Source organism: Phyllobates terribilis, unplaced genomic scaffold (genome assembly GCF_046119375.1).
Source record: "Phyllobates terribilis strain yellow unplaced genomic scaffold, ASM4611937v1 Scaffold_1536__1_contigs__length_263636, whole genome shotgun sequence".
Taxonomy (NCBI): domain Eukaryota; kingdom Metazoa; phylum Chordata; class Amphibia; order Anura; family Dendrobatidae; genus Phyllobates; species Phyllobates terribilis.
The window spans coordinates 1,640-73,728 of record NW_027364296.1 but is presented as its reverse complement, the minus strand read 5'-3'; the positions used below and the strand labels follow the sequence as shown (position 1 = coordinate 73,728).

The following is a 72,089-nucleotide window of genomic DNA, read 5'->3' as shown; positions in this document are numbered from 1 at the left end:
GGAAGGGACTAGATAGTGCCTGCCGTGCCCCAGACCACACGGGAGGACGGTACTAGATTGTGCCTGCCGTGCCCTAGACCACACGTGAGGACGGGACTAGATGGTGCCTGCTGTGCCCCAAACCACACGTGAGGAAGGTTGCTAGATTGTGCCTGCCGAGCAACAGAGCAGAAAGGGTGTTATCTATGATATAACCTCAGATGCGTGTCTGAGTTTGAAATACACTGCTCAAAAATATAAAGGGAACACTGAAATAACACATCCTAGATCTGAATGAATGAAATATTCTCATTGTATACTTTGTTCTGTACAAAGTTGAATGTGCTGACGACAAAATCACACAAAAATCATCAATGGAAATCAAATGTATTAACCAATCGAAGCCTTCGAATGGGAGTCACCCCCAAAATTAAAGTGGAAAAACACACTACACGCTGATCCAACTTTGATGTAATGTCCTTAAAACAAATCAAAATGAGGCTCAGTATTGTGTGTGGCCTCGACGTGCCTGTATGACCTACCTACAACGCCTGGGGCATGCTCCTGATGAGGTTGCTGATGGTCTCCTGTGTGATCTCCTCTTACACCTGGACTAAAGAATCCGCCAACTCCTGGACAGATGTGCTCAATCGGATTCAGGTCTGGGGAATGGGCGGGCCAGTCCATAGCTTCAATGCCTTCATCTTGCAGGAACTGCTGACACACTCCAGCCACATGAGATCTGGCATTGTCCTGCATTAGGAGGAACACAGGACCAACCGCACCAGCATATGGCCTCACAAGGGGTCTGAGGATCTCATCTCGGTACCTAATGGCAGTCAGGCTACCTCTGGCGAGCACATGGAGGGCAGTGCGGCCCTCCAAAGAAATGCCACCCCACACCATTACTGACCCACTGCCAAACCGGTCATGCTGAAGGATGTTGCAGGCAACAGATCACTCTCCACGGCGTCTCCAGTCTCTGTTACGTCTGTCACATGTGCTCAGTGTGAACCTGCTTTCATCTGTGAAGAGCACAGGGCACCAGTGGCGACTTTGCCAATCCTGGTGTTCTGTGGCAAATGCCAAGCGTCCTGCATGGTGTTGGGCTGTGATCACAACCCCCATCTGTGGATGTTGGGCCCTCATACAACCCTCGTGGAGTCGGTTTCTAACCGTTTGTGCAGACACATGCACATTTGTGGCCTGCTGGAGGTCATTTTGCAGGGCTCTGACAGTGCTCCTCCTTGCACAAAGGCGGAGGTAGCGATCCTGCTGCTGGGTTGTTGCCCTCCTACGGCCCCCTTCATGTCTCCTGGTGTACTGGCCTGTATACTGGTAGCGCCTCCAGCCTCTGGACACTACGCTGGCAGATACAGCAAACCTTCTTGCCACAGCTCGCATTGATGTGCCATCCTGGATGAGCTGCACTACTTGAGCAACTTCTGTGGGTTGTAGAGTCCGTCTCGTGCTACCACGAGTGTGAAAGCACAACCAACATTCAAAAGTGACCAAAATATCAGCCAGAAAGCATTGGTATTGAGATGTGGTCTGTGGTCCCCACCTGCAGAACCACTCCTTTATTGAGTGTGTCTTGATAATTGCCAATAATTTTCATCTATTTTCTATTCCATTTGCGCAACAGCATGTGAAATTGATTGCTTCCTAAGTGGACAGTTTGATTTCACAGAAGTTTGATTTATTTGGAGTTCTATTCTGTTGTTAAAGTGTTCCCTTTATTTTTTTGAGCAGTGTAGTTTAGAGCATATCTGCTATGTTATAGAGGCCTCATCCACACTAAAATACTTTCTTCTGTTACTAAGGTCATACACTGGGGGACATCTCAGGGTGCCAAGGGAGGGTGGTTCACTGCGATTGAAGGGGGGTTGGTGATACCAGACAAATTGTTAGTGAAGGTGCGAGAGGTGAGGAACAAATGGAAGAGGAAGAGGTGATGGGGGCGAGCAACATTCAGAGCATGAAGAGGATAATCATCCCCTCTCTGTTCGTGTTTGGTGGGAGGGGACAGAGGAAACTAGCTTCAGGCTATGTGCCCACAAAGCAGAAATGCTCTTGATTTTTTCCTGAGCATTTCTGCATCTCCCTGGCAGAAAAAACGCATGCGGATTGTACATGCGTTTTTCCTGCCAGGGACAAGCATATGTGAAGCGTTCTTCACATGCATTTCCGTATGCAGGTTGTCAAGCACTTTCCAAGCGATTTTAGCATGACTTGGAAAGTGCTTGACAACTTGGTCACACTATATAAATCCACGCAAACGCATGGATTTATATAGTGTGACCGAAAGAATGGTAAAAATTAAATAATAATTATCATACTTACCTTCTGATGGCCCCCGGAGTCTTTATCCGATGCGTCCTGGCTTGCCGGCAGCTCGCGGGAAAACACTGAAGGACTTGCCGACGTCAACGATTGCGTGACCAGTCACATGACTAAATGACGTCAGCGCAGGTCCTTTAGTCTACCGCGATCTGCCAGCAAGACAAGCACACCGCGGGCCATCAGAAGGTAAGTATAATATTTATTTTTTATTTTATTCTTTTTTTTACAGGTTCTATGGTACCTGGGTCCGGAGGAGAGTCTCCTCCTCTCCAGACCCGGGTACCATTTGCACATTGAAATGCATGGAATGCGCATCTACAGATACAGGGATGCGGATTCCATGCGTTCCAATGCAAGTCAATGGCGGCGAAAACGCAGCGCTTCCTCAAAATAATTGGTAGTGCTGCGTTTTTTTCCGCAATGATAATCTGCAGTGGAAATTTCCGCAGCATGTGCACAGCACATGCGGATTGTCGTTGGGGAACATGGCAGGCCTTCTACATAACGTTTTTCAGCGTTTCTGCAGCGGAATTGCCGCTGCAGAAACGATTGAAAAAAGCATTGTGGGCACGTAGCCTCAGAATTACCCAGCAACCAACACAGCATGATCTTGAACCTCTTGGAAGAGCCCAACATATGAGTGCCTTCTTGTTGCAACATGATCCCCGTATAGTTATGATTCTAAATAATGCTGACTACTGGCTTGCAATTCTGTTCGATCCATGTTATAAGAGTAAATTTTGCCACATGCTTCCCGCCCTGGAAAGGGACCCGCGAATGCTGGAGTATCGAAACACGTTTTTACACAACCTTAAGAGAGGTTTTTCCCAAGACACCAATGAGGCACACAGAGTGCATTGCAGCTCTACACTTCCAATCTCTGGCACGTCAATTTATCAACTCAAAAATATTAGTAGCAGCAGTAGTGTAAGTGGCAGAAGCAATTTCTGTGAGTCCTTTCACACATTTTTTAGACGAGCTCATTCACCAGCACAACAGAGTACAAGTCTGACACATGAACGACTGGAGAGGATGGTGCACTCCTGATTGAGTCTCCATCTGCTGGGTTGGCTGTAGTAGAAGAGGTTTTGGTCTCTATTATAATAGTTATACTTTAGTGAAATTTATTTTTTTGGTGCAGATATTGATCTCCACACAGGGGTACACAAACATGTTAAACTTAAAATTGATTTTCAATAAACAACCATCAGCCAGCCCATCAAATGCATCTGCTGCTTCTTCCTCCTCTTTTGTTACCATGCCAAGTATTGTCAAGCAGGTTTCCAGCTGCAGAACCTCCGGTTCTTTACCCGCTTCAGTCAGGCTGAGTGAGATCCCATCACCTGTAATGGAAGAGGACATGCCTGTTTTTGACCGATCTCCGAGAACGAGCACACAACAACCTTATCCATCATAACATTTCCGACTGCATCTCACTCACGGTTCAGCTGTTTGTCCGGTCCACCGTACTCTGCCCTCTCTCAGCACTGCAGCCAGCAAAAGATTGTTTCCTCCTACACATAACAAAACTAAGAGACTGAACTCCACCATCTCCAATCTGTTGGCCACGGAAATGGTGGTGTCAGGCCCTAATTTTTTGAAATGTGAACACTCCTGGTTGGGTCTTCATCTGCTGGATTTGCTGTAGTGGGTGTCGGTCCCCATTATACTAGTTCTATATCTAGTGAAAATAATTCTTTGGTACAGATATTGTCACAGGAGTACACATGATATAATCAAAATTGGTTTTCTTAGTACTGTGGTATATAAAGCAGGCTACATTTCATCTTTTAATTCTTTGGTGATGATATTGTTCTCCAGACAGGGGTACCCATTAGTGTTGAGCAAGCACTAAATGTGCTCAACTTAGTGATTCAGCAGTTTCTCAAAAATTACCCAGATCTGCCAGAGCTGCTCATGAAAATGCCGCGTGTGTGCTCATTTTAGAAAGTCAGCTACAGCTTTCACCACCCTGGCAGTGCTTCAGCAGCGTTTGCAGCTTCCAGCTCACCGACTGGTGTGCGATGTGACCATACGTTGGAAATCAACGTTGCAGATGTTGGGAAGGATTTGTGAGCAGCAGAGGGCAGTTGTTGAGTACCAGCTTCAACATGCTCGTTGGAATTCAGGTCAGCCTCCGCACATAACAGCTGATGATTGGGGATGGATGCTTGACATCTGTGTTGTCTCCAAAACTTTGAGGATTCCACCAAGATGGTGAGCGGCGATGATGCCATAATTAGCATCACCATCCCGCTTCTCTGTCTACTGAAATGCTTGCAGCTCACAAAGACAAGGCCATGCAAGCAGAGCAAGGAACTATACAGGGTGATGCTACACAGCCCAGCCTCATCTTATCTCAAGGCGGATTGGGTGATAATGAGGAGGAGGAGAACATGGACAGGTCGTCCTCTTAGTGAGGACAGGGAAGTCTTGGCTTTCTTGGAAGTCTTAATACCCCTCTTTCATTCTGTGGGAAAGCTGTATGAGTTTCGCTTAATGATGACCTTCAGTGGCTTTGCTTCTGCATGTTATTTCTGAAAACACATTGTAGATCAGGCCATAGCCCAACTCTGTAGTCATGAAATTCAAGGCGCAAAGAAACATCTTTGTGTGTTGAAGCACCACCAAGAAGTGTGAGCTGATGTTGGACGGGCTGTCATTGCTTATGGAAGAAAGATTAAAGAGCTCCTCTTCTGGGAGGCCATAAAGGACTTTTAAAGATTGAAAATGTAAAAGGACATTTTTATTATGGCCTGTGAGAAAAGAGGAGCAATTTTTAATACATAACTTAAACCATTTCACAAAAGAAATTGTTGAGATAACCAAATTAAAAATGGATAATGGAATCTTATCAGGAGAATATGGGCATATTTTGTCTGATGTAAGCTTACAGAGTTTTCTCCACTGTAAAATTGTGGCTTTAAGAAGTGGATGCATTGGAAGAGGAAGGTCTGAAGTAAATAAATTAATTAAAATTAAAGATGAAAGAGGATAACCTCCATTAGATTCCTCTTCCAATGAGACCCAGTTACATGGATTATTTCTATGAAACCATTTTTTAATCTGTAAGATAATACTGGCTTCATAGTAAGCTTGTAGATTGGGAAGATCCATTCCTCCCTTATCCCTGCTTTTGAAAAGAAGATTTCTATTAATTCTTGGATGTTTCTTATTCCAGATATAATCTGAAATCTGTTTTTGGAATTTTTGAATCCATGTCGGTGTTATAGTAAGAGGAATAGTTCTAAAGATATATAAAAGTTTAGGGAGGATCATCATTTTATATATTATCTTACCCATCCAGGAGGTTTCAGTTTTTCCATAATTATCTAGGGATTTCTGAATTTCTTTAAAAATCTCCATAAGGTTTGTATCCATCATCCGCATGAAAGGATTCGTAACTTTAATATCCAAAAAATCTAGCTTGAACTCTTCACATGAAAAGGGAAATTCACTTTTAATAATATTTTGTAGTTTTAGGTCTAGATTAAAGCTAAGAAATTTTTACTTTTTTTGGTTTATTTTCTAATATGAAATGAGAGAGAAATTTTCAATTAATTTTAGTAATTCTCTAATGGAGTTTAGCGGATCTGTAATGGTTAGTAAAATGTCATCTGCATATAAGCTCAACTTATATTGCCTTATTTTCAAAGGGATGCCTTTAATATTATTATTTAGACGAATTAGTTTGGCGAATGGTTCTATAGATAAAATAAATAATAAAGGGGAGAGGGGGTATCCTTGACGTGTACCGTTCATAAGGGATACAATTTTAGAATTGTGATTATTAACAGAAGTTTTGACTGACGGAGAAAAATAAAGAGCTAAAATTGAATTTAATATTCTACCTTCAAAACCGAATTTCATAAGAGCTGCTGTCATATATTCCCAATTTAAACGATCAAATGCTTTTTCGGCGTCTATTGAAAGGAGAATTGAAGGAATTTTATTATTTTCAATTAAAGATATTAAATTAATAATTTTCCTAGTACAGACAAGAGCTTGTCTGTTTTTAACAAAACCGACCTGGTCGGAGTGTATGAAGTCTGGTATGATATTTTTTAATCTTTCAGCTATAATTTTTGCATATAATTTCACATCTACATTGAGGAGAGAAATGAGTCGATAATTCTGAATTACTTCCGGGTCACTATTAGGTTTGGGAATAACTAATATTTGCATGGAGAGATTCTTTTGGGAATGAGCCGTAGGCAGATGCAGATGAAAAAAGGATAGGAGGGGTTGACATAAATGATGTTGGAAGGTCTTATAATATTCGTTGGGGTATCCATCCGGGCCAGGGGCTTTGTTATCTTTTAAATTAGAAAAAGCTGCAATAATTTCTTCTTTAGTAAATAAATCATTTAGGAAATTGAGTTGATTTAAGTTTTATTTGGGAAGAGAGATTTTGGATAGAAATTTTTGAATATCTTCTAGATTGGGGTGTTGGTTAATGGGGTCATCTTTAAGGTTATATAAGTTGTAATAATATTTTTGAAATTGTTTCGCAATATTTTGTGGAGTATGAAAACAAGAGTCTCCAATCTTTATTGATTTTATTCTAGTTTTAAGACGCTGACTTTTTACTCTATTTGCAGTGAGTTTGGACATCTTGTTAAAAGATAAATAAAAATTTTGTCTAGAAAATTTAATTATTTTGTCACAATCTTTTAAAAGTAGAGCTTTAAATTCTGATCTAAGTTTTAGTAAGTTAGTGTGGGTTGTAATGGATGGGTTTTCCTGTTGGATTTTTTCTTCAATCATTATTTGCTTTGTAATTTCTTTAATTTGTTCTTTGTTTTTTTTTTGATGAGCCGCATTTAATTGTATAAGAATTCCACAGATAACAGCCTTATGGGCGTTCCAGAGATTGAATGGAGAAGTATCAGAAGAATTATTTTCTTTAAAATAAAGAGACAGTGCATTATCTATTATTTTCTTATACTTTGGATGTTTAAAGAAAAAGGAATTTCCCTTCCATTCCTTAGTTGGAAATTTGGGTGACGTCAATTTTAATTTAACTAATATAGGGGCGTGATCGGACCAAGTAATTTGTCCGATAGAGGCTTCTGTGAATTTCTGAATAGACGAGAGATTTGTAAGGATTAAATCAATCCTTGAGTATGATTTGTGGTGGTTTGAGTAAAAGGTATATTCCCTTGAGGAAGAGTTCAAGCTTCGAAACACATCATAGAGTTGTTCTTTTGCTAGCCAATTTTCTAATGAAGGCATTTTAATCCTATTTGTAGCTGTAGAGTCAAGATTTTTATTCGGAATGATGTTGAAATCGCCCAAAATTTATTTGGCTAATATTGGGAGTGTAGATATTAACTATTGTATGTAATACTGAGTCTAGTTCACATATTAATATGTGAAAACTGCCATTTAAATCTATTATTTCTTTTACAAAATGAAATGAAATAGTATCTCTTATAGCTGTGAGAACACCAGCTTTCTTTACTGGAGAAGAAGATCTGAAGGTAAACGAGAATTGTTTGTGGTTGAATTTATGTGGGTTTTTATTTTTAAATTTAGTTTCTTGAAAAGTAACTAGGTCTGCTCTTGACTGAACGGCTTTTCTCCAAGCAGAGTGTCTTTTAATGGGACTATTAAGTCCCTTTACATTTAAAGATAAAAATGTTAAAGCCATAGTACAAGAAATGAGATAATAGACTTACCACCATCAGAACCTTAATAAAATATATTATTACAAAAACATTAATGACAACTTTGTCAAATCTTAGCCTAAAATATAACCATGAGAGACAAAAAGTAACAACAAGAAAGATTAAAAAAAACAAATAGACATTTGATAAATTCTCAGAACTGACTGAGGGGTTAGAGCGGGATGAATAAGAAAACAAAATCCCAACTTCTAACCTCAACAAAAAAGGGGAAAGAAAAGTTCATCATTGCTCTGCGATGGAAACCTGGATTGTAGATATGAGCTTTCGGATAAAGCCTTGAGGAAAAATTATAATAGTCAAATTCGCATCCATAGTACACAACTAGTTAAAATATATGCGCTTTGTGTATGATGTATTAGATTCCTCCTTAAAAGAAAACAAGGGCCAAGTCAGAGATGTTGAAAAGTCAAGTTTGATCGTCACCTTCTCTCATGAGGTTTTTGTCTTTTATAAAAGACTGTCCTTCTTCAATGTTTGTGATGGTGTAAGTTTTCCGCTTAAAGAAAACCAGGAGTTTCATGGGGAAGCCCCATTTATAGGAAATGTCATTTTGTCTCAGGATTAGGGTTATGTCTCCTAGGGACTTTCTAAAACTTAAGGTTTCCCTAGAGAAATCAGGGAAAATCTTAATTTTTTCAAATGGGGAAGGGAGGGTCTTGTGGTCTCTCAAATATTTAAGAAGATTTTCTTTAGTCTCGTAAAAATGAAATCTAGTTATTGTGTCTCTTGGTAAATCTTGGGAATGGACTTTGGCTTTTGTACTCTATGTGCTCGGTCTAGAACAAGTTCAAGACTGGATATAGTTGGAAACATTTTTTGAATAATACCCTTAATGTATGGAGCGAGGTCAGATGGTGAAACCTGTTCTGGGATCCCCCTGAATTTCAAATTATTGCATCTATTTCTATCTTCTTGCTCGATTATTTTTGTCTGGAGAAATTTGATTTCAGATTTTAGGGCAGTATTAGATTCTTCTAGGTTGTCTTGTCTGGTTGAAATTGTATTCACTTTTTTTTCTGTTGCTTCAGCATTCATTTTAATTTCGTTATTGAGCTTTGGAGCAAGTCAAACCTCTTGTTGAGATTGTGAAAATAACTTTTAATCCAAAAGCAAATGAGGGGGTTTCGGTGCACCCAGCTCATGGTAATGCCCCCTCTATTTGTCTCTTAGAGACTGCCCTAGCTTGTGAAGGACAGCGATAATTGTGGGGGCATAACAGCGCACCCAGCTCATGGCCATGGGTGCACTGAAAACCCCTCATTTGCTTATGGATTAAAAGTCAATTTTCAAAAGCACTGTACCAGTAACAGGTAGAGATTTAGTATCATTTTTATAGGGGTCAAGTCCTCTATATTATTATATACACTGCTCAAAAAAATAAAAGGAACACTTAAGCAACAGAATATAACTCCAAGTAAATCAAACTTCTGTGAAATCAAACTGTCCACTTAGGAAGCAACACTGATTGACAATCAATTTCACATGCTGTTGTGCAAATGGAATAGACAATAGATGGAAATTATTGGCAATTATCAAGACACCCTCAATAAAGGAGTGGTTCTGCTGGTGGGGACCACAGACCACATCTCAGTACCAATGCTTTCTGGCTGATGTTTTGGTCACTTTTGAATGTTGGTTGTGCTTTCACACTCGTAATAGCATGAGATGGACTCTACAACCCACAGAAGTTGCTCAGGTAGTGCAGCTCATCCAGGATGGCACATCAATACGAGCTGTGGCAAGAAGGGTTGCTGTGTCTGCCAGCGTAGTGTCCCGAGGCTGGAGGCGCTACCAGGAGACAGGCCAGTACACCAGGAGATGTGGAGGGGGCCGTAGGACGGCAACAACCCAGCAGCAGGTCCGCTACCTCCGCCTTTGAAAAAGGAGGAGCAGGAGGAGCACTGCCAGAGCCCTGCAAAATGATCTCCAGCAGGCCACAAATGTGCATGTGTCTGCTCAAACGGTTAGAAACCAACTCCATGAGAGTGGTAAGAGGGCCCAACATCCACAGATGGGGGTTGTGCTCACAGCCCAACATCGTGAAAGACACTTGGCATTTGCCACAGAACACCAGGATTGGCAAAGTCGCCACTGGCGCCCTGTGCTCTTCACAGATGAAAGCAGGTTCACACTGAGCACATGTGACAGACGTGACAGAGTCTGGAGACGCCGTGGAGAGCGATCTGCTGCCTGCAACATCCTTCAGCATGACTGATTTGGCAGTAGGTCAGTAATGGTATGGGGTGGCATTTCTTTGGAGGGCCGCACAGCCCTCCATGTGCTCGCCAGAGGTAGCCTGACTGCCATTAGGTACCGAAATGAGATCCTCAGACCCCTTGAGATCATATGCTGGTGCACTGGGCCCTGGGTTCCTCCTAATGCAGGACAATGCCAGACCTCATGTGGCTGGAGTGTGTCAGCAGTTCCTGCAAGATGAAGGCATTGAAGCTATGGACTAGCCCACCCGTTCCCCAGACCTGAGTCCGATTAAGAACATCTGGGACATCATATCTCGCTCCATCCACCAACATCACGTTGCACCACAGACTGTCCAGGAGTTGGCGGATGCTTTAGTCCAGGTCTGGGAGGAGATCCCACAGGAGACCATCCGCAACCTCATCAGGAGCATGCCCAGGCATTGTAGGGAGGTCATACAGGCACGTGAAGGCCACACACAATACGGAGCCTCATTTTGACTTGCTTTAAGGACATTACATCAAAGTTGGATCAGCCTGTAGTGTGTTTTTCCACTTTAATTTTGGGGTTGACTCCAACTCCAGGCCTCCATTGGTTAATAAATTTGATTTCCATTGATGATTTTTGTGTGATTTTGTTGTCAGCACATTCAACTTTGTACAGAACAAAGTATTCAAAGAGAATATTTCATTAATTCAGATCTAGGATGTGTTATTTGAGTGTTCCCTTTATTTTTTTGAGCAGTGTATTTTAACCCAGCTAAAAAGTGAACTGGCCCCCTCCTGAGGGGCAACTTGAAAAATGTCTGTGAAGTCAGATCAAGTCCATTCTCTTCCTTCAGCTTGGCTCCGCTGGGCGCAGTTCTTCTTTAGCAAATGTTCATACAAAAGCCAAGATAGAATTTTCCTTCTAAGCAGATGCTCAATTTCTGATGTGCCAAGGTGATATAATTCAATTGTCTTCCCCCTAATTTTAATAATTTCTTCCACACACCTTATACAGATCTTATCTGTGTGCATTATTACTACTTATACACCGGCCATCCATGGTGAGGAGGTGGCGAGTGTCTATTCAGTATTTCACACCTGCGCTGCCTCCGCCTTTTACCATGGGGTGCTGCTGCTGCATCCTGCAATACATCCCCTTGAGGAAGGCAATAGCGCTGAAACGCGCGTCGGGGAACCACACAGCGTGTGGGCTTCACTCCACAAAGGTAATTATGAAGGACATTAGTGATTTTTGATGAACAGGGGTAGGGAGAGTTATATATATATATACATATATCCATAGTCTTTTAGACCGAATACTGTTTGTACATGGATTGGTTGTCCATACTACCCCTATCCATCAATTCAGTTTCTTCAGTGATGCAATAATTATGAATAATGATACCTGTGGGATGTGATACTTACACTCTTGTGACACCTGCTTGTTTTTAAGTATGTTTTAAACTCTGTATGTATTTTTTGACACATGCTGCGTCACTTTCAACTCTGTACAATAAGATTTTGTTAATAACATATTTTTTCTAATTCTCTATAAAATGGGCCATATGTTCGTTTTTTTCTGCTTCGGCACTCCCCAAAATATTGTAGTTCATACGAATGGCCGGATATATATATCCTAAAAGAGTAGGTTGCAATATGGATGATAGATGTGCATTATATTTGATCATATTAGGTAACTTAATACTCTGTTCTAATCTTTCCTTTTATATCCTGCAATACATTAGTATTAGGGATTGGTAAGCATGGCTTTTTGTAGTTAGTTTTTTTCCCTTCAGGCATTACATGGTAAAACATCAGCGACTGCTGCAGCTACAGGCAGAGGTCGGCTATGTAACACCACTTTGCATCTGCCTCCTACAAAGCTGGCTCAGCTCCTGAGCCAGCGTGATACTTACTTTAGTGAGCTATGATATAAATGTACGTATCAGGTCGTTAAGCAGTTAATGCCTACCGTCAGAAGTAGTAAGGGTGTACTTAATTTGTCAGAGTCTGTTGCATTTTGTCCTAGATTCTGTAAAATATGACAGTGTGACTTATGTTCATCTGAGGTTGTATTTACCCTATTAAGACTTTCGAAATGGACTGATATGTAGAATAATAGCATTCAAAGGGATGTACTTAAATTTTTTCATGACTGCATACAGAGATAGACTTTTATTTTCTATGAAAAAAATTTATATTAATACAACCCCTGGCAAAAATTATGGAATCACCGGGCTCGGAAGATGTTCATTCAGTTGTTTAATGTTGCTGAACAAAAGCAGATCACAGACATGGCACAAAACTAAAGTCATTTCAAATGACAACTTTAGGGCTTTAAGAAACACTAAAATAAATCAAGATTAAAAATGTGGTACTCAGTAAGGGTAATTTTTTTCAGACCAAGCAGATGGAAAAAATTATGGAATCATGAAAAACAAACACACAAAAGAACACTCCAATACATCACTAGTATTTTGTTGCACCACCTCTGGCTTTAATAACAGCTTACAGCATCTCAGGCATGGATTTAATGAGTGACAAACAGTACTCTTCATCAATCTGGCTCCAACTTTCTCTGATTGCTGCTGCCAGATCAGCTTTGCAGGTTGGAGCCTTGTTATGGACCATTTTCTTCAACTTCCACCAAAGATTTTCAATTGGATTGAGATCCAGACTATTTGCAGGCCATGACATTGACCTTATGTGTCTTCTTCCAAGGAATGTTTTCACAGTTTTTGCTCTATGGCAGGATGCATTATCATCTTGAAAAATGATGTCATCATCCCCAAACATCCTTTCAACTGATGGGATAAGAAAACTGTCCAAAATATCAATGTAAACTTGGGCATTTATTGAAGATGTAATGACAGCCATCTCCCCAGTGCCTTTACCTGACATGCAGCCCCATATCATCAATGACTGAGGAAATTTGCATGTTCTCTTCATGCAGTCATCTTTATAAATCTCATTGGAACGGCACCAAACAAAAGTTCCAGCATCATCACCTTGCGCAATGCAGATTCGCGATTCATCACTGAATATGACTTTCATCCAGTCATCCACAGTCCACGATTGCTTTTCCTTAGCCCATTGTAACCTTCTTTTTTTCGGTTTAGGTGTTAATGATGGCTTATGTTTAGCTTTTCTGTATGTAAATCCCATTTCCTTTAGGCGGTTTCTTACAGTTCGGTCACAGACATTGACTCCAGTTTCCTCCCATTCATTCATCATTTGTTTTTTTGTGCATTTCCTGTTTCGGAGACATATTGCTTTAAGTTTCCGGTCTTGAAGATTGATGTCTTCCTTGGTCTACCAGTATGTTTGCCTTTAACAACCTTCCCATGTTGTTTGTATTTGGTCCAGATTTTAGACACAGCTGACTGTGAACAACCAACAGCTTTTGCAACATTGCGTGATGATTTACCTTCTTTTAAGAGTTTGATAATCCTCTCCTTTGTTTCAATTGACATCCCTCGTGTTGGAGCCATGATTAATGTCAGCCCACTTGGTGCAACAGCTCTCCAAGGTGTGATCATTCCTTTTTAGATGCAGACTAACGAGCAGATCTAATTTGACGCAGGTGTTAATTTTGGAAATGAAAATTTACAGGGCGATTCCATAATTTTTTCCTCAGAATTGAGTGATTCCATAATTTTTTCCCTCTGCTTGATCTGAAAAAAATTACCCTTACTGAGTACCACATTTTTAATCTTGATTTCTTTCAGTGTTTCTTAAAGCCCTAAAGTTGCCATATGAAATGACTTTAGTTTTGTGCCATGTCTGTGATCTGCTTTTTTTCAACAACATTAAACAACTGAAAGAACATCCTCAGAGCCCGGTGATTCCATAATTTTTGCCAGGGGTTGTAGCTTTGTGCAATCCTTACCCAACCCCCACCCATTCCAAGAAAATGATAAACTTTTCAATAACCCATAAAAAATGCCAATATGATTATTCATATTGATGTGAGAACTGCGTTTGTTTATAAAAAAAAAACCATAAAACAGTATCATTACATAGATTTACACTACAAAAGACAAAAGTTACAAATCCTCCCCCCAGAATTGTTACATGTCCGCTTATCTTTTTTTTGTCTATACCATATAGAACAGACAAATGGAAGAGATTTATTATGCTTTGCGCATATAGAGCCATCATATTTTGCAGCGCTTTACAATCATCGCTGTCCCCACTGGGGCTCACAATCTAGATCCCCTGTCACTCTCTTTGGAGTGTGGGCGGAAACTCACAGGGAGAACACACAAACTTCTTGCAGATAAACTAAATTAACATCTTGTTTCAAACAGAAGTAGAGGGGCCCCATTGATTTATACGGGGGTCCGTGTACTGTATAATTTTTAGAACTGAGAAAAAAAATTAGCCCTGAATGCAGAACTCTACCATTCTAAAAATAAACTACAAGTAACCAGATGGCCTCCTTATAAATTAATGATCCCCCCACTTGCATTTGAACCAGGAATGCACAGGATGCTAATGCCATTTATCTGGGGTTTGTTGGTTCTAAAATGAAAAGATAAACGGACATGTGAACAGAGCCTTATTAATGTACTTGGCATTTATTATGCTCTGCAACATTAGCAAAAAACCCTTAAAGATCAGGTTTTATTAGGTTTCCTAATCTCAGGAATTGCAGCACGTTGGGAAATCTTTGTCCCAACCAGACTTGCATTTCTGCTTTTCTACATCCATAGTCTGCTGAGGAGGTAGTGTTAGTTCTACGGTGTCACTTGTCCAACCATCTCTTTAATACACTATTGAATGCATCTTTAGGCACATCGACACTGCCGATTTTCCTCATTTTTTTCTTGCCTTCAGCTTGTCTTTTCAGCAGCTTCATCTTCCTTGTGATATCGCCGCCATACTGCCAAAATACGAGTGATACAAGATATCAATATTCTATGAAAAGATTGGTGTATGAAGATTTTAAAATATTCTAAGGTTTAGTACTTCGGGGGCATCATTAATAAACCGGAGAGCTTCTGCATGGTTGGTGGAGTGCCTCTGCCGTAAGATGTAGTAACGGCAGAGTCAATAACAGTGGAAATAACAGACTAAGTACTGTTAAGCCTCATTCAGACGTCCATGTTACACGTACGTGTGTGTGTTTTTCATGGATAGGCTATATTGGGTACGTGTTCTATGATGCTTTTCACCTGTCCAAGTTTTTTATGGCAGCATGGATGAATATAAGTCTTTGGGTTCATGAAAAACACATACAGCACATGGATTGTGTCTGTGTACTATCCGTATATAAGACTGCATTGTATAGGAGGAACTTTGTCATTTATTTTCTTAATTCATCCGTGAAAATCCCCAATGGTAAAAACAGACACACTGAAGATACTGGTACCTTTTTTTCATATACGTGTTTAAACATGGACGGGTCAATGAGGCCTAAGGGGAATCGGGCAGCGAGTATCAGGCACTGACTGTATGACTCGGAAATGCTGTGACGTTTTGGAAAATAACAATTTAAAAGCTGCCGGTCAAAAAGTTGCATGTAAGACTAGTCGGACAGGAAGGTCCCGGCAGCTTCTCCCTGCACTCGCGTACACGGAGGGACCTGTGAGTCGCTGGTAGCGGGCGGGAGAATTTGCTGGGGACTGGTCTTTTTGACTAGTCTATAGCGCGTCTCGGTCCCCGGCGGCTTTTAGACTGTTTTTCTCTAAAACGCTGCGGTGTTTGAAAGTCAAACATACCTGGCTGAGAATATACAGCCAGTGCCTGATGCATGATGTCCATGTCTGCTGTCACGTTCCCTTTAAAGCAAAATGTATCACTTATAATATTTTAATAATTACAAAACAGATTTTTTACATGATTATGGAGGTAACCATCTTAACTGAACATTTGTTAGCTGCATTAAGGCTATGTGCCCACGATGCAGAAATGCAGCATATTTTTTACGCTTCTCCCTGGCGGGAAAAATGCATGCGGTTTTTACATCATTTTTCCCGGCAGGTAGAAGCGTTTGTCAAGCTTCTTTGCATGCATTTCTGCATGCGGGTTATCAAGCGCTTTTCCAAGCGATTTTAGCATCACTTGGAAAAGTGCTTGACAACTTGTTCACACTATATAAATCCATGCAACCGGCATGGATTTTATACAGTGTGACCAAGTTAGTTAAAAAAAAAAAAAAAAAAGTTTATACTCACCTTCCGATGTCCTCCCAGTGTTTTCGCTGCTCCGTCCGGTCTCTTGCACTGCTCTCGGCGTTGTGAAGGACCTACCATGATGTCACTGAGTCATGGACATGCTTAATGGACATGCTGCGGATTTTTGAGCGCAGCACAAACGCTGTGGAAAAATCAGCAGCATGGGCATTGACATTGTGGCTTGTCATTGGGGACCATGGGGGACGGATTACCTAGCGTTTTTTAAGCGGTTTCGCTGCGGAAATTCCGCGGCAGAAACGCTTGAAAAACGCATAGTGGGCACGCAGCCTTAGAGGTATTCTTTACCGCATGATATGAAGGTAATCCAGCTCAACGAACTGTGAATGCTTTTATTCACACAAATTGCATAACAAAGGACAGGATCAGCAGTACAGCTAGGAGAAATGCGTCAACTGTTTTCGGGTGACAGCCCACCACCAGTCAATAAGGGTGGGCTGTCACCCGAAATGCGTTTGTCACATTTCTCCTAACTACTGCTGATCCTGCCTCTGTTATGCACTTTGTGAATAAAAGCCTATTCACGGTACGTTGATCTGAATTACCTTCATTTTATGACTGTGCTATGCCACAACGTGATGTTTCCGTGCTCTGAACACTTTCAAGATGTTCCCTACGGTGAGCTGGATCCAATATTGCTTCTATATGTTACCCCAGCCACATGAACTATTCCTAAAGCATTCACTAAAATCTTGTTATCTTGCAGGCCTCATGTGCTCATGTTCTGTTATGATCACAAATAATCCTAGAATTACTTACAACTAATATTACCATTGTGGGTCCCTTCTTGCAATTGCTTTTAAGCAAAAAGCTGAAAAGGAGGAGGGTTGTTCGGGACTAACATCTCTAACAGTGCGGTGGCTCACTGGGTAATAAAGGGGTTAGGGCCAGCTTGGTATTATCAGCTGGCCTAAGCCCAAAGTTCATGGGGTCACGCCAATATTAGACATGACCGCCATGAATTTCTAGTAAAGTAATTAAAAAAAACACAACACCCAGAATAAAGTCCTTTAATTGAAATAAACACACAATTTTTTAATGTTCTAAATTAAACCATACTTACCATCACGCCCATTCCAGCTGAAGCCAATGTCTTCTGCAATAAAAGTAAAATAATAAACCAACATCATCCTTACCTTTCCATGGTTCCCAGGATGGCTCCAGCTCTGCTACATTCACATGACAGGCTGGATCGCAGCCGAAAGTTGCCATCCAGCTTGCTATGCCGCAGACACTGAGAAGCGCAGGCATGCTTGCGCTCCTCAGTGTCTGCCTGTGACGGCATCCAGATGAGCCGAGGTCATGTCCAATGAACTCGGCTCACCTCATGCACGTCACTGACAGCGTGGGAAAATTCTCCTGTGCTTGCAGTGAGCATGAGAGAATGTAGCAGAGCTGGAGCCGTCCTGGGAATCATGGAAAGGTAAGGATGATGTTGGTTTATTATTTTACTTTTATTGCAGAAGACAATGGCTTCAGCTGGAATGGGCGTGATGGTAAGTATAGTTTAATTTAGAACAATAAAGAATTGTGTGTTTATTTCAATTAAAGGACTTTATTCTGGGTGTTTGTGTTTTTTTTTAACTTTAACTATGGGGTTAGTAATGGGGGGTGTCTTTTAGACGCCTCTCCATTACTAACCTGGGCTTGATGTCAGCTGGCATTATAAGCTGACATCAACCCCAGCCCTATTACCCCACTGCCATCGCTACAGGGAAGTGGGAAGAGCGAGGCTAAGTGCCAGAATTGGCGCATCCTATGGATGCACCATTTCTGGGGCGGCTGACGGCTGGTGTTTCTAGCCTGGGAGGGGGCCAATATTCATGGCACCCTTCCTGGGCTATTAATATCAGCCCCCAGCTGTCTGCCTAGCCTTTGCTAGCTATTAAAATAGGGGGGACCCCACATAATTTTTTGGGGGGTCCCCCATTTTAATAGCTAGTAAAGGCTAGGTATTCAGCTGGGGGCTGATATTAGTAGCCTGGGAAGCTCAGTGGGTATTACCCCCTTCCCAGGCTTCAAACATCTGCCCCAGCCATCTGCTTAACCTCCGCTAGAGACTAAAATTACGGGGAACCCCACACCAATTTTTTTTTTAAGAAATCCTTTATTTTAGCACTAAATGACAAGTACAGTAATCAACACTATCACTGTACTTCTTATATATGTGACTGACATGTTTCTATCTATCTAATCTATGTGTGATGCTTTATTCTTTCTGTTCTAAATTGTCGGGTACCGAAGCTGAATTGCCGGCCGGCTTTTTTAAAGAGACGGTGCATGAAAACACTATTATTTTTTTAAATAAATCCTTTAACACTAAATGACAAGTACAGTAATCAACACTATCACTGTACTTATTATATATGTGACTGACATGTTTCTATCTATCTAATCTATGTGTGATGCTCTATTCTTTCTGTTCTAAATTGTCGGGTACCGGTGTATGCCGCTGCTGAATTGCTGGCTTTTCATGTAATACATTCTACATTATTCTTAGTTGTTTTCCTTCATGTAGAATTAACCTACAAGGAAAGAAAGGGTTTATTTTCATTCCGATATTTGTGTCACATTGACTTGCATTGGTTTCCGGTATCGGAATCGGCGATATCCGATATTTTTTGGATATTGGTCCGATCCAATCCGATCCGATATTTCCCGATATCGGAAGGTATCGCTCAACACTAGCCATCAATGAAGGTGCTAGGAAAGATGGCTGCCAGTCCTCGGCAGAGATGGACGGATGTGTGCATGATTCACGGAATGAAATGCAGATAGATGAACAGGAGGTCATATACAGATTATATTGGTCTGGCACCTTTCACTGACATAGGTGCTGTATCCGTTGTAAGGCAGCACTAGTCATCATAATGGGGAATACTCGCTTCGCTGCGACAATCAATGCACACGGGCAATGTCTTTCCATTTTTAAACAATGCTCAGCAGTTTATTACTTCTTAAACCACAGTTCACACAGTCCATCTTAGTCCGCCACCGGCATGTTTACACACTTAACATCCGGGAGTCTCTCAAGTAGCAGACAGGCCCAAGTGGCTCCAGTAACAGCCTTCAGCAAGGTAATAAAATAGCAATGTCCATATTAATGTCCATATAACACAGGGTATTACCTTTGCCGGGTTTAGCTGTCTCAGTCCATTACTCCGCCACCACTGTGGCTTTGCGGCTTCCCAGGTAGGGGTCTCCAGCCGTCGTTCCCTCAAAGGCCACTGACATCCACACAGGATCCAGGCTCTGCCTTTCAGGACTCTTACTCGAGCCTCTGCCTTCCAAGGCCACTAGCATCCACACAGGATCCAGGCTCTGCCTTTCAGGCACCAGGCTTCACTCGGCCTCACTAGGCCTCACACGGTCGGTGTCCCACACACACGGAAACAGGCCTTACGCCTCTCTCACAGAACACACCGAACACACCTGTCTCCCATCAAGCAGGGTTTATATATGCATCCCGTACACACACACACACACTGACAGGACCTTGCTGATGTCACAGTCATGTGATCAGACAGACATTCTGTGCGTGCAGGACCTGTGCTATGTCACAGTCATGTGACCAGTCACCTGAGGGGGAAGGTACATAGTCAGGTAAAACACATCCTGGACCATTACCGTAATGCCAGCAAGTCGCTGCATTACATACCCCCCCCCCTCTGTTCAAACTTGTGGGGTTGAACACATAATATACACAATCACTATAACCCCCAGCTCACATAGAGACCATGTACTTTACAATTGTGCTACTCAGCCCCTGGAACATTAGTCAATGACATTAGCCCATTCCTTAGGGACCTACCATTTGTCACTGTCACTGACTTCGTCAGGTCACCTTTCCGGGTTGTAACCTTGTCAGAGCTCCCCCGCTCCCAGCGGTCAGTTGTAACCTTGTCAGGTCTCCCCCGCTCCCAGCGGTCAGTCATAATCTTGTCAGACCTCCCCCGCTCCCAGCGGTCAGTCGTAACCTCGTCAGGTCTCCCCCGCTCCCAGCGGTCAGTCATACAGCGGTGTGACTCACATGCCCTGGTATCTAAGGTCTGGTTCGACTCCGTAATGTCCCGTCCTCTATTGGGTCGTTTGTATGGGCTGCTCAAACCTGAGTTACTGGAGGTCTCACTACCTCTAAACCCACGCCCACTACTCTCAAGACATCTTGAAAGGTCCCTAACTTCAGCTGTAGCTGTTCTGTTATTTAGGGGGCCCTTTCTCTGTCGGGTCTCACAATTTCTAGACGGCTGCCATCTTCTGCTGCTCAGATGATGCTGTCTATCCACTCGCAGTCTAGCGAGATTCAACTGTTCTACCTCTCGCAGGTAGGTCACTCGGTACTCCAACAGCATGCGCATATATCCCAGGCTTTCTTCTGTTCCTACAGCGGAGAATGATACCATGCCGTCTTCGTCGGGTATCCAGTCCTGACGATCATGTGGACTGCTTACTTTCACCACCCCAGACTTCTTGACCATCATCTGCATGGCTCGACCATTTCTCCCAACGAGCTTCCTCACCAGAACATGAGGCACCCGGATGACCTCTTCACGCATACTGTGAGCTTTCCTCATCAACTCCAGTTGTCTAACGGCTTGTTCCGTCTTCAACCGGAGAAACCGCTTTGTGCGAATACATCGCCAGTGCATGTCACTTAGGATAGCCACCCTCTTCACTGTGACTTCGGTCGTGGACAGGACCACCAGCTGTTTAGCTTCTGAGGTCAAGTACACCTTACAGGCTCCCACGGCCTTCTTAAACTCCTCATGCACGGACTCACTGGTGCATTCTTCCCTCAAATCCTCGGGTACATCTACAAGGCACTTGTACCGAGACGTTTCGGTCTCACCAGTGGTTTCCAGACGATCAACCAGCTCAGGTTTCAGGGGCAATTGACCTCAAGCTTCTTCACCCTGTATGCTTCCCCTGAGCTGACTCACAGCTACAAATTCACGAATTTTCGTCTTGACCACTTCCATCTCATATTTATGTGTGGTTAACACTCTCTTAGCTCTCCTCAGGTCCACCTTCTCATGGTATAAGGGAGTGAGTGCAACGTGTTCGCCCTTTTCCTTCTCCAAGAAGGCCTCGTTCACTGAGTGATACTTTGTCAGGCGACTTTTGAGCCCGGAAACTTCTTCCTCTAGCTCCGCCACTCGCCTCTCAGCGGCCCGTCTCTGAAGCTCTTCCTGCTTCAACAGCTCTTCCAGCAGCAGAGCTCTCTCAGACCTCTCCGTCTCCAATGTGCCCACTCGGCTCTCAATAGCCAGTCTCTCACGCCTCTCTTGCGTCCACTGGGTTTGTAGCAACTCCTTGAGCTGCTTGATCTCGGCTCCGACATCCACCGAACCCTCCGAGCCCACATCACTCGAGGAGGTATCTGCTTCATACCTCCCATGACCAGCGGTCAACTCCTGGCCCTGGTCTGTGGCTTTTCCGATGGACTCCTCCATCCTCTCTCGCTCAGCTTCCATCTTGCTGACTGTTTCCTTAAGGTACGTCTCCGCCTTCTGGAGAGTATCACAGGACATCTGTAGCTCCTTCACCTGAGCTTCCAGATCTAGGGTCTTTCCCCGAAGATCATCATTCTCCTCACGGGTGTCTTGCAGAGTGGTCTCAACCACTTGGCGCACTTGCCCTGCACCTGCCTTATCCTCCTCTAGTTTTTTCTTCACCTTGAGGAGATCCTCATAATCTCTCTTACTCTGTTGCAGTTCCCTACTGCGTTCACCACACTCCTTCTTGGAGTCACACAGCTCCTGGTTGAGCTGTTTGCGCAGTCATTCTAGGGTTTGTTCACGCCCAGCAACTTCATGCTGCAGCGCCTCTTTGAGGACAGACAGCTCTAACTGTACCAGGGAGAAGCGATCTTTCACCTCGCATAACTCATCTTCACACACCGCTCTGTCAATCTCTAATTGAAAAACCTCCTCCTTGATTTTGCGGCGGTCCTCCTTAATTCCATAGAACATTTCCTTCCAATGGTTAATTTCCGCGTTGCTTCCCTCCACATCTCGCTGCCAGTTCCTCATAGCCTGGTATATTTTCTGCTGTTCAGATTCCAGGTTCAGCTGGTATGAGGACACGTTCCCCAGGTTTTCCCTTAGTTGCGGCACGTCACTCTGATACTGCTGCCTGATAGGCTCCAGCTCTTGGTCATGACTGGCCGCCTCCTCTTTCAGGGCTGTCAGATCCTTCTGACTCGGTACCGTACCGGAGGTTGCTACTGGCAACATCACCTCCTTTTCTATCTCTAATGGAGGATCCACACTTGAAGCAAAGGCACACAGTACTACATTCTCTTTATTTTCATTTTCAGCGAGGACTACCGGAGCAACCTTTTTGTGGCCCTTGCGCCGTCGACGACGAGAGGGGGACTCTCTCCCCTCGTCTAGCCCCTCCTGACTGAACTCACTTTTTACTTTCATAGTGTCACAGTCAGCTACGGGGTCTGTGTCACTCCCCATGGTGTTGTGGACTAACAGGTCACCTCCCACTTTGACGTCACCCCCTTCTACTGGAGTTCCCCCGTTATCAACGGTCACATTGTCATTTTTAGGAGGTACCAACCCACAACCAGTAACAATTTCCAGTTTTCTGCACTCTACGCTGTTTTGAAAATCTGCCCCTTTTAGACTCCGCCCCCTTTTTAACAAACACACCTACAGGGTAATTTTTAGAAAAAAAATCAGCAATAGTCTTAGGACTTAGTTCACAACAGCTCTTACCACTTCCCCGGGCACTCTGGGACAACACTGGCGCCCCCGGAGAGTTCATAGAATGGTCCACTGCCGCCATTCCATATGGTGCCCACAGCTCCTGTGGTTGCTGCACCATGTCCAGTTTCATGTCCAGTAGACGTTTCTCATATATGCGGTCCGACTCATCAGACCCATTTGCTGCTCCGTTCACAGCCATCGCGGTGCACTGTTCACACCAGAACTTCACCGCTCTCCCCGGAAAATTTTCGTGGCCCCGCCGAACCACAGCAAAACCGGATTTGAGTGCGACGACAACCTTCGCAACCCCGCCGAGTTGCAGCCAGATGCTTTAAACTTCGTGAGCCCCGCCGAGCCACGGCAAACCAGGTTTGAGTGCGACGCCAATCTTCGCAACCCCGCCGAGTTGCAGCCAGATGCTTTAATCCACACTCGTCCTGTGCCGTTGCCCCTAGCAACCGGGCTGCAGCTGCCCGCACTCTCGAACCATATGTAAGGCAGCACTAGTCATCATAATGGGGAATACTCGTTTTGCTGCGACAATCAATGCACACGTGCGATGTCTTTCCGTTTTTAAACAATGCTCAGCAGTTTATTACTTCATAAACCACAGTTCACACAGTCCATCTTAGTCCGCCACCGGCATGTTTCCACACTTAACATCCGGGAGTCTCTCAAGTAGCAGACAGGCCCAAGTGGCCCAAGTAACAGCCTTCAGCAAGGTAATAAAATAGCAATGTCCATATTAATGTCCATATAACACAGGGTATTACCTTTGCCGGGTTTAGCTGTCTCAGTCCATTACTCCGCCACCACTGTGGCTTTGCGGCTTCCCAGGTAGGGGTCTCCAGCCGTCGTTCCCTCAAAGGCCACTGACATCCACACAGGATCCAGGCTCTGCCTTTCAGGACTCTTACTCAAGCCTCTGCCTTCCAAGGCCACTAGCATCCACACAGGATCCAGGCTCTGCCTTTCAGGCACCAGGCTTCACTCGGCCTCACTAGGCCTCACACGGTCGGTGTCCCACACACACGGGAACAGGCCTTACGCCTCTCTCACAGAACACACCGAACACACCTGTCTCCCATCAAGCAGAGTTTATATATGCATCCCGTGCACACACACACACACTGACAGGACCTTGCTGATGTCACAGTCATGTGATCAGACAGACATTCGGTGCGTGCAGGACCTGTGCTATGTCACAGTCATGTGACCAGTCACCTGAGGGGGAAGGTACATGGTCAGGTAAAACACATCCTGGACGATTACCGTAATGCCAGCAAGTCGCTGTATTACACCGTGTACTGCCTTTTCTACAATAGTCAATTAGCACATGGCAGAAAAAATTAGCTATTTTCAGAGTTTTCCTTTACATCCATTGAAAACTAGAAAGATGGATTTATAAAAAATACACGTGCTTTACTTTTTTTTTAATACTGACTAGAATTTAACAAAAACACAAAAGGTGTTAAATCTAAAAGTTTGTTTAAATAGAGAAAGTGTTTGACAAGTTAATATATTCTTCAACCCTGCCACACAAGGCTTCAATACTTTATAACCTTAGAGACATTGCTTGATCTTCCGGCTGAGCTGTAAATTGAGAAAATCATAATCTTTGAATGGGCGTTAATATATATATATATTTTTTTTAAATCAAAGCAGCAAAAGCACTATATATATAAGACATACAATACATACACATTTTGCCAAGACGTTCTTTCTGTAGGCTTTAATTCTGAAAAAGAAGAGGTATAATATAACAGGACACACAGAAATAAGCATGCTGTTAGGGTATGTGCACACGATGCAGAAATGCTCAGGATTTTTTCCTGAGCGTTTCTGCATCTCTCTGGCAGGAAAAAACGCATGCGGATTGTACATGTGGTTTCCTGCCAGGGGCATGCGGAAATGAAGCGGTCTTCACTTTCATTTCCGCATGCGGGTTGACAAGCGCTTCCCAAGCGATTTTAGCATCACTTGGAAAGTGCTTGTCAACTTCACACTACATAAATCCATGTGACGCGCCCCCTGGGCCTGTGTTGTGCAGGGAACCCGGAACCGGGCCTGTTGTAGAATGCTGGGGGTTGTAGTCTCCGTGTGGCGGTGACCTGGTCCGTGCCCAGGGTGGTCAAACCAGTGGCAGTCTTAATGTATAGCAAATGTCCGACTACGCCACCCGTGGATTGCGGTCAGTGGGGACCGCCGCTGCGCTGCCAACCGCTGAGGCTGATGTTGTTTGCGCAGCCGAGTATGGGATAACTCCCCACGGGAGAAGTATTGCCTCAGGGCAGCTAATGTGAGAGATGATGGGAGTGATGGTGTGAGGGTCCCAGTGCTAATGGTGCTGGTGCGGCAAGGAGACGTGAGGTGCAGTTCAGGGTCTTTACTGATGGTACAAGGCAGACCCTCCCGGGAGTACTGGCTAGTATAAGGGGCCTGGTCAGTCTGCGAGCAAGCAGGAGTTCCCCTGGCCAGGTGGAGTTGTAGGCCTCCCCGTTTATCTGCACTCTTCCTGGCTACCTTGCTGTCAGCGGTTACAAGTAGCCCACGTCCCTGAGCATACCGTGTGGTGCTCACCCGTATGGCTGGTGACTTGGGGCCTTCTGTTAGCCTCCGCTCCTGGATGGCGGCGCTGGTCCCTTCTTTGTGACTGAGCCTCCGGGCTTCTATGGCCAGAGGACCTGGAATCCCCTGCCGGTTGGTTTCTGCTGCTGGGTATATATCAGTCCCCACAGCCTCGGACTCCTGTGTCCGGTTTTAGTAACTTCAGCCAGGGCGAGCTATATCTCTGCTCACAGCCCCTGGCCTTCAGCTGCTGCTCCTACAGAGCTCCTGTTCTCACTTTCCCTCTCCAGACTCTGACTGCTCTGCTTGTTCTGCAGGCTCTGTCTCTGTCTAACCTAATCCCGCCCCAGACCCAGTTTATAAGGGCAGATTCCTCCCCTCCCAGGTCTGGGTGGGCAGTGTTGCATGCTTAGGGCTCCTGACCAGAGAAACCTCCCACTTGCTCTCAGACATAATATCTCTATTACTGTGGCAACCAGACCCCTGGGGTGTCACATTCCCCCCTAGTAAATTTTAGTACTCCGGGACTAAACACATTTTTAAAACATAATAACAGGGTATAACAATAATTCGATAACATATTTACAAGAAGCTGTAGTTCTTTAAAGGTCACGGGTGTCCATATCACCCAAGGTGAAGTTTTAAGGGAAGTAGGGGACCTGTCCAAAGCAAACCCCTTGCGTTGTCCTTGGGCGTGGCTGCAAGGCTGGAGCTAGCTACTTTGGGCCGCAAGTAGGCCACGCCAGACAGGTTTTCTCTTCCGCGGCCGTCTTCACAAGAGGCACCAAGGTGCAACTATCTACAAAACTGTTCCGGTTATCCAGCGTTCATAACCTGTTAGTCCATAAAAATCTGCAGGGTAACTGAGAAACATAATTAATAACAGGCAACAAACATAAACCATAAACAGTTAACAGATAAATTCACAGTGCATTAGTTTAGATTCTCCAGCGAGCGGGCATCTGACCTCTAGTGGACCTACGGAGCTCACTAACTGGTTCTGCACTACAGGGTGTAGGAGGTGTTATGGGTAAGCTGGGCAGCTGTCTGCGCACTCTTTGGCTCACTAGGGGCACGGCAGGCTTACTACTAGCAGAGGGTTGATCCTCCTGTACTGCTGGTGTGGACTCTTCTGCCTCTTGGGCCGGCTGCTCTTCCAGCTCTACCGGTTCCTCTGTAGGCACTTGCGGGGCTGGCTGGAGAAAGGTGAGGACGGGTACCACGACAGCGCCGTTTACTTGTGTCCAAGACCGGGGGAAGTCTCCGAGTACGGTACTGATCATTTCTTCCCTTTCCTCTGCGGGTTGAGGGTTTTCTTGATCTTCTTCAGGGCTTTGCAGCTGCTCGGGACACTTCTTCAGGTGGTCTCTGGAGACAATGGCTGTGGTTTCTCCTCCATCCTTACTGATTATGCAGATTTTTGGGTTCTCATGGCTTGATGGCAGTACGGTGTACGGGTCCTTCTCCCACTGGTCGTCCAACTTGTGGAGCCGCCTCTTCCTCTTCAAGACCTGCTCTCCAGGTACCAGGAGAACAGCGGGAGCATACTGGTTATAAGCCTTCTCTTGCCTTTCTCTAGCTTGAGACAGACTTTGCTCGACGCTCTCCTGTACTTTCCGATACTGCTGCTGCCGTTCTGTATCCCAGTCTGCCTCTGGCGAGGTGTCCTCAGGCGTCAGGACTCCCATATCCAGGTCAATAGGCAGCTTACCAGGTCTTGCTCTCATTAGGTAAGCCGGGGTACAGTTGGTTGAACCTACAGGGATGTGGTTATACAGGTCCACCAGATCGGGCAGTTTCTCAGGCCACAGATTGCATTCTTCCAGGGGCAATGTTTTTAGCAGATCTATCATCACCTGGTTCATCTTCTCGCAGAGTCCATTGGTTTGAGGGTGATAGGGCGTTGTTCTTATCTTCTTGCAGCCATAGAGGTTGCAGAACTCCTGGAAGACCTCGGCTTCGAAGGCTGGTCCTTGGTCTGTCAACACTTGGTCCGGGTACCCGTGTGGACGGCAGAAGTGCTGCTGGAAGGCTCTAGGTGCTGTTTGAGCCGTTAAGTCCTTGACCGGGACCACAACCAGGAACCGGGAGTAATGATCTACGATTGTGAGGGCGTAGACATACCCAGATCTGCTTGGAGCCAGTTTCACATGGTCCAGGGCTACCAGTTCCAGTGGCTGTCTGGTGATGATGGGCTGCAGGGGAGTCTTCTGGCTGGCTCGGTCTTTTCTTCTCAGGTGGCACGGGCCACAGTCTCTGCACCACCTCTCGATGACTCCTCTCATGCCTACCCAGTAGAACCGTTCACGCAACAAGAACTCCAGCTTCTTCCATCCGAAATGCCCTGCTCCGTTGTGGTATGCCTCCAGAACCATAGCCGCGTCTCGTCTTGGGACCACTACCTGCCAGGTCAACTCATGTGTTCGAGAGTTAACCATTCTCCGGCACAGCTTCTCCCTGTAGAGGAACAGCTTACTTTTCTCCTTCCACAGTTGCTTGGTCTCCTCCGGAGCATCTGGGTCAAGACGGGCATCGGCCTGGGTCAGCATTTCCTTCACCAAATGGACTGCGGGATCACTGTCTTGCGTCTCCGCCCAGTTGTAGTGGGGCAAGGGATTGAATGTCATGGAGCGCCTGTCCTTCACACGGTGGGAATACAGGGTAATCCCATGACGGTGGAACGCAGGGAGCTCAACTTCTTCCAGATCTTCTGGATCTTCCCCTACGTCCGGTAAGTTCGGCATTCTAGACAGGGCATCCGCGTTGGCATTTGAGCGTCCTGCCCGGTATCTGATGGTGAATTCAAAGTTGGACAGGCGGGCCATCCATCTCTGTTCCAGGGCACCGAGCCTTGCAGTGTCCAGGTGTGTCAACGGGTTGTTATCCGTGAACACGGTGAATTTGGAGGAGGCAAGGTAATGCTTGAAACGTTCGGTCACTGCCCACACTACTGCCAGGAACTCCAGCTTGAATGAGCTATAATTCTCAGGGTTCCTCTCCGTGGGCAGTAGCTTTCGGCTGGCGTAAGCGATTATCCGTTTTTTCCCTTGCTGGATCTGGGACAGTACGGCTCCTAGCCCGATGTTGCTTGCGTCCGTGTGGAGGATAAAGGGCTGGCTGTAGTCTGGATATGCCAGGATTTCATCCCCCGTGAGGGCCATCTTCAGCTGGCAGAAGGACTCCTCTTCCAGCTTTTCCCACCTAAAGGGCGGCTTCTGGTTTTTGGCTTTCCGAGATTGACCTATCAGGAGGTCCTGCATAGGGGCTGCCATTTTGGTGAAACCGGGAATGAATCTTCGGTAGTAGCCTACCAACCCGAGGAACTGCCGCACTTCCTTTATGCTGGAGGGTCTTGGCCAGTCCTTAATCACGGTGATCTTATCAGGGTCAGGAGCCACTCCGTCAGCACTCACCACGTGTCCCAGGTATTGCACCTTTGGTTTCAGGAGGTGACACTTGGAGGGTTTCACCTTTAGGCCGTAGTTTGCCAGAGCTTCGAACACTTCTGCCAGGTGTTTCAGGTGGTCCTCGTAGGTCTTGGAATAGACGATGACATCGTCCAGGTATAACAGGACCGTCTCGAAGTTCCGGTGTCCCAAACAGCATTCCATCAACCGTTGGAAGGTTCCTGGTGCGTTGCAGAGCCCGAACGGCATACAGTTAAATTCGCTGAGACCCATCGGGGTGGTGAATGCGGTCTTCTCCCGGTCCGCCTCTGCTACAGGAACCTGCCAGTACCCGCTAGTGAGATCCAAAGTAGAGAAGAAGTTAGCAGATTTTAATGCAGCTAAGGACTCTTCTATCCTTGGTAACGGGTACGCATCTTTGTGTGTGATACGGTTGACCTTCCTGTAGTCTACACACATTCTCATGGTGTTGTCTTTCTTTTTCACTAAGACTAGTGGAGCTGCCCAGGGGCTACAGCTGTCCCTGATTACCCCAGCCTCCTTCATGTCTCTAAGCATCCCCTTGGCGTGTTGGTAGTGTGCCGGGGGTACGGGTCGGTATCTCTCCTTTATGGGAGGATGGTCTCCCGTGGGGATGTGATGTTCTACCCCTTTACTAGCCTGAAGTCTAGCGGGTGTTTACTAAACACTCTCTCGTACTCTCGAACCACCCGATAGACTCCCTGTTTCTGGTGTGAGGGAGTGGAGTCAGTACCCAAATGCAGTTGCTGACACCAGTCCTCCATTGGTTTCTTAGAGCCGTTACCTTCCTCTGGTTGAGATGGAGGCAAGGGTTCCACGGCCTGTACAGAGTTCTGGTTGATGGTGAACAATTTGGCTAGCGTGGCATACCGGGGCAGGTGTACTTCTCTCTCCCCGATATTTATGATGCGAACGGGCACCCTCCCATGGCGTACATCGACCACCCCCCGTGCTGTCAAAATGGTGGGCCTACTGTCTGAGTAGACGGGTTCTACCATTGCTTGGTAGTCTCTACCTCTTAGACCAATAGCTGCCCGGCACCAAATCATCATCTCACTTTTTGGGGGCATGGCAATAGGGAACTGGTCACACATTCTCACGCTACCTATCTCGCCACCAGATAGTTCCACCTGTTGCCGTTTCATCAGTGCCCGGATCTCTTTTTGGAGCACACGCTGCTGGCTGGAACTGGCGTTCTTGGCAACCTGTTGCAAAATAAGAATCACCTCTGCAAGACAATTTTCAATCACATTAGTTCCCAAGGTTATTCTAGGGTGACTCTCATGACGGTCTATGTCCACTATAATCAGTCCTTGTGCCGCCAGTTCGACTTTACCGATCTTAATGGTCACCTCTTTGAATCCCACCTGCGGCACGGGCTGACCATTGCTGGCGATGATACTCAGGTCGTCATCTGGGTAGCGGGTTATGTCCGAGTCATTCCAGTACTGTTTAAAGAGCACGTACGGGATGGTGGTCACCTGTGACCCAGTGTCTAGTAGGGCACTCATAGGAATGCCATCCAGTACCACAGGCAAGATTGGACGTCCCCCTACTATTTATCACGCCAGTTTGATGGGCCTGATGGTCTTATGCCTGGGGGTTGGCCCTCTACCCCAGGTTGTGCCCGTTTAAATGACAGTACCTTGCCACATGTCCGGGTTGATTGCAGCGGCGGCAGATGGGTCGTCCGTCCTCGTTGTATCTGTCGCTGGGTCTTCCTCTGGCCGGTGGGGTCCTCCTCAGTCGGCGCCACGGGACGTCCTCCGGTCCGGATGCCAGCTGGATCTTTCCTGGAGAAGAGACCTGTAAAGACTGCACAGTTCTGGTTAGCGCGGCAACGCTCTTAGTCAGCTCTTGGACCTGATGGTGCAGGTCTGTAGCCGGGTCACTGTTTAAAGCCTGCGCATCAGCTCCCACAGGCCCTGCAGACAAGGGCGCCGTCTCCTGGTGGTAAGTGATAGCAGGGGGCCTGTGGGTCACAGCGCCACCTGGTGCCGGTTCTCGGAGCACCTGGATGGCTCTGTCCTTGAACTGTGCAAAGTCCAGGTCAGGGTCCTGTAAGGCCATTGCCCGCAACTGGGTTCGGTGGGCATTGCACAATAGACCCTCAATAAATTGTTCAGTCAACAGCTTATCTTCATTTCCCACGCTGTCAGGGTCTGCCTGCTTAATGGCTCTCAGGGCCTCTTGTAGGTTTAGAGCATAGTCTCTTATACTCTCATGTGCCCGCTGATTACACCGGTAAAATCTGAGCTTTATTTCGCCTGAGGTGCGGGTATCAAATGTGTCTTTCAGCGGGCTAGTATTTCTCTGACAGTCCTCTTCCTCCTAGGTGGCCAGGACTTTACCTCCCTTTGGGCTGCCCCGATTAATTGGGCCACCAGGATGCTCACTTTTTGCTCTTCTGTGAGGGGGTACACCTGGAAGAGGCTATCCAGTCTTTCTCTAAAGTCATTTAGAGTATGTGACTCCCCTGAGTACTGGGGTAGCCAGGTTGCCCCCGGGATATAGGGCATGGTGAATGGCATGACTGCTGCAGCGGTTGCGCTGGCGGTGGCTGTGGCAGTGGAGCTCCCCTCGGTATCCGGCATCCTCCTCCCCCCTAGTGGACCGTGGCCTACCTTGCGATGCTCTTCTTCCGTAGGCCGCGGCTCCGCAGTCGATCGTCGGGGTTGAGGACCTGGCGTCGCGCTCCGATGACGTCAGCGTTGCTCTTCCTCCCTTCCAGGACCTTGCGCAGCGTCAGAGCGTGGGGCGGAGCGTGGGGCGGAGCTTCGGATCTCGCGCGCTTTTGGCGTCCACGCCCCTCTTCTTCCCGTGCGGCGTCCCGAAGATGGCATCCGAAGGCGGGAAGCAGCTGCGGATGGCGGGAAGAAGGCAGAAGACGGCGGGAAACGGTCCAAGATGGCGTCTGATGGCGGGAATCGGCTCCGGATGGCGGGAAACGACTCCGGACGGCGGGAAACTTCACCACAGGTAAGTATAAAAGTCTCTTTTTCAGGCACGCAGTACCCGGTGGTTGCGGGCACGAAATCCTGCCGACTACGCCAAAGTTGACGCGCCCCCTGGGCCTGTGTTGTGCAGGGGAACCCGGAACCGGGCCTGTTGTAGAATGCTGGGGGTTGTAGTCTCCGTGTGGCGGTGACCCGGTCCGTGCCCAGGGTGGTCAAACCAGTGGCAGTCTTAATGTATAGCAAATGTCCGACTACGCCACCCGTGGATTGCGGTCAGTGGGGACCGCCGCTGCGCTGCCGACCGCTGAGGCTGATGTTGATTGCGCAGCCGAGTATGGGATAACTCCCCACGGGAGAAGTAATGCCTCAGGGCAGCTAATGCGAGAGATGATGGGAGTGATGGTGTGAGGGTCCCAGTGCTAATGGTGCTGGTGCGGCAAGGAATCACAGAGACGTGAGGTGCAGTTCAGGGTCTTTACTGATGGTACAAGGCAGACCCTCCCGGGAGTACTGGCTAGTATAAGGGGCCTGGTCAGTCTGCAAGCAAGCAGGAGTTCCCCTGGCCAGGTGGAGTTGTAGGCCTCCCCGTTTATCTGCACTCTTCCTGGCTACCTTGCTGTCAGTGGTTACAAGTAACCCACATCCCTGAGTATACCGTGTGGTGCTCACCCATATGGCTGGTGACTTGGGGCCTTCTGTTAGCCTCCGCTCCTGGATGGCGGCGCTGGTCCCTTCTTTGTGACTGAGCCTCCGGGCTTCTATGGCCAGAGGACCTGGAATCCCCTGCCGGTTGGTTTCTGCTGCTGGGTATATATCAGTCCCACAGCCTCGGACTCCTGTGTCCGGTTTTAGTAACTTCAGCCAGGTCGAGCTATATCTCTGCTCACAGCCCCTGGCCTTCAGCTGCTGCTCCTACAGAGCTCCTGTTCTCACTTTCCCTCTCCAGGCTCTGACTGCTCTGCTTGTTCTGCAGGCTCTGTCTCTGTCTAACCTAATCCCGCCCCAGACCCAGCTTATAAGGGCAGATTCCTCCCCTCCCAGGTCTGGGTGGGCAGTGTTGCATGCTTAGGGCTCCTGACCAGAGAAACCTCCCACTTGCTCTCAGACATAATATCTCTATTACTGTGGCAACCAGACCCCTGGGGTGTCACACATGCAACCGGCATGGATTTATATAGTGTGTGAATGTCAAAAAATAAAAAATAAATATATACTTTACCCTCTGATGGCCCCCGGTGTCCTGCTTCGCTCGGTCCCGGCTGCCGGCAGTGAAGACTTTAGAACCTTCCGACGTCAGCGTCACGTGACCGGTCACATGACTCTGACGTCAGCGTCACGTGACCGGTCACATGACTCTGACGTCAGCGAAGGTCCTTCTTCATTCAACCGCGAAGTGCGGGGAATCAAGCAGGAGGGCTGCACGGGCCGTCAGGAGGTGAGAATATATATATTTTTTATTTTATTCTTTTTTTTTTAATGGTACCTGGGTCTGGATGAGAGTCCTCTCATCCACACCCGGGTACCATCCGCACATTAGACCGCATGAAAAGCACATCAACATATACAGTGATGCGGATTCCATGCGGTCTAATGCAAGTCAATGGCGGCAAAAGAGCAGCGTTTCCGCAAAATTAATTGACATGCATGCGGATTTCAATTGGGGAACATTGCTGCCCTTCTACCATGCGTTTTTCATGCGCTTCCGCAGCGTTTACGCAACTGCAAAAACGCCGCGGAAACGCATGAAAAACGCATCGTGTGAACTCAGCCTTACAGTGTAACCCAATGAATTAGGTTATGACCTGGAAATATGGGCCCCAAGTTGCCGTCTGCTGTAAAGACTTAATATTCTATTCTGTATTGAATGATCTTAAGGGTAATAAGCACAAGAAGAACAGTTACTTGCTCCAACACCTTTTAATGCTCTCACTATTGTAAGACTACAATATGTTTACATGTGGTGTAATTATTGAGGATTCACCATCAATATCTGCAATAAAGTTCAGTACAGAATTTGTGTTTATAAAGGAAAAATATCTGTGCAGATTTGAGAATTTCTTTTAAGACATGGATGCTCTTAAAAAATATATATTTAAAAAAATAAATCCAACGCAGTTCGCTCTGAGGTCTGTGCTGCCTGCTCCGTTTGGAGGACCCAACTGCTCAAGCCTGTGATTGGCAGCAGCGCTCAGGTGACTAGAATCGGATGTTTCCTTATTGTTCCCATCACAGCCTCGGTGCAGGAAATTTTGGGAAGTGAGTGACGTCCTACACTAAAACTATGACAGGGACATTGATCTCTTCTTCAGTCACAAAGAGGGGGCATGATTATAGCACATGAGGCCGGACTAGTCCTGGCCAATAGATAAAGCCGCCCCCCTCCGAACTAGTCCCGGACAATAGATGCCCACCCCCCTCTGGACTAGTATTGGCGGCCAATACATTGCGCACCCCCACTTCCCCCTCTGGACTAGTCCCAGACAATAGATGCCGCAGCTCCCCCCTCCAGACTAGTCCCAGCCAATAGATCCCCCCCCTCTGGACTAGTCCCAGCCAATAGATCCCCCCCTCTGAACTAGTCCCAGCCAATAGACCCCCCCCGGACTAGTCCCAGCCAATTTGCCTATTGCTAGCAGCGATGTAAGAAATGTTTTTACTGCACATAGCAATCAACTTTTGATTCCTGCATCATAATGAAGGATAATAGCAGTTTGGGAGACTTGGAGGACATGACAGGTTTCCTTTAATAGGAATATCCCATAAAGTGTCATACATGACAAATCTATAGACTGCGTCTCTTGTTGGGATACCCTTTTCACTTTCCAGTAGCATAGGATTTTATAGCATAAATATAAAAAAACACTGAAAATTATAGTGTGAAAAACCACATGAGGGTAGTTTAACACGGATCGTTTTTTTTTTAAAGAATGCCATGCTTTTCTACTTTATTTTAATGGAAGGAGACGAACATCCAGGTTTCCTGGCCTAGATCCTCCTTTATTCACTACATTGGACACACCAGACAAAGGTAGTAATTAATACTTACGTTTCTCGAGCAATTATCCTGCTACCGATGGAACTGCTATCTCAAACAGCTCTCTTGGTATGGAGTCACGTAACCGTTCACACATTGCTTTACCCACTTCATACGCCTTTTCCCTAAGTTAAAGCGTGAGCTCATTAAAAATCACATGTAACTCAATTTCTTGTTAATTGGGGTTTATTCACCTTTGTAAAGCCCATCTCTAACGAAGAACATATCCTCTACAATAACGAGTATAAAGAAGCCCTTTAACGAGTCCTCATCTACCAAGTACCAATAATTTCTATATAGTGGCTTCCAGTCTATATAGGCACCCATCAACCTGCCATAGATGTTATTACCCAGTTTCCCTCAAACATGGGGAAGAAGCACATAAATAGGCAGATTTAACATTCAGGACAGGAGAAAGTGGCATGTCACCCAATAATAGACCAGCCCTCCGAATCAAAGGAGAACCTTTCTAGGGACCCCAACCAGTCACCCCTCCCTTAAATTCCAGCTCTAGGGGCTACATACAATTTACTATTACATATGTAATCTTCCATTTTCCCCTTAAAATAATTCATTAGGTTTCATGGCCACAACACTTACTTATGTGCAATAGTCACTAGTTCTTCCACCGGCCAACCATTCAATAAAATATTCATTTTCACCAGATCAGCAGGTTAGTATCCCGCGTCTTCATAGTCAAAGCTATATATCATAATAACATATGTATTCGTCCATTAGAAATGTTCTTACACTAATCAAAAATTGCAGATGTTCTAATACATCAAGTCCATGGAAAGTAGGTAGACCCAAACAGATATATTAACATATAAATCGGATGGTTCTGCCATTACATCCATGGTGTAGATCATGAAAATTAAGCAATATTTGACATTTACGTGAAAAAAAAAAAAAACAATCCAGGAAGGAGTTCTGACATTTACATAATATGGCGCCACCTGTTGTTTAATTTGTACAGCAACGTCAGGTCCGTCTACTGAGCTAAGTGCTAGAGGACACACATGCTCAGTCTCCGCACAGCCAGATCTCTGTGTCTGTGCACAGAAAGCTATTCCCATTGGTCCTTCACAGTGAACAGAGGATAACTGTGCAGAGGACAGGATGGGGGGACATAGGTCCATTAGCATTCAGCTTATTAGATGGACATGCAAATTGAAACACACTTTGAACACCAGGTGGTGCAATACTTAACTTCAATTTTTTTTTTTTTTGTAGTTGTACTTTCAAGTAACGTTTACGAATAACCAGTCTTGTGTTTGTGCGTAAGGTATAACACTTTCAGGCCATTATAGGACTTGTTTTTCTGGATAGTCACCAGTTTTCCCCTCTGCAGGCTTTATCTCTTAATTTTCAACAGATGCTGAGCTGGAGGGAGGAGACTCCTGGCAGCTACAGAGGGATTCTTGCTCTTTATTCCTTAGTTAGCACTAGAGATGAGCGGTGTTCGAATCGAACTGTTCGGCGAACACGAACGATTTGAAAAAAATTCGGCTGTTCGAGGCTATGTTCGATAACTGTTCGTGCACCAAAATCATAACTGGATTTTTTCTCAGTAATGCTGAAAATTAATGTTAATGCGCAGTTTGAGTGTACAGCGGGGCAGGGGATGGATCTCTGCAGAAATAATGAAGATCTCCATTTTTTTTCTCTTTCCCGCATTTACAGTGGGGAGGTGCAATCTGTCAGCCTATCAGCAGCGCACACACGGAGCGAAGTGCTTTTTTTCACACAAGCAATGGCATGTGCCATTGGCAGTGTATGTCACATGTCCAGCCATTTTCCCCGTCGCCACCATTTTCTCACTGCTGCAGCTGTGTGTTAGACGGCACCGCTGTTGCTGTGTGCGCTATACTTTGTTAATTTCAAGCCAATTTTCGCACAAATCTACAGATAGCTTGGGAGTAGGGAATAGTTGTGATTGCAGTCCTTTTAAGGACTAGGTTACATCATTTCCTATGACTTTTATCAGGCAGGTCTGTGCTCTTAAATAGATAGGTTGGGAGTAAAGACTAATTGTAATTGCAGTCCATTTCAGGTCTAAGTTACATCAGTTCCTATCAGTTTTTGCCAGGCAGGTCTGTGCCAGTGCTGTGCAAGCTTTTTTCACAGCATTTGGCTAAATCTACCAAAGCAAATCCTTTTTGGCCTCTTGCAGTGTGTGTTAGTCAGTGGAGTAGTCTATCTGTGTTGCAAGCTACACCACCTGTGTATAGAATACCAATTTTATTACTGCACCTAGTGAACTAAAACCTTTTGGGCATAGCATCATTCTATTAGTCCATCTATACTAACCTCCACCAGGTTGCAAATTCAATATAATTTTTATCTGCATCTAGCTCTGAAAAAATATTTCGGCTTGTAGCAGTGTGTGGGACTTGTTCTATTAGTCCATCTATACTATCCTCCATCAGGTTGCAAATTCAATATAATTTTTTTCTGCATCTAGCTCTGAAAAAATATTTCGGCTTGTAGCAGTGTGTGGGACTTGTTCTATTAGTCCATCTATACTAACCTCCACCAGGTTGCAAATTCAATATAATTTTTATCTGCATCTAGCTCTGAAAAAATATTTCGGCTTGTAGCAGTGTGTGGGACTTGTTCTATTAGTCCAGCTATACTGACCTCCACCAGGTTGCAAATTCAATATAATTTTTTTCTGCATCTAGCTCTGAAAAAATATTTCGGCTTGTAGCAGTGTGTGGGACTTGTTCTATTTGTCCATCTATACTAACTTCCACCAGGTTGCAAATTCAATATCATTTTTATCTGCATCTAGCTCTGAAAAAATATTTCGGCTTGTAGCAGTGTGTGGGACTTGTTCTATTAGTCCATCTATACTAACCTCCACCAGGTTGCAAATTCAATATAATTTTTTTCTGCATCTAGCTCTGAAAAAATATTTCGGCTTGTAGCAGTGTGTGGGACTTGTTCTATTAGTCCATCTATACTAACCTCCACCAGGTTGCAAATTCAATATAATTTTTGTCTGCATCTAGCTCTGAAAAAATATTTCGGCTTGTAGCAGTGTGTGGGACTTGTTCTATTAGTCCATCTATACTAACCTCCACCAGGTTGCAAATTCAATATAATTTTTTTCTGCATCTAGCTCTGAAAAAATAGTTCGACTTGTAGCAGTGTGTGGGACTTGTTCTATTAGTCCATCTATACTAACCGCCACCAGGTTGCAAATTCAATATAATTTTTATCTGCATCTAGCTCTGAAAAAATATTTCGGCTTGTAGCAGTGTGTGGGACTTGTTCTATTAGTCCATCTATACTAACCTCCACCAGGTTGCAAATTCAAAATAATTTTTATCTACATCTAACCCAGCCAATACTTTTGGGCTAATATCTCAGTTTGGCCACTCAGCTCTGCTCGGTTCCCATCCATTGTTTTTTGTGCTAACAACTCCAGAGTTGTGAATTAGTTAACCACCAAAATGAGTGGAAAAAGGCCTGCTGCTGGTGGAAAGGGGAATAGGCATGTTGGGAAGGGAAAAAAAGGTTGTGTCCGTGGGGTAGGTGTTAAAGCAACAGTAACATCTGCAGAAGAAAGACCATGTTCCAGCCAAACTAAGATGTCTACTTCTTTTAGCGGACAATGTGATAAGATCCCTTTCTTACGGCCACGCCAATCGCTACAAATTCCAGATGAGGCACAAAAACAGCAGGTGCTTCAACGGATATCAAGTGCTCCTTTAAGTGGGCTCTCCTCCACCTCAACTTCAACATCACAAATACTCCAGTCCTCAGAGGTGTCACCCCAATCGCACTTGCTTCCTCACAGCTCCCAAGTCTCCAGCTGCCCATCTGAGTATGGGGTAGAACAGATGGTTGAGTCTGCAGAGCTGTTTACTCATACTATAGCCTGGGAATCAGAGGTTGGCTCCAGAGCTTCTGTGAATCCAGACGAGGAAATGATCTGCACTGATGCCCAGAATCTTTATGAGTCGGATCCAGGACCAGATGCAGAAGGTTCTGACCATAATGTCGACCCAAGTTCCCAAACTGTAACTCCTGTTGGTGGAGACAATGAGGAAGACGATGATGAGACTCAAATACCTGATTGTAGCGACAACTTTAGTTTTTTGTCAGGGCAGGAAGAGGTTGGCTCTGAGGACGACGGGTGTGATAACACACAGGGTGATGATGACGAGGTTGGAGATCCCACTTACTGTCAACCCACAGTCAGCCAGTCGATGAGGTCAGCAGAGGAGGTGGAGGAGGATGCTAGTGACGACAAGGTCAGGTTGCGCCTTCCTGGACAGAGATGTAGTACTGGAAGCACGTCAACAACTGCATCCTCAAACAAAACTCTGCCTCTGACCACAAGTCGGGGTGGCTCTTCAGGTCGCATGGGTGCTAAGCCTTACATAGCCTGGGCATTTTTTCAGATCGATAAAGATGACCCAACTCGTGTTATCTGTAACATTTGTCAGCAAAAGCTAAGTAGAGGCCAAAAAATACATAGTTTGAGTACTTCATGCATGAAACGGCACATGGATATGAAGCATAAGTTGCAGTGGGAAGCTCACTGTGCTAAAATGCGGCCTAGCCGGCCGGGCCAACCACCGTCTGCCACATCTTGTGCATCCGCGGCCTCTTCATCCTCTGTGACTGGGGGGACAGCAGTCACACCTGTTTTGGGACGCAGACCTGCCAGACTTAATAGCTGTCTACAAATATGTCAAGGGCTGTCACATTGTAGAAGGATCATCTTTATTCTCATTTGCACAAGGAAAGACTAGAAGCAATGGGATGAAACTAAATGGGAGGAGACACAGATTAGATATTAGAAAAAACTTTTTGACAGTTAGGGTGATTAATGAGTGGAACAGGCTGCCACGAGAGGTGGTGAGTTCCCCTTCAATGGACGCCTTCAAACAGAGGCTGGACAGACATCTGTCTGAGATGATTTAGTGAATCCTGCTTTGAGCAGGGGGTTGGACCAGATGACCCAGGAGGTCCCTTCCAACTCTACCATTCTATGATTCTATGATTCTATGATTCTACCTCTTTACCCGCAACAGCCAGCGTGATTGGCAGGTCATCATTTTCTATGGAGGTGGAAACACCAGCTGGTGTTCAGCGCCGTCCGACATCGATAGCACCACCTTTGGATCAAGGCAACCTAATATGTCCGCCTGCATCTTCCTCACAGACCGGTAGTTTGCTGGGGACACCCTTTTCAACCCCGTCTAAGCACAACAGCCAGCCCTCGGTCCCTCAGATGTGGACAAGTAAAAGACCATTTCCTCCTAGCCATGAGAAAGCTAAGAGGTTGAATTTCACCATCTGCAAGCTCTTGGCTACAGAAATGCTGCCTTTCTGCCTTGTGGACACAGAGGATTTTCGAGACCTTATGTCCGTCGCAGTGCCCCAGTACCAGATGCCCAGTCGGCACTACTTCTCAAAGAAAGGTGTTCCTGAGCTCCACCAGCATGTCGCACACAACATCACCGCTTCTTTGAGAAACTCTGTGTGTGACAGGGTGCATTTCACCACAGACACTAGGACGAGTAGGCATGGACAGGGGCGTTACATGTTGCTGACTGGGCACTGGGTAACTATAGTGACAGCAGGACAAGGGGCTGCTGTCCAAGTCTTGCCGTCCCCACGAGTTGTGCGTCAATCCTCTTTATCTCAAAGTTCCTCCACTGCTTCTGCCTCCTCAACCTCCTCTCGGTCCTCCACCTGCAACCAAAGCCTGTCTGGTCATGTCACAAGCTTTCTAACTGCGCAGAAGTGATACTGCACACCTCCTTACTATGCTGGCAGCAGGGCTCAACGTCATCAGGTGGTTTTTACTTTGAAATGTCTGGGAAATGTGAGTCACACAGCTGAGGAGTTGTGGTCAGCTCTGGAGAACCAGTTTCATAAATGGTTGTCTCCACTGGACCTGAAACCAGGGAAGGCCGTGTGCGACAATGCTGCAACCTGGGTGCGGCCCTTCACCGGGGCAATGTCACACACGTGCCTTGTATGGCTCACGTGTTGAACCTGGTTGTCCAGCAATTTTTAGGCCACTATCCCGGACTAGATGGCCTTCTGCAGAGGGCACGGTCGCTGTGTGCTCACTTCCGCCGTTCGCATCCCGCAGCTCAGCGACTTACATCTCTACAGAAGTCGTTGGGCCTGCCACTTCAACGGCTAAAATGCGATGTGCCTACCTGGTGAAATTCAACTCTGCACATGTTGCAGCGACTGTGACAGCACCGACAAGCCCTGGTGCAATACGTTCTGACGTATAGCCTGGGACAACGAGATCCAGAAGTGGGGCAAATCACGCTGGAGGAGTGGTCTCAGATCAGGGACCTATGCACCCTTCTGCACAGTTTTGAAATGGCGACGAAGATGTTTAGTGCTGACGATGCCATTATCAGCATGACTATTCCGGTGATTTACATGCTGGAGCACATGTTAAACAGAATTCAGAGTCAGGTGGTGGCACAAGAAGAGGTGGAGGAAGTAGAGGAGGAGGAGTTGTATGTGGAAGGGCTAACATCTGCAAGGTCCAGACGATCGGCAGCACCAAGGCGGCAGGCATGTGAGGGTGGGGGAGAAGGTTTTACCAGGGCGCATGGTAGCAGCCAAACTAGTGAGGAAGGTGCAGGAGCCCAGGAAGAAGTGGAGGATGAACTGATGGAAGACTCATCAGATGAGGGAGACCTTGATCACATTTCTGTTGTGCGAGGTTGGGGGGAGAGGACAGAGGAAGGAAGCATGATTGTTACCTCGCCACCAACACAACAGGGACTTGGTGCTCCTGGATGCGCAAGACACATGAGTGCCTTCTTGCTGCACTACCTGCAACATGACCCTCGAATTGTGAGAATTAGAAATAATCCTGACTACTGGGTTGCCACACTGTTAGATCCCCGGTACAAAAGTAAATTTGCAGAAATTATTCCTGCCATAGAAAGGGATGCACGCATGCAGGAGTATCAGCAGAGACTGTTGCAGAATCTTACATGTGCTTTTCCACAAAACACCAGTGGTGCACATAGTGAATCTCACAGTTCCAACTTGCCAACCATGAGACCGTCGAGTGTTCAGCACTCAAACCGTAACAGAAACACAGTATCTGCTGGTAACATCAATTTTGCGGAATCAATTCACCACTTTTTTAGCCCATCCTTTGCAAGGCCACAGGAGACAAGAAGTCTGACACATAGTCAACGCCTAGAGACGATGGTACAGGAGTATCTCCAAGTAAACATTGAAGCCATGACTGTGTCACTGGACCCTTGCTCTTTTTGGGCTTTCAATCTGGATAAATGGCCGGAGCTCGCCACTTACGCCTTGGAGATCTTGTCATGCCCCGCAGCCAGAGTTCTGTCTGAACGTATGTTCAGCGCTGCTGGTGGTGTGCTGACAGATAAGCGCACGCGGCTCTCCACTGATAATGTAGACAGACTCACGTTCATAAAGATGAACAAATCATGGATCCAAAACGACTTTTCTACCACTGTGTCATCCTGGGGAGAGTAAAAGCTTGATGATTTGTTAAAATCACCTCACCAACCGTTTTAAGCTTTCAAATTACTAATCATGTTTATCTGTATCTTGGCTGGAGTATAATTTGGGCCTTGTAGCAGTGTGCAGTACTGATTCTATTAGGCAATCTATACTAAACTCCACCAGATTTAAAATTACTAACCATGTTTATCTGTATCTTGGCTGGAAAATAATTTGGGCCTTGTAGCAGTTTGCAGTACTGATTCTATTAGGCCATCTATACTAAGCTCCACCAGCTTTCAAATTAATAATAATTTTTAGCTGCATCTAGCCTGGAAAATAATTTTGGGGCTCCTAGATGTGCAAGACACATGAGTGCCTTCTTGCTGCACTACCTGCAACATGACCCTCAGATTGTCAAAATTCGAAATAATCCTGACTACTGGGTTGCCACACTCTTAGATCCCCCACACTCTTCGATCAACCTTTTCATTTTAATAAAGAACAAAAAAATGGTCATTTTTGAAATTATAAGCATTAGCAGGTTATTAGAAACTGAAATCAAACAGTTTTCAACTCAAAACTTTATTCTAGGTGATGTTACATTTGCACATAGGACCCCTTGTTCGAAAGGAGCTTCTGAACTCTCTCTTCCATTGAATTTGTCAGGTTTTGGATGGTTTCGGCTTCAATTGTTTTGCATGAGGACAGAATACCCTCCCAGAGCTGTTGCTTAGATGTGAACTGCCTCCTGCCATCATAGACACTCCTTTTCACGATGCTCCAAAAGTTCTCAATGGGGTTGAGGTCAGGGGAGCATTGGGGTCACACCATAAGTTTGTCCCCTTTTATGCCCATATCAGTCAGAGATGCAGATGTGTTATGAGCAGCATGAGACGGTGCATTATCATGCATGAAAATGATCTTGCTGCGGAACACACGGTTCTTCTTCTTGAACCTTGGCAGGAAGTGCTGTTTGAGAAACTCCACATACATTATGGAGTTCATCTTTACCCCTTCAGGGATCCTTAAGGGGCCGACAATCTCTCTCCCCATGATTCCAGCCCAAAAGATTACTCCACCTCCTCCTTGTTGGCACCGTAGCCGTGTTTGCATGGGGTGTCCATCAATCAGCCATCCTCCACTCCATCCATCTGGACCATCGAGCGTTGCACGGCACTCATCGGTGAACAAAACAGTTTTGAAGTCAGTCTTCATGTATTGTTTGGCCCACTGGAGCCGTTTCTGCTTGTGTACAGTGGATAGAGGAGGTCGACAGGGTGGCTTACGCACAGCTGCAAACCTCTGAAGGACCCTGCATCTTGTTGTTCGGGGGACGTTGGAGGCACCAGCAGCTTCAAAAACTTGTCTGCTGCTATGACAAGGCTTTTTTGCCGCCGCTCTTTTAACCTGACGTAATTGCCTGTAGGAAAGAGTCCTCAATTTTCCCTTATCAGCACGCACACGTGTGTACTGTAAATCAGCTACATACTTCTTGATTGTGCGATGATCATGATGAAGTGTCTTGGCAATGTTGTTTGTACTTGACCTAAACACTCCACAATTTGTTGCTTCTCAGCAGCCGACACATCCTTTTTCTTTCCCATTTTGGCAGAAAATGTAGGCTGCTTAATAATGTGGGACAGCCTTCTTAAGTAGTCTTGCCTTTCATTGGACACACCTGCCAAACTAATTAGCACAGGTGTCTGCAATTGCTTACAGTGATATAAAGAGCCCTGACACACATCACCATCAATAAGTTTAACTGACAAACAAAAAAATTCTTCCCTTATCACTCCTAAACACTTTTTGCATAATAATTTGGAACACAGTGTTCATGTGCTTTTCCACAAAACACCAGTGGTTCATGTAGTGAATCTTACAGTTCTAACTTGCCAACCATGGTCTGTATGGAGTTGTTCAATAAAGGGCCCAAAATTAAGATAACATAGACGGTAGAGGTCTCTATGAATACGAATTCCTAAGTATTTGATACCCTGTGAGGGCCAGGCAAAGGGAAAGTTGGACTGGATGGAATCCTGTATGGATTTGGGGAGCGATCGAGGGCCTCAGACTTCGCTGCATTGATTTTAAAATTTGACCATGTAACAAAGTGATCTATTTCAGCCATAACAGCAGGGATGGATATATGTGATTGAGTGATATATACTAGAACATCATCAGCAAATGCAGAGCACTTGTACTCGGTGCCTCCCACCTCAATCCACCTAATATTGGGGTTATGGCGAATTGATGAGAGCAGGTGCTCCGTCACTAGGATGTATAAGAGAGGGGACAGAGGACATCCCTGCCTTGTCCCATTGGTGATTATGAAAGGTGATGAAAATGTTCTGACGCGCCCCCTGGGCCTTGGGACACCCGGAGCCGGACCCTTTTTGGTGGATGCTGGGGGTTGTAGTCTCCGTGGCTGCGACCCGGTTCCGTTGCTCAGGGCGGTCAAACCAGTGGCGGAACTATTTATGTGGTCTTGATGTTTAAATGTCCGACTACGCCACCCGTGGATTGCGGTCAGAGTGAATCGCCGCTGCAGGGCAGACCGCTGAGGCTGGTGTTGTGGGTGCAGCAGAGCATAGTATAACTCCCCACGGGAGGAGTATAGCCTCAGGGCAGTGTATGCGGAGGATGGGGGTGATGGTGCAGGGCAGCAGCAGTAACGACACAGAGTCAGTGATGCAGTCCAGGGCCTTTACTCACAGTTTTTATTATCCAGACCACATCTGCAGGTAACGGCTGCCCACGTCGTACTGTGCTCACCAAGTGAGGGGCTCGGCCAACTCCCAGATAACTTTGGAGCGCTTCACAGGACCCCCTTTGTGTGTGCTTTCTCTGGCCTTTCTTACCCCACCAGTGACCACGCTTCTGTCCGGCTGCCTTGGGCTTCCTCTTGGTAAAATTGGCGCCAGTTTCCCTGACCCTATGTGGTGCCTTCCTAGCGGGTGTAGCGAGGGGTTGCGCCACATAAAATGTCACAGCCTCCAGTTTCTAGCTGAGGGTCGTTTCCCGCCTCCACTACTTTCTGGGACCGGTCACCCCCTTTGGCCTGACCCCTCCACGCAGGTGGATTCGGGCGTGCGGTGGCGACTCGCCAGTCCGCACCCCTGGGATCCCCTCGTTCCTCGTTCCTGGAGCTTTCTCCGCTCCTCTTCCTTCCTTCTCCCTCTTCCAGGCCTGGGCCTCTGTTACTAGGCCAGCCTCCGGAGCAGAGCTCATGCAGAGCCCCTGCTCCCTGTCACTTCTGCTCAGACTTCTCTGCACTGAACTAAGATGGTGCCCACCTTTTATACTCCCTTCTCAATGCACCCAGGAACTGCTTACTCCCTGCTCCTGCACTACAGGGTTCCCCTTCCTCGGTGTTCCCTCCCCCCACTCCAGCCAGGGACAGGGACTGTCGTGCCCATCTCAGGGGCATATTGGTCGCCCTGCCCCACGGCAATGTGGTGTAATGCATGCAGGTGTCGGGGTCCTGATCCACACTCCATCCTTACCTGAGAGTGAGATATCACACCTCTGGGTGAGGTGCAATACCTCTGTAGCAACCGAGCCCTCGGGGTGCTACAGTTCCATTTATCTTCAGCCTAGGTGATGTATTGCGATACAGGGCTGTGATTTTGGCTATAAAAAGGTCCCCTAGACCCCTACCCCAAGCTTTTTAAGAGAATAATATATGGCGTGCCAGAAGACTCTATGGAATGCTTTCTCAGCATCCAACGAGAGTATCTAATTACAAATTTTTAACTGCATCTAGCCCAGGAAATACTTTGTGCCTAGTAGCAGTGTCTGCTAGTCAGCGGATTATCCCAGCTGTTAAGCAAGCTACACTACCTGTAGTTTGGACACTTAATTTTTTCAAAGGAAATGCTTCGGGCCCCCAGGATACTCAGTGAAGAGCATCGGGAGGCACCCCAAGGCACAGGGGCTGAGACTGACGGTAGGATGCCTTGCGGTGGACCGCCAAGCTCGATCCTTATAAAAGCTTTTTAACTGCAGAAGCTTTAGTGGACGCTATTGGAGCTGGAATTCCAGCAGCTGCTGGCATCAGACTTGCCCTCCAATAGATCCTTGTAAAAGGATTTAAAGTGTACTCATTCAAATTAGAGAGACAATTTAAATGAAAAAGCTTAGACCTGCCTCCACCGCAGGGGGGCTCGCTCAACCCACCAGCGGACAGGCACCAGTATTGGGAGAGGGGGGCTGGCCGTCAGGGTCCAACGCAGCTCTGGCACAAACACGGCGACACGGAGGTCGCACAGGCAGGAACGGACTGGCCATGTCGGCTTCGCACTTTTTTGGTTTTAGAAGGGCATGACATGCCTATATCTGTGTCTCCCCTCCTTTTACTCCTCCACCTCTTTTCTTTTCGCATGACTATATGTACTTGTCACTTTTCCATGTGTTAGTTGTGTCTTCTGAACAGTTTGTCAGCTTTTGGACACCTTTGAAGTGTTTTCTATGTGTTTTCTATGTGTTGCTATGTGTTTTTGTTTGCCTGCCATTGGTTTTAACGGTGTTCGAAGGTGTTCGTCGAACAGTTCGATGAACAGTTCGTCGAACATACGGGTGTTCGACGAACCGAACCGAACTCGAACACTACGGGGGTGGCTCAACACTAGTTAGCACATAGATGACAAAGCAAAGGCATGGAGGACATTATTATTATTTCTTTTTAAAGCACCATTAATTTGTGGGTGCTGGACTTGTGAACAGGGTTATATACATATAACAAGTAGACTGGTACAGAGAAGAGGACCCCGCCCTCAAGGGCTTATAAAATACAGGGCAATGGGGAAGTTGACAGAAGAACATTATACAGCAGTACGGAGCTGTGTAGCTGTGCATCCAGCTCTTATGTAAGGTAAAACACTTAAGAGGAAGCTCAGTCCTCATTTTCCTCAGTCTGTGTCTCACTCCTCCTTCCACTCTCCATAGAGTATAACGGGCAGCGTCACGACACCACAGTGAGCCTGCTGTCCGTCTTCTCTCAGCAAGTTAGATTTGAGTTATTTTTTTTTTTATGACAAGTTCAGGAGGTAGGGGGAGTGGATAAGTAAGCAGATTTCTCTGATCAGATATATTACAAGGTGTTTTGCTTTGTTTTTTAACAATCTCCTGTTCTATTGAGTTATGTAAAGCTGGTAGAAAATACAATTTCCTTTTATATCTTGTAAATTGTAAAGTTTAATATTTTATGATGAACACAGTGCATGTGATCTCCGTATCAACAAAAGCTTCCAGGCTCTCTGCAAAAACGTGAAGACCTATGGGCTTCTTGGCTCGATACTCCTGGCCTAGCACCACTGAGATTCACAAGGTTTAGGTTGCTAAACGCTGTCAAGATTGAGACCTTGGAACGGATTTGGTTTCTTGCTCTCCTTTCCCGATTATGTACACCCTGCTATGGTGTACGGTTTTATGTACTCTCATTTATTGCTGCTGGAGAAGGTAAACCTCATAAGCCCCTTATTCCTCGAAGAGTCCGAGACCACTAGAGGAGGCCCTAGGAGATTACCTTATGGGGCATTCTGATCTTTTTGTGATAATGTGCCTCAAACTTGACCAAATAGACTGTCAGTCTCTTGGAGTTGGAGTTGAGTAAGAAGAAAATGTAGAACAATCGTACCATCTTTCGACTATATAGATATATCTTGTTTTGGGAACAGCAAAGGCCGGGCGGAAGGGGTGAAGGCTTTGCATGGTTTTGTAGGTCTCGCCTTGCATATCCTGAAGATAAGGATTTTAAGTTGTCATAAAAATCAACCACAACTTCCTTCAATGGGAACAAATATTTCATCATGATCTGGTGTTCGTCTATGTAAAGAAAGCTCTTCTGCTCTGCTCACCGGGTCTGCGGAAACAAGCAATTGGCTTTATTGGAACGTAGTTCACATTGGCATCACGACTGCCATTCCTCATGGAGCCATAAACCAAGAGATCAGTCTTCTAAATGAAACAAAATGAATCCTTGTGGGTCCCAATGACTTATAATTAGTATATCCGGTCTTCGTTATTTCTACATACATTACCACTACCAAGGGGGTACATAGGAATCATGGGGCCCCATAGCAGAAGCTCTAATTGGGCCCCCCCCCCCAAAAAAAAAATTTAAATAATTGTCGGGGTCACCAAAGATCAGATCTCACAACTTTCCATCCTTTACATAGTGATTTTCCTCCAGCTGAAGTCCTAGATCTCTCTTTCATTGCCCCATAAAGTGTGGTGCCAATAAAAGGGCCCCCCAAACACAGTATGAAACCCCCATGGTGAATTCCTCCACATGCACAGTATAATGACCCTACTGTACCCCACCTCAACTCCCAGGGTAAATTATGCTGAACCCAACACAGTATTATCCCCCAACTGTGAGCCGCTAGAGAGGATGGTACATAATAAGGGAGGGTGTTATACATAATAAAAGAGGAAACTATATAACTAAGGATGGCGCTATACATAATAAGTGAATACACTATATACTAAGGGACTGTGCTATACATAATAAGACTACATTCCTGTATCAGTGTGCAGTGTCGGTGTGCTGCCCTGTTTTACCGACGCATTGAGCATGTCCTATTCTAATCCTCAAAATCGGATCAGAACAGGACATTCTCTGACCCTCACAGATCTCATTCTCAGATCCATGATTTTCATGGATGTGTGAATGGATCTATAAAACTGTACGAGTCCGTGGACCAGCCGATAAAAAATCTGGCAGCACACAGGCATTTCACACAAATGTGAGAATGCAGCCTAAGGGATTTTACAGAGAACATTATCACTCCAAGTCACACAGTGCAGATACAGAATAATATTTACATCCAGGCACTTACCGCTGACGTCTCATCTGATCAGAGTCGGTTTCTGCTGCTTCTTCTCCATCTGGTCAGACCTTCATGTCGACATCCCCCAGCCACGACTCATCTTGTCACGATGATCTCCAGCCTAGAAAATAACAAGGTCACATATTGTATGCATACATGTGTCTCCCCTGCTCTGCGCCCCTGAATACAGATATGTACCCCCCCCATTAATATACTATTAGCCACTTAGTAATCAAAATATTAAGTGATAAGCAGCACTGTGCCCCCCATTAACTATAATCTTCACCAGCCAATAATATAAATTTTTCAGTCTCTGTGACTCTCCCCAATTAACTGTAAGGCTATGTGCACACAGAAAACATACAAGGCTTCACAGTACAAGCAAAGTGAAACCCCCATAATTGCTCTCTCCCAGCACCCCCATCATTGCTCTCTCCCACCACCTCCATCATTGCTCTCTCGCAGCACCCCCATCATTACTCTCTCCCAGCACCCCTGTCATTGCTCTGTCCCAGCACCCGCGTCATTGCTCTGTCCCAGCACCCTCATCGTTGCTCTCTCCCAGCACCCCCATCATTGCTCTGTCCCAGAACCCCCATCATTGCTCTCTCCCAGCACCCCTGACATTGCTCTCTCCCAGCACCCCATCATTGCTCTGTCCCAGCACCCCCATCGTTGCTCTGTCCCAGCACCCTCATCGTTGCTCTCTCCCAGCACCCCCATCATTGCTCTCTCCCAGCACCCCCATCATTTCCTCTCAGCACCCCCATCATTACTCTGTCCCAGCACCCACATCATTGCTCTCTCCCAGCCCCCCATCATTGCTCTCTCCCAGGCCCCCATCATTGCTCTCTCCCCACCCCATCATTGCTCTCTCCCAGCACGCCCATCATTGCTTTCTCCCAGCACCCCCATCATTGCTCTCTCCCACCACCCCCATCATTGCTCTCTCCCAGCACCCCCATCATTGCTCTCTCCCACCACCCCATCATTGCTCTCTCCCAGCACCCCCGTCATTGCTCTCTCCCAGAACCCCCGTCATTGCTCTCCCCTTCCACACCATCCCCATCATTGCTCTCCCCAGCCCTATCAGCCCCATTATTGCTCTTCCCAGCCCCATCATTCCTCTCCCCAGCCCCATCATTCCTCTCCCCAGCCCCATCATTGCTCTCCCCAGCCCCATCAGCCTCATTATTGGTCTTCCCAGCCCCATCATTCCTCTTCCTAGCCCCATCAGCCCCATTATTGCTCTTCCCAGACCCATCAGCCCCATAATTCTTCTCCCCAGTCCCATCATTGCTCTCCCAAGCCCCATCAGCCCCATCATTGCTCTCCCCAGCCCCATCAGCCCCATTATTGCTCTTCCCAGCCCCATCAGCCCCATTATTGCTCTCCCCAGCCCCATCAGCCCCTTTATTGCTCTCCCCAACCCCATCCGCCCCATCATTCCTCTTCCCGGCCATATCAGCCCCATCATTCCTCTCCCCGGCCACATCAGCCCTATTATTGCTCTCCCCAGCCCCATTATTCCTCTCCCCAGCCCCATCAGCCCCATTATTGCTCTCCCCAGCTCCATCATCCCATCATTCCTCTCCCCAGCCCCATCAACGCCATTATTCCTCTCCCCAGCCCCATCAGCCCCATCATTGCTCTCCCCAGCCCTATCATTGCTCTCTCCAGCCCCATCAGCCCCAATATTGCTGTCCCCAGCCCCACCATCCCATTATTCCTCTTCCCAGCCCCATCAGCGCCATTATTGCTCTTCCCGGCCCCATCATTCCTCTTCTCAAACCTATCAGCCCCATCATTCCTCTCCCTGGCCCCATCAGCCCCCTTATTGCTCTCCCCAGCCCCATCATTCCTCTCCCCAGCCCCATCATTCCTCTCCCCAGCCCCATTATTGCTCTCCCCAGGCCCATTATTGCTCTCCCCAGCCCCATCATTGTTCTCCCCAGCCCCATCATTGCTCTCCCCAGCCCCATCATTGCTCTCCCCAGCCTCATCATCCCATCATTCCTCTCCCCAGCCCCAACAACTCCATTATTCCTCTCCCCAGCCCCATCAGCCCCATTATTGCTCACCCCAGCCCCACCATCCCATAATTGCTCTCCCCAGCCCTACCATCCCCATCATTGCTCTCCCCAACCCCATCATTCCTCTCCCCAGCCCCATCATTGCTCTCCCTAGCCCCACCATACCATTATTCCTCTCCCCAGCCCCATCAACCCCATTATTCCTCTCCCCAGTCCCATTATTGCTCTTCCCAGCCCCATCAGTCCCATTATTCCTCTCCCCAGCCCCATCATTCCTCTCCCCAGCCCCATCAGCCCCATTATTGCTCTCCCCAGCCCCATCAGCCCTCTCCCCAGCCCCAATATTTCTCTCCCCAGCCCCATCATTCCTCTCCCCAGTCCCATCAGCCCCATTATTGCTCTTCCCAGCCCCATCATTCCTCTCCCCAGCCCCATCAGCCCCATTATTGCTCTCCCCAGCCCCACCATCCCATCATTGCTCTCCCCCACCTCCCCTCCCCAGCATTTCAGTAAAAAAAAACGAAAAAAAAAACAACTTACTTCAGCTCGCTCCCCTCCAGCATCCTCCTGGTTGCCGGCAGCTTTCTTCCTGACCTAGGTGCGCTGCATGATGACGTCATCAAGCTGCATGCACCTGGGTCAGGGAGGAAGCAGAGGATGAACCCTCCAGCTCCGCTGCTATTCTCCTCCTGACAGCAGCGGAGCTGCAAGGATCGCTCACTGACTGCCACGTGCAGGGAGCAGCAGGACCTTGCGGGCCCCTTGGTGCAGCTGCATGGTGGGGACCCGGTGCAGCTGCACTGGCGGTGGTATGTCCACCCCTGGACTGCTATGGGGCCCCCCCGGCTCACGGGCCCCATAGCAGTCGCGTGGTCTGCCGCCATTGGCGGTACGCCACTGACCGCTACATTAAAAGGGAGTGGAAACCTGATATAATGGAGGGTGTCAGAAACCAAATTGCCTGCTACGTGTCTCTGCTCCACTTGGCTCCTACATTAGTTTTGCTACATCTACTCCAAAATAGGGTGACATTTCCTATAATCTGCCGTCCTTGTATAATACGGGGTTATCTAGGACTTTGATAGATCAGGGGGCTTCTTACACTCGGCACCCCACTGATCCATTGTTTGCAGCTCACATGGCACCCAAAAGTGAACAGTGTATGGAGTCAGGACACCACGTAGTGGACATTCTCAGGTACTACAGCTCAGCTCCCATTGAAGTAAATAAGAGCAGAGCTGCAGAACCTGATAACGGTCTCTACACAATGTACAGAGCTTAGGTGTTCCACCTCCGTATACTGTGCACACCCAGCTGCCGGGGGAGCTGCTGCGGACCTCCACCCATCCAAAGGTTAAGTCATCAATATCTAAGTCTTGGACAACCCCTTTAACATATGGAGAGTTTAAGATAACACATATAATGTGTTTGCAAAATTAATGTTTATGATATAATTTCCCAATAATATCACCTCAAATCTTTGTGATCCAATGGTCACTGACCTGACACAGTGACATGATCTTTCCAAGATAGTCATCTGGTGAAATAATTGTACCCAAAATCATAGCTTCAAGATATTCCTTTACTACAGATTTGTCAGGAAATTCAGATGGATTTACAATAGTAATCTCCGATTCTCCATATTCCTAAAGGAATAATGTGGAAAATTAGATGGGATCATACAATTGGAGCCGATCTGCAGAACCCGGCAGTGACTAGTGACCAGCGTGCTGGAGCGGTGTGGATCCATCTGGCCACCGCTGCACACAGCAGATTGTTGGTGATGCCAGTTGTTGGGACTTCCACCGATCTGACATTGATAACCAGTGCTGGGATTAGGTCATTAATGTTACAGTAGCAGAAAACCACTTTAACTGCAAATACTGAACAAAAAATGTCAACATCTCAACATCAAAGTCCAATTTTACTGATTTTGTTTCCCCCAGAAGTAATGAAACACCCTGATAGTTAGTTTTGGCGTATGGCACAACAAATCAGAGTGGCCCACAATACAGCGCAGAGTGGTTACGTTTTGCAGCCTATGATCCACCAGATCCATGTATAAGGCATTACTGCATCATGGAAGCCATAGACAGAAAGTACCTTAATCAGCTTTGGAGAGGACAGCACAGCCTTGTATGGGACTGTAGGGGACGTCATTATGACAGATGCATTGTATTCCTGTTCCAGTCTCTGGTTAAACACCTCCATGTGTAAAAGCCCCAGGAAGCCCAACCTGTGCAGGACATGAACGTTAGTTATAATTTATATAGAGAGGCAAATATACCAAAAGTGTTAATAAAATGGGAAACTACTTAGTGCTCGATAGGGATCCACCACTCTAATAGAAATTGGTCTGGAAAATACCAGTAACGCGGTGTCCATCATAACAGAGAAACACCAGGCTATTTGCACTGCCTACTATACACAAGGCAGGTCGTAGAATGGACTACAAACCAGTTCAAGACCAGATCATTTCTGATCATCACCAGGCATAATTTTTCTTTTTCGTACATGGGATTTTAAGATCTCTAAAAATGTCTCTGGTTCAGTCATCCAAATAACTTTTGTCTTCATTTTGTCATTACTGAATTCCCCTGTAACTGGGGCTTATATGCCAGGCCCAGTTACAGGGGAATTCAGTAATAAAACATGACAAAATTCAACTTCCTGCAAACTGCTGAGTCAATCTGGGGCTAACCAAGCAACGCATGCTGCCAGCAACCGGTACTCACATGATCACCGTCATAGCTTCCTAAACTATAGCACTTGTTTAGGAAACAATCAGGAAGGCAGAGGTGATAATAAACCATTTCTGACTTCTCTATGGGAAGTCCAGCAGGCTCATGTGTACATGTACATGTGTATTGATGAGGATATGAGGATTCAGATCTACACAATACTGTACTGATGACAATCCTACCTATGGAATTGCAGGATAATATGTCACAAACATATCTGGATAAGCTGGAGGTTTGGGCCGAGAAGTGACAAATGTGATTTAACAATGAAAAATACATTTTCACTAGTCAGACTCCATATGGAACATGGTGCACAGATTTGGCCACCAGTGTGCAAGAAAGACAAAGCCGAAGTCTAGCAAGTACAAGGTGGGAAATTAAAGTAAAGATGGAATAGGTGGACTGCAATACAAGGAAAGAGTAATACAATTAATTATTAGTTAAAATTATTAATTATTATTAAATTATTAGTTAAAAAGAAATGCTAAGGAGTGACCTAGTGTAATATATTCAGTACCGTATCTATAACAAAAGGGCCAAGACCAGGATTCTTTACTGTAAGAGCGTGAGACTGTGCAACTCTCTGCGTGATACAATGCTGAATTCACTAGGGGACTAGATACCATTCGTGAGTATAATATACAAGTGGTTAACACATTACCAAGATGAATTGTTGAGCCAGTGGTTTGTTCTGCCAAAAATTGGCCTTTACCTTGTAACGTTTTTTTGCTTTCCTCCTGATCATTGTTACAGAAGAATTTTCTGAGCTGAAGATGGTTTTTTTCAGCCTTACACACTAAATCAATAATTACCTTTCACAAATGACCCCTTTTCAGAAATTAAAGTTATTGAAATGTCTATCTAATGCTCAATTAATCGGCCAGTAGGTGATAACTGTGCTCTTATGATCACTGTAGGACACATTAATGCCCGCATGGTATATTTTCATCATAAGTATAGGAAATGACTGAAATAAAATATATAGTGATATAAAATAAGTCAGATAATGGCAGTAGTAGACGCACCTCCAGCCAGCACCCAGAGCTGCACTGCTGTCCCAACTAACAGACCCACTTGAATCGTCCAAGGTCAGCTTTTCCAGCGCACTCTTCAAATTGCTGTATTCGGATTGGTCAACTGGAAACACTCCTGGAACAGAAAGCTAAAAGAAACCAGTAGGGTATGTTCCCACAATATTCTGAAGTGGATTCTGCTCCAAAAACCACATTTAGGGGATGTTCACACTGAGTTTTTTGACTGCTTCAGAAAAAGAAGGGGCCGATTCATCCAGCAGTTTACGTTTGTTTTCTAGTGTAAAATTGCTTAAAATTTTGTGTGTTTTTTCGCCCGTCTAGGACCACTTTGCCAAGTTTTTGAAAAGTGGTCAGAACTCAACTGGGAGTGGGTATGGCCACTCAATAAATGCACATAAAAAAATCCACATCAAAATACTGTGTGTGAACTTACCCCAAGGGTGTGTGCACATGGCGTCTTTTTCAGCCTAGAATCTGCCAGATAAAGCACCCCATAATATGAACATAATGCACAGCAATGTCAAAGCAACATTGCTGTGCACATCTTCTGTCTTATGTCTTTTAACCACTTTAGGATTCGGAAACTGAAGTGGTTAAAATAAGGAACAGGTTCATTCTTTGAGCGTCTTTCGCTAGGAAGCCGCCTGCTCTCTATAGTTACCAGTATAAAGTGAAAAAGCTGCAAAGCCGCTGGAAAAGACACCTCAGGAAAACGACCGTCGCGGTCTTCCTGAAGCGTTTTTGTCTGGGAAATCTATGTGGCGGTGCCGAAATCTAAGAGACGCCGTGTGCACATAGCTTAAAATGGTTTTCCAAAAAGTCAGGAAACAGCAGGAAAGGTGTTCAATTCAAAATCCCTATTCTCTCCTCTTTGTTCCCCCCATGGCTCCATCACTATTGCTCCGGTAGTCCGCACTGGTCTCCGCTTACTTCCTGCAGACTTTCCGTACATCATTCATGTGACTAAGGTACTGGCTTCAGCAGTGAAGCCGACATCTCCAGCACATGACCTTTAAGGCTCCCGATTATCTTAAAGAGTAACCCTCGTTTTAATTGTTATTTCATGAATCAATAGTACACATGAAATTAAACAACATTGTAATTTTCTTCATTCTCTGCCAAAATGTATCATTCATTATGAAACTCTGAGGTAAAATCTGTATTCAGTGAAGACACTTTCCCATTACTGAGATAGGAGATGGCAGCTGCTACTGATACAATTCTATGTGGGCAGGAAGAGGGAGGAGCTTGAGACAGCTTTTCCCCCTTATCAGAAGCAGCTGCCATCTCCTATCTCAGTAATGGGAAAGTCTGTCTTCACTGAATACAAATTTAAATCCTCAGAATTGAGACTTGATGATGACTGATCAATTTTAGCAAATATAGAAGCAAATTTATTTGATAAGATATATTACAAAGTTTCTTATTTTCATGTAAACTATTGATTTATGAAATAAAAATTAAAACGATGGATACACTTTAACCACTTTACCCCCGAGGGTGGTTTGCACGTTAATGACCAGGCCAATTTTTACAATTCTGACCACTGTCACTTTATGAGGTAATTTCTCTGGAACGCTTCAACGGATCCCGCTGATTCTGAGATTGTTTTCTCGTGACATATTGTACTTCATGATAGTGGTAAAATTTCTTCGATATCACTTGCGTTTATTTGTGAAAAAATCGGAAATTTGGTGAAAATTTTGAAAATTTTGCAATTTTCCAAATTTTAATTTTTATGCACTTAAATCAGAGAGATATGTTACACAAAATAGTTAATAAATAACATTTCTCACATGTCTACTTTACATCAGCACAATTTTGAAACAAAATTTTTTTTTTAGTAGGGAGATATAAGGGTTAAAAGTTGACCAGTGATTTCTCATTTTAACAACAAAATTTACAAAACCATTTTTTTTAGAGACCACATCACATTTGACGTGACCTTGAGGGGCCTTTATGACAGAAAAGACCCAAAAGTGACACCATTTTAAAAACTGCACCCCTCAGGGTCATCAAAACCACATTCAAGAAGTTTATTAACCCTTCAGGTGCTTCACAGGAATTTTTGGAAATTGGAAGAAAAAAATCAATATTTAACTTTTTTTCACAAAAATGTTACTTTGGCTATGCGCCCACGATGCAGAAATGCTCAGGATTTTTCCTGAGCGTTTCTGCATCTCCCTGGCAGAAAAAAACGCATGCGGATTGCACTTGCGTTTTCCTGCCAGGGACATGCGGAAGTAAAGCGTTCTTCACTTGCATTTCCGTATGCGGGTTGACAAGCGCTTTCCAAGCGATTTTAGCATCACTTGGAAAGTGCTTGTCATCTTGGTCACAGTATATAAACCCACGCAAACGGCATGGATTTATATACTGTGACCGAAAGAATGGTAAAAAATAAAAAATAAATCTATACTTACCCTCTGATGGCCCCCGGTGTCTTGCTGCGCTCATCCTGGCTGCCGGCAGCGGTACACTGAAGGACCTGTCGACATCAGCGTCGCGTGACCCGTCACATGACTATGACGTCAGCGCAGGTCCTTCAGTGTACCGCGATCTGTCGGCATGAGAGGAGGAGTGCAGCTGGGGCCGTCAGAAAGTAAATATAATCTTTATTTTTTATTTTATTCTTTTTTTTACAGTTTCTATGATACCCGGGTCCGGAGGAGAGTCACCTCTCCTCTAGACCTGGGTACCATCCGCACATTAGAACGCATGCATTCCGCATGTCCTTATCTAGTGAAGCGGAATGCATGCGTTCTAATGCAAGTCAATGGCGGCGAAAACGCAGCACTTCCACAAAATAATTGGTAGTGCTGCGTTTTTTTCCGCAATGATAATCCGCAGCGGAAATGTCCGCAGCATGTGCACAGCACATGCGGATTATCATTGGGGAACATGGCAGGCCTTCTACCATGCGTTTTTTATGTGTTTCTGCAGCATTTTTGCCGCTGCGGAAACGCTTAAAAAACGCATTGTGGGCACACAGCCTTAGACCCAAATTTTTTTATTTTTGCAGGGGTAACAGGAAAAAATGGACCCCAAAATTTGTTGTGCAATTTCCCATGAGCACGCAGATACCCCATATCTGAGGAAAAAACACTGTTTGGGCGCACGGCAGGGTTCGGAAGGGAAGGAGCGCCATTTGACTTTTTGAATGTAAAATTTGCTTGAATAATTAGCGGACACCATGTTACGTTTGCAGAGCCCCTGATGTGCCTAAACAGTGGAAACCCCCCACAAGTGATCCCATTTTGGAAACTAGACCCCTTAGGGAACTTATCTAGATGTGTGATGAGCACCCTGAACCCTCAGGTGCTTTACAGAAGTTTATAACATTGAGCAGTAAAAATAAAATTTTCACATTTTTCCAACAAAAATGTTTTTCATCCCCCAATTTTGCATTTTCATAAGGGTAACAGGAGAAATTGCACCATGCAATTTGTTGTGCAATTTCTCCTGAGTAAGCTGATACCCAATATGTGGGGGAAAACCACTGTTTGGGTGCACGGCAGGGCTCAGAGGGGAAGGAGCGCCATTTGACTTTTTGATTTGTAAAATTTGCGTTTGTGGAGTCCCTGATGTGCCTAAATAGTGGAAACCACCCCCTCCCTTTCCCCAGTGACTCCCTTTTGGAAACTATACCCCTCCAGGATTTTATCAAGGGGTATAGTGAACATTTTGAACCCAGAAGTACGACACAGAATTTGATAACATTAGGTCATCATATTGAATAAGTTGTCATAAGTCTTGAGTGCAAGTGCTTGCTACTTGAGTTTTCATCAGGTACTCGGGTATGCACCAAGTATCGCGGGTGCTCAAGTGACATGCTCGAGTCCCTGCCCCGCATGTTTCACGGTTATTAGACACCCAAAAAAAAAACATGCGGGGATAGCTCGTGCATCATGCTCGGGCAATCCCCGCGAGGTTTTTTTAGCTGTATAACAGCTGCAAAACATTTGGGGCGGAGACTCAAGCATGACACTCGCGCACCCGCCATACTCGGTGCATAAGCAAGCACCCGATGCAAACTCAAGTAGCGAGCACTTGCACTCACTAGTCGCCATATCGTCATCATTTTTTTTTCTTTATTTCTGAAAAAATCCCAACCCCAACCCAAACCCTAGCACAACCCTAACCCTAGCACAACCCTAACCCTAGCACAACCCTAACCCTAAAGTTTATTTTTTACGCCGTTCCTCGTGCAGTATAAGTGATTAGACGTCTTTATTCTTTGGGTCGGTGCGATTACAGCGATGCAAGATTCATATCGGGTTCTTATGATTGACAGCTGTCACACAATAAAAGACGCATTTTTTTGCAAAGACTAGTTTTTGCATCGCCATATTTTGAGAGCTATAATTTTTCCATATTTCGGCTGACAGAGTCATGTGATGGCTTGTTTTTTGTGGGACAAGTTGACGTTTTTATTGGTACCATTTTCGGGCATGTGACATTTTTTGATCGCTTTCTATTCCGATTTTTAGAAGGCAGAATAAATAAAAACCAACAATTCAGGAATTATTTTTTGTTTTTTGTTTTTAATGTCGTTCTGCATCTGGTAAAATTGATAAGGCAGCTTTATTCTTCGGGTCAGTACATTTACAGCGGTACTGCATTTATATATTTTTTTTAGATTTTGGCGCTTTTACACAATAAAAGCTATTTTATAGAAAAAAATAATTGTTTTTGCATAGCTTTATTCTGAGAGCTATAACTTTTTTATTTTTCGGTTGTTGGAGCTGTATGGCAGCTTGTTTTTTGCGGGACAAGATGACGTTTTCAGTGGTACAATTTTTATTTACATTCGTCTTTTTGATTCCATTTTTTGTTTGGCGGTATGATGATAAAACATCGCTTTATGTTTCGTTTTTTTGGGTTTTTTTACCATGTTCACTAAAGGGGTTAACTAGCAGGACAGCTCAGGTCGTTCCGGACGCGGCAATACCAAATATGTGTACTTTTATTGGTTTATTTTTTTTTCCCATAAGATTATTTATTTATGGGTACAATATATTTTTATTTTTATTTTATTATTTTTTTCATTTTTTAAAAAAATATTTTTACAATTTTTTTTTTTTACTTTCTGACATTTTTATTGTTTCACATTGTCCCACTATGGGACTTTCACTTTTTGTAGCCTGATCGCCTGCATGGCATAGAGAGCAGCAGCTCCCTATACCATGCAGCCTGTCAGCGCTGCACAGGGAGAAGTTACTTTGGTCGTGCACTGCGCATGACCAAAGCAACTTCCTGCCTCCTGGTGACCCGGATGTTGTCATGATGACGTCGGGTCACCATGGCAACATCCGGCACTGGACTCAGACGCCCCTGGACGCCAGCAGAGAAGGCAAGTATAGCGCTTACCTCCTCTTGTCACCGGAATGCTTCGATCGATTTTGATCACAGCATTTCGGGGGTTAATGTGCCGGGAGCGGTGCGGGACTACTCCCTGCACATAGCACAGGGTGTCAGCTGAAGGCGAAAGGGCGTCGTCGGGGTTTACAACGGCATATCCCCCCAGGCTATTTCTTTCTTTTGCAAACATTATGTAAGTAACCCTTGGAAAAAAAAAAAAAAAGTCTCTACTCTAATGCATCCGCCTTACAGGTTTAACTTCACTACTTGAGTGAATAGGCTGCATAGAGTATATATATTATTGTATTTGTCTGCACTGCCTTGAATTCTACTTATATGTACACTTTTTTGCACTTTTTCTGCTTACTAAATGTGTATATGTGCACATTGGCACTTTAATTATTGAAGGCTTCCTTAAATGTGTATACACACTTTGTTCAGCAACTATAGCACTTTACTAAAAAGGCATGTGCAATATTAGTTACAGATGTAATATACTATTATTTTAAATAGGGTGTTGATTGAATTTTTTGTAATAGCCAAGAGGGATGTATGTTTGTTGTGGGCTGTTTTGAAGGTTCCTGTTTTTTAACTTCTACTAGTATTTTTAAAAAATATTGAAATAAATTATTTATTTTACGAGTCTTTTCTCTTTTTGCTTCCTTATAACCGTGGGTTTATAGCCTGAGGTTTTTGTGTTGATAAATTTTGATTGGAGGTAATAATCTTTTTGACCTTTTTGGGATAACATAGCACAGGGTGTCAGCTGTAACAATCAGCTGACCCCCGGCGGCAATCTCGCCCGCACCGCTTGTGTGCGGGCGAAATCGCCAGGGAGTATTAATACGTATCAGGCCCATAAGGCCCAGGGCACAGATACGTACTAATATGCCCTGGGTCAGAAAGGGGTTAAGTGTCCATATGAATGATATACTGGATGTGGTCACTGCAGGAAGTGAGCAGGGACCGTGAGAGCCGCAATTTTCAAAGGGCAGAGATTGAGAAGGTCTTTTATTTTTTTATTCCATATGTAATCATTCCTAGATTCCCATCTCTCTGCTATATTTATTACAAATCGCAGAAAACCCATTTGATGTTAATTGTTTGGGCTTTTTTCATGCGCCGAGCATCACTCACGAGGAAAACAAGCTTCAAAGAACAAATGAGAGGAGACAGTCCATGCATTATGTATCACGGTGGCGTGTCATTACCAACCCCCTTGCTGCAGCACTCCCTAAATTCCCGACAATGTAGCAAAAACCTTGCCCACACGTCACGGCTCTGAGCTGACTAGTCCTGGTGTATCGTGAGGTTCCTTCCTTACATCTCTCCTCAATTATCTCGGCTTCTGTAAAATAGGCTGAGTCTAATGGGATGAAAAATGCGGCTGCAGAATAAATGTTCTCTGGCATTTATCTACTCTGTGATCACCGTTCCTAATCCAATCGTGGAGGCGTTCCTGGCCGTTACAAGGAATTAGAAGCATTACTAAAGTGTGATAGGCGAGGGTACAGCGCCTGTGCCTGTCATGGATTCTCAATAGAGGTGGCTGGGAATGGTCGCTCTCCACTGAAATGATCGGGAGGTGCACATACTTCCCACGAGAAAGCACTTGAATTGTCAAGGTCAATCTATTCTATAGCTGTAACTTTAGCCTTAAAGGAATTGATACTGTGGGTTACATCTGGTGCCTGGGGGGCAGTGTTTGGTATACTCTGTGTCCCTCTGAAGAAGCTATAAAAGTGAAACGCGTGTTTAGGAGAGTGGCAGGCACATAATGGGTAAGGCTCTCCTCAATACTGGCACTCAGGCACAAAATATGTAGAATTCACACTACACTAGGGATGAGCAAACCCCGTGGATTTTCGTTTTCAACCAAACTTTAGTCCAAAGTTCGGTTCGGGTACCAGAACTTGAACCCGAACCCCATAGAAGTCAATGGAGACACAAACTTTGCTGCTGTAAAATGGTCGTAGTAAGAGCTAGGGGTCTCTCTTTCTTAAAATGAACTTGTGAGTGTTCGGAGTTCAGCATTGGACACTAGGTGTCCGGTATGAATCCCAAACTTTACAGTTCGGGTTCGCTCATCTCTACACAACACTCATTATACTGTTGTACTAATAGATTACACGTATAGTCCATGTGATTGACTATACATTCATTGTTGAGGACGCTCTTGCAGATGTGTCTAATCTCTGATGTCACTCCATCTGGAGGCTGAATCTTGAACTAAGTGCTCTTGTAATACAGGGTTTAATACTACGCTAATAAAATATATACTGTATACTGTACAATAGCTTTATGACCCCGTTACACAGTTTTTGAGCACTTGAGCTGAAGTTCTTCAAGCTCAATTGGTGTTTTGCATAGTCTGAGGGGGCTATAGGTGTAATTCTGCTTAGATTTTGACTTCGATGTGTGTTGCCGTTACATTGGCATAATACTTTGTTCCATGTACAATATTATGTAGAACAGAGTTTTGATTCTAAATGGACTGTAGATAAAACAGTAGGTCCTGGAACAGTACCAATACACATGCTCTGTAACTAGCCATCCACTCTTTTGGAGTGGACGATTCCTCATTATCAGCATTCTGTCAGCACTATAGGTCCTGGGACATCCTTTCTCTCATTACTCAGCATGCATTGCTTCTGCCATTGCTTAATGAGATGCCTACAATTAACTGAAAGGCTGCATCTCTGTTATGCCTGCATATACAGTTTGACAGGGAGGAGCAGAGAGACAAAGGCCAAGCCCCACTTCCGGTAATCCATATAGGGGGGTTTCTGCTGCTAGAGACAAATTACACTTGGACAGAAGGGAGACCCTAGCGGCCGACACTTATGTTATCTAACCCCTGAAAAGTAACTCCAACTTAATTGAACTTCATAAAGGGATTTTGCACATTATCTATCGAATAAGATCAAGTACAGCGACCATTTAATTTGTATTAGGGTTCAACTCACCTGCAAACACCATGGGTTTCGCAGGCTTAAAGCCAGGCAGAGGCTCCACTGGCTGCTTCAGTAAATGCACAGTGTCTCTTATTTGTGCTTCCTGTACGTCATTCATCCCAGCGATTAGATAACCTACTTGCTCAGCATATCTAGGAAACAATGAGAGTAATATAACATCACAATTAGTGCAGATTCAAATTCTACATTGAATATCAGGTACAAATCTACCATAAAAGAAGGTAGCAACGGCTCTGGGACCCAGCACTGCATGTGTTCACTACAGCTATATACAGCTGGCACTAGAGGGCGCTCACTGGAGACAGACTTCTACTGCTGCGGTTGGGTCCAATATTAGCTGTACATAATCACATGTCAACAGCTCCCCCTGGTGGTGGCTGCATGCAGCAAAATAGTATTTCATCAAGTTACATTCATTTAAGTCAGAAATGCTGTGAGATTAGTCAACACTGAATTTTGGATCTAAAACTAATTTGGATCCAGCAACATATTTGTTGATAACTTCCCAGAGCCTAAATACCACATCAGAGAGCTCTACTAATCGCACTGTAACAAGCTGAGAACCATCGTGCGGCCACAACAGATTTGTATTGAATGGCAATAAAAACACAAAATTGTATTTTAATTTTCAGAACTTTCCATAACACAATATTGACATTTTATTTGCTTTAATAACAGAATCCCCTTTTCGCTCTGCACTCTCCTGGGCACCAAACATACATGTATTTTCATAGAAAGCAGCACCAACAGGAGCGTCACTACTGGACGCAGGATTAGAGTGCCATCTAGTGGCACTAAAAGAATATTCCTAGTGTGCTAAAATGTCTATTATATCCTGCACAGGGTCATACACAATTTGAAATGCTTTGGAAAAAATTACTTTAAAAAAATGATGAAAAAACCCTTTTAAAAAGGCACAGAATGCCATAAGAAAAAAGAACAAAGAGAAGAAGTGGTGCTGAGATGGGCCGGCTGCAGTTTATGCAGATCCTTGGGTGACAAAGTGCATGTGGGATAATCGTCACTTTTACAATTTTTTTAATCTCTTTTTTTTCCAGTAGATTTGCTGTATCTGGGCTTTTTTTTGCAGTTAGAGCTGTAGTTTTTATAAGTATTTTCTGATCTCTTTTTATTACTTTTCTTGGTGAGGCAAAGTGAACAAAAAAAAATCCAGAGATTCTGCCGTTTCATCTTTTTCATTCCATCACCCACACGATTGGATTTATACAAGATATTTTTTTTACTTTTAACACAAACAGATGTGGAGAAGCCAAAAATGATGTAACGGGAGAATTTAACTTTGCAGGCTCAGGTCGCCGAAAACATACAATCGCTTTACCGCTACAGTGTAGAGTAAAATTACCAATCTGATATTAAATCCGGATATGGAATGGGCTTCATAATTGTACAATCATGGAAGACATGGAGGCCTTCAGTAGGATCCTTGGCTGTCAAGACAATGCCATTGCCACATAACACTCATATGATTGATGATATGACATGGCTTTATAACTGATGGGGAGCCGTACCCCACTTATTCTCAGAAAGAGGGGGATGCTTTCTTTGCCTGCACAGCGGCACTCTAAGGCTATGTGCCCACGATGCAGAAATGCTCCGGATTTTTCCTGAGCGTTTCTGCATCTCCCTGGCAGAAAAAACACACGCGGATTTTACATACGTTTTTTTCGGCCAGGGACAAGAGTTTTTCACGCGTTTTGCACATGTGATTTCGCATGCGGGTTATCAAGCGCTTTCCAAGCGATTTTAACATCACTTGGAAAAGTGCTTGACAACTTGGTCACACTATATAAATCCATGCAACCGGCTTTTATTATAGTGTGACCAAGTTAGTTTAAAAAAAAAGAATAAAAATGGTAAAAAATAAAAAAACACATTATACTTACCTTCCGATGGCCCCCGGTCTCCTTATCCGATGTGACCCGTTACATCACTAAATGACGTCATGGAAGGTCCTTTTAGACCATCGCGAGCCGCTGGGGAGCCAAGACGCATCAATAAGGAGACCGGGGGCCATCAGAAGGTGAGTATAAGGTTTATTTTTTATTTTAAATTCTTTTTTCTTTTTTTACAGGTACTAATGGTACCCGGGTCTGGAGGAGAGTCTCCTCTTCACCAGACCCGGGTACCATCCACACATTGAATCGCTTAATATCCGCATGTGCACATGTAGTCATGCGGATATTAAGCGATTCAATGCACGTCAATGGCGGCAAAAACGCCGCGCTTACGCAAAATAATTGGTAGTGCTGCGGATTTTTCCGAAATGATAATCCGCAGCAGAAATTTCCGCAGCATGTGCACAGCACATGCGGATCATCATTGGGGAACATTGCAGACCTTCTACCAAGCGTTTTTTAAGCGTTTCTGCGGCGGAATTGCGGCTGCGGAAAAGCTTAAAAACGCACAGTGGGCACACAGCCTTACGCGGTGAAATGAGCTGCATCTGGATCTCGTCCACCTAAAGGGACTGTCAGCACAGAATGACTGTTCAAACTAAGTCCCAACTCTAGTTGCTTCATGGCGGCGCCAATCATTTATATACACCTTCCCACCTGCTTGTTTTCCCTCTATCCACACCCTCCTCTTCTTTGATTGACAGCTCTGGCTTCATAGAACCAGAGAAGGAAGGAGACAGAGGTAAAACAAGCAGGTGGGAAGGTGTATATAAATGATTGGCCAACGCCGTGATCCACGGAGCGCTTGTGCTTGGTTTCAACAGCCAGTCTGTGCTGACAGTCCCTTTAAAATCAGTGTTTCCCAAACTCCAGTCCTCACGGCCCCCCACAGGTCATGTTTTCAGGATTTCCATAGTATTGCACAGGTGAGAGAATTCCTGATTTCTTGATGATACTTTCATCACATGTGTAATACTGAGGAAATCCTGAAAACATGACCTGTTGGGGGGAAAACCTGACCTGTTGGGGGCCATGAGGACTGGAGTTTGGGAAACACTGCTTTAAATGGAGCGTTGCTGCAGTTTTATTATTCAGCGATTAGCAGGATCCCCCAACAATTTCTTAAGCAATGAGAAAATGCAGTCCCTAATGATGTCCTCTGACAATAAGCAGATCACGGACAGCAGATGCATTGGGTTCTGCATTTCTTGGAGAATGGGATGGGGCAGCTTCTGTCTTCTCAGTGATACAATCAGGAAGGAGATGCAGCGTGAGACAATCCCTGTCTAGATCTTTGATCTTATCATCAATACAGAGGGCTGATTGGTGAAGACAGAGGGAAAGGCTAATAAAATTATAAAAAAAAAACTTAGTTTTTCGCCTTGGGTCAATATGCCAACCTCATTGACTTCATAGCACTTGCCAGAGTGGGCAGACACGATTGAATTGCCTTTACACACGTCGCCTCCACACAGGGCGATGCTGGCTACGACGCCTCTGTACTGATCAAACGTTGAGTCAAACAGCAGGGCTTTAAGAGGGCTGCCCTTTTCAATCTTGGCACTAAAACACAAAAATAAGACATCCTGTTAAGGGGTATAAAGGTAAGTAAACCACGTTCAGTCCAGGGTGATGAATTCAAAAAGACAAAGTTTATTCCGCCATGACATAACGTTTCGACCTGTTATAGGTCTTTATCAAGTATATACAAAGACATACAGGGATACTGATCCCCTTTAAGGAAAATCAGTGGCCAGAACCCTTTAAATTCCCCTTAAATGGTCCAAAACTGAAACTGTGGGAACAATAGAATCCACTTAGGGTTCAGCAAACTTACAGTCAAGAGTTTGATAAAATTATCTACACCCTTGTGTCTCCGGAAAGCATAGCATACATTCACGTGCTGAAAATGCCGACCAATGCTGGAGTGAGTAGAGGTCTGCAGCTTGTGACACTCCTGCTGTAGTGAAACTACAGGTCCCAGCAGGCTGACGGTCTCTCATCAAGTTATGCTGGGAGCCGCAGTTTCACAAATAGTGCTAGAGGATCCATGTCAGAAATATGAGGCTGTCACTAGGGTTTCTCCCACAAATATATAATCGGACGTGGAGAGGATCTGCACGTGGATGAGCCCTATTCTCTATCTGTGAACATACTACTCTCCTTCACTCAGATTCTAAGTGGCTCTGCAGCGCATCTGTGCAGAGCAAGCTGTCAATCAAAATCCGGGCCGGGTTTACAGCCGTCGCCCCATATATAGTGATATAGTGAGGTTAATTTTCTCCCGGTACCTGCACTATCAATAAGGCGGCCGGGCAACATTGTAACAATATTTATCTGCAGATTAACCCTATACCTGCAGGTACATAACATTTTCCAAGGTGACAGGTTCACTTTAATAAAGAGAAGATGGATAGAGCATCATTGAAACCTGGCTCACCCCCTCCGACACGGCCTCTCCTGCTGCAGTTTCATACGGCGGATTCCACCTCTCCCACACCCCCCGCCCCACCGGCAAACACGGTGGAGGAATAGGTTTCCTCCTCTCAGATAGCTGCTCCTTCACGCATATCCCACTGCCACCCTCAATTACTCTCCCCTCTTTTGAAGTGCACTGCGTGCGCATCTACTCCCCCTCCATCCTCCAACTGTCTGTCCTCTACCGCCCCCCAGGATCAACCACCACTTTCTTTGACCTCTTCACCACTTGGCTATTTCATTTCCTCTCCGTTGACATCCCCACTATCCTCATGGGCGACTTCAACATCCCCATTGACACTTCCCTCTCAGCTGCCTCTAAGCTTCTATCCCTCACTTCCTCCTTCGGTCTTACTCAGTGGTCTTCCACACCCACCGACAAAGACGGCCACACAGTGGACCTCATCTTCACCCGCCTCTGTTCCCTATCTAACCTCTCTAACTCACCTCTCCCTCTCTCTGACCACAACCTACTTACATTCTCTACCCTCTCCTCTCCAGGGCAACAATCCCCACTCCACAAACTTGCATACCCTTGCAGAAATCTCAAACACCTTGACCTACACTCACTCTCTGAATCCTTTCTCCCTCTTACAGACATTAGTTCCTTACATGATGCAGATGTTGCTGCCACTTTATACAACACCACAACAGCTGCAGCTCTCGATTCAGTCGCCCCCCTCACACATACCAAAGCTCGCACAATCAACAGGCAACCCTGGCACACCGGCCTAACTAAAGAACTGCGACGGGCCTCCAGGGTTGCTGAGCGTAGATGGAAAAGGTCCCACTCCAATGAGCACTTCATCGCATTCAAACAGTCCCTCACTACCTTCAAGTCCACACTCACGGCAGCAATACAAACATACTTCTCATCTCTCATATCCTCCCTGTCTCACAACCCCAAACAACTATTCAACACCTTCAATTCTCTCCTCCGTCCCCCAGTGCCTTCTCCCTCTCCTCTTATTTCAGCAGAAGACTTTGCCTCGTTCTTCAAGCAGAAGATTGACACCATCAGACAAAGCTTTTGCCTAAAGCCCCCACTGCCCCTCCCCACACCTACTCAACCCTCCTCCTCCAAAACTACCTTCTCCACCATTACGGAAGATCAACTTTCCTCTTTACTCTCCAAATCACACCTCACCACCTGTAAACTTGACCCAATCCCGTCCCACCTCATCCCAAACCTTACCATTATCTTCATCCCACCCCTAGCCCACCTCTTCAACCTGTCACTAACAACTGGTGTCTTCCTCTCATGCTTCAAACATGCCTCAAACACACTCATCCTCAAAAAGCCCTCCCTTGACCCATCCTCTCTGTCTAGCTATCACCCCATATCACTTCTCCCCTATGCCTCAAAACTACTGGATCAACACGTCCATTCTGAGCTGTCCTCCCACCTCTCCTCCTGCTCCCTCTTCGACCGCCTACAATCTGGTCTCTGACCGCACCATTCTACTGAAACTGCACTGACTAAAGTCACCAACGACCTACTAACCGCCAAATCTAAGTGACACTACTCTGTCCTCCTCCTCCTTGACCTGTCATCTACCTTCGACACAGTGGACTAATCCCTCTTACTACAAACTCTCTCATCTCTCGGTATCACAGACTTGGCCCTATCCTGGATCTCCTCATACCTAACAGACAGAAGATTCAGTGTCTCCCACTCACACACCACCTCCTCATCTTGCCCCCTATCTGTCGGTGTCCCCCAAGGTTCAGTTCTAGGACCCCTGCTCTTCTCCATCTACACCTTAGGCCTGGGACAGCTCAGAGTCTCATGGCTTTCATTATCACCTCTATGCTGATGACACACAGATCTACCTCTCTGGACCTGATATCACCTCCTTACTAACCAAAATCCCACAATGTCTGTCGGCTATTTCATCCTTCTTCTCTGCTAGATTTCTAAAACTTAACATGAACAAAACAGAATTCATCATCTTTCCGCCATCTCATTCAACCCCCCCCAACTGACCTATCTATCAACGTCAATGGCTGCCCACTCTCCCCAGTCCCTCAGGCTCGCTGCCTTGGCGTAACCATGGACTCTGAACTCTCCTTCAAACCACATATACAAGCCCTTTCCACTTCCTGCCGACTCCAACTCAAAAATATCTCCCGGATCCGCACATTCCTCAACCATGAATCTGCAAAAACACTAGTGCACGCCCTCATCATCTCCCGCCTCGACTACTGCAACCTCCTGCTCTGTGGCCTCCCTTCCAACACTCTCGCACCCCTCCAATCCATCCTAAACTCTGCTGCCCGACTAATCCACCTGTCCCCCCGCTATTCCCCGTCTCTCCTCTCTGTCAGTCTCTTCACTGGCTCCCCATTGCCCAGAGACTCCAGTTCAAAACCCTAGCCATGACATACAAAGCCATTCACAACCTGTCTCCTCCATATATCTCTGACCTAGTCTCTCGCTACATACCCGCACGCAACCTCCAATCCTCACAAGATCTCCTTCTCTACTCCTCTCTGATCATATGATCATTTTTTTTTAACACTCAAAACCCCTATGGATATTTATGGTTACTAAAGGATTCCTTTCCCATTCTTTTGACAGCTCTTCTTTAGGTGTGGACACAGACCGGCATCCGGCATAAAGACATCTGGAGACTTTTCCTTTTTCTGTGATATTGGATAATCTTGTTCATTTCTAATGCTTTAAATCTTTCAAATTCTTTCCGAAAATTGTATCATAAAGGGACTTTCTCAGGTCAGTTTTGCTTGTGGTTGTGTTACCATTATTTGTGCCAAATGTATCAAAGTGTTGTTTGATAAATGTTTATGTAGCACTTCTATCTATCTTTATTTATTTATTTTACTCACTTATATAGCGCCATTAATGTCTGTAAAGCACTGAGGAATTATCATCACTGTCCCCATCGGGGCTCACAATCTACATTCCCTATCAGTATGTCTTTAGAGTGTGGGAGAAAAACGGAGAACCCAGAGGAAACCCACACAAACACGGGGAGAACATACAAACTCCTTGCAGATGTTGTTCTTGGTGGGATTTGAACCCAGTTAGCAACAATGCTAACCACTGAGCCACCGTGTATCTTTATCCACTTTTAACGTCACCCGTCGTTCTTAGACCTATGTAGCTTACCAAGCCCAATTTCTAAAAGTTGCAAGAGTGGTGTAAAATAGGAAGCTGCACATTTTTTTGCGCAAAAATGATGCGTCACAAAATAGTTTTGTTTTTGTTTTTTTAACACCAAAAATTGATGTAAGTTCCTTGCTACATTGCCCCTTTTCCAGCCAAATTTTGTAGAAAAAAAATAAAAGACAAGGTACAGACAGCGGAGTTAAATTTGCCTACAGGAATGATATTGATCTGGAGCGCATCGTACCCAGATACAGTTGTGGCACCCCAGAGGGTCTGGTTGCCACAGTGGTGTTGCTTCCCTTAAAAGAGGTAATACCATGTCTGGAGGCAAGTGGGGGTTTCCTGGTCAGGAACACTATACATGCAACACTTTCCTGGCTCCAGGCCAGCAAGGGGAGCTCCTCCCCTTGGCAACTGGATCTGGAGGCGGGGTTAGTAGAGTTCAGTGTGAGGAGTCGAGTTTAGGACACTGAAGAGAGAGGAGCTAGGGACTGGAGCTGGAGATAGCTCGTCCTAGCTGGACTACACAAGGAACCAGACACCGGAGTCCGCGGCTGTGGGACCCTTCAGGCCCAGCAGCAGATACCGCGGGGCAGGAGATTGCAGGTCTCCTGGCCCCATCAGACGCCCAGAGGCTCAGCAGCACCGAGGGACCAGCACCGCCACGGAGGAGCGAGGCATCCACAAGGCCTGAGCTGCCAGCCATACGGGTGAGCACAGCACGTTACACTCAGGGACGTGGGCTACAACACAGCTTCAAGCAGAATAGCCAAAAGAGTATAGTGAGAACGGCAGGCCTACAACTCCACCTGGCCAAGGGGACTCTATGCTTGCTCCCAGACCGACCGGACCCTTATTACTAGCCAGTACTCCCGTTGGGGCCTGTATAATTGCCACGAGTAAAGACCCTGGGACTGCACTATCTGACTCCGTGTCATTACTGACTACCTGCACCATAGCTACCTTCATCTACACTCGCTGCCCTGGAGCTACACTCTTCCTGTGGGGAGTTAC

General features: G+C 45.5%; 1 pseudogene; it reads right to left on the bottom strand.

Moving 5' to 3' along the window:
• Nucleotides 1-14,942: 14,942 nt before the first annotated feature.
• LOC141244296 (translation factor GUF1, mitochondrial-like) lies at nucleotides 14,943-63,663 on the bottom strand (annotated as a pseudogene).
• Nucleotides 63,664-72,089: the final 8,426 nt, after the last annotated feature.